The sequence below is a fragment of the Prunus dulcis genome, chromosome 2, assembly GCF_902201215.1.
Source record: "Prunus dulcis chromosome 2, ALMONDv2, whole genome shotgun sequence".
NCBI lineage: Eukaryota > Viridiplantae > Streptophyta > Magnoliopsida > Rosales > Rosaceae > Prunus > Prunus dulcis.
Window position 1 is genome coordinate 6,597,928 of NC_047651.1, and position 60,948 is coordinate 6,658,875.

The window sequence follows — 60,948 nt, forward strand, 5'->3', positions numbered from 1 at the left end:
GTGTGGATAAAAAATGTGCAATTGAAACCAATCATTGAGAAAAAAAAAAAACGTGAAAGAGAAAAATAGTAACTATCTATTTAGATTGTTTTTTTTTTTTTGGAATAAATAAAATAATTTGTTTAATAATATAGCTTATCCATAGTTAGTATAAATTTTGAAATGGCATGGCATGGCCGCATAGGTCCCATCGTTTAGAACAAAAATAATTAATATTAAGCAGAATAATTTCTTTGATTATAACTTATAAGTAATTATGTTGTGTTGTGTTGATTGAATTAATTCTGAAATTGCCTTGGCTGATGGTGTTGGAAACATACAGGTGCAATACCTATGAGTCTGGGGTTTTGACTAGTACACACTGCACTGGATGGGATATTTGGGTTTAGCCAAGGGCCTCTATCTGTTATATCACAGTTGTTATCTCAAGGATTAACTCCCAATGTGCTCTCTCATTGTTTGAAGGGAGATGACAATGGAGGGGGTATACTAGTTCTTGGTGAGATTTTGGAGCCAAGTATTGTTTACATTCCCCTTGTTCCGCCATGGTATGTCTCTTGGAAGCCTTTCTCTTATTTCTTTCTGCTTGTAATCTTTACTATCAAACTGTGAATTTTGGTGGGAAAGGGAATGGGAGAAGGTTCCATGTTCTCTATTAGAGCTTTACGGTGAAGAGAATGTCACAAGAGTTCATATGAATTTTTGTTGTAGTTTTCTAAATTTTAATTTATGTATTGTGAATTTATGAAATGAACAAAGAAAAAAATGAAGACATAAATATATAGATAAATGTAAATAGAGAACTATGAAGGAAAAAAAAAACGAAACATAGAAACACACCAAAACATAGAAAAAAATAAAGAATTGACAACAAAATCAATATTAATAAAATACAAAATAAAGTAGACCCATTTCGGCCCGATTAGCTTTTTCAAGCCTAACTCATGGATCTGGCTTGAACTTTGAATTTTTTTTAATAATCCAGCCCCGCTTGGTCGAAGCCCATTAAATTTAGACCAGGCTGATTGACGAGGCCTAGTTATTTCTAGGGGTGGGCATGGATTGGGTTGGGTCGATTTTGAAAACAATATGGGTTGGGCTAGGGGTTAGGCTAATATTTTAAAAAAAACAAAAAACCGCACCAAAGTTTGAAGGACACAGAAGGGGGGTATGGGCTAATATTTGTTGGGGTAGGAATAGCTCATAAAATTTGCATTTTATGTTGGCTCATTTTCCCAAACATTTTCATGATGAGGGAAAACAAAACCCAAGAGAGAATGAGGGCTTCGCTTTCCCCCTACTTTCTCATGTGTCAAGCAACTCTTTCTCTTGCCTAGACTTACCAAACATGGAAAATCAATTGATTTCTCATCTCCAAGCCTCCTTTCCCATGAACCAAACAGGAAAGGAAATTTTTTGCAGAAATACCACCCCAACTATAAATAGTATATGCAATTACTAGCCAATATTTTTTTTTTCTTCACAGTTTGCCATGTAAACTTTCAAGAGAGGTGTCAAACGGCCCAACGCGGCCTGTTTAGAGTTGGCTCATTTAATAAACAGGTCATGCCAGACTCGTCCATTTATGAAAATCATCAATTCCGGCCCAAGTTCACGACCCTAGCCCATATAGGATCAGGTCGTGTTCGTGTCGGGCCACTAAACGGGCCGATATGGGCCCACGCCAAATTTGACTTATGTATTGCAATTTTATTTGTTTTTTTTTTTTTACAATTATGTACAGTGCTGCTATTTCCACCCACCTGTCTTATTTCTTCACCTACCTTATCTTTCCACCCACCATGTAAATTTCGAAAAACAATTCTCTCTTTTCATCCACCATTAGTCTTAAAATACCCTTTATTAATTCAAGTAAATTCATGAGGCTCTTCTCCAATCTTACGGTGGCTTCTCCCCATAGCCAGCACACCCACCCGCCACCTAACCCCTTCCCTAATCTGAAATCAAATCATTGATGGGCACCTACTTTTGAATTGCACATTCTATCACTACTAAAAAAATAAAAAATTGGGCTAAAAGCACGAATTTCATTCGTGCTCGTTATGTTAAATAACACGGATATTCGTGTTCTATAAAACTGACCACGTTGCAGTTACTTTAAAGTTGTCAATGCACTTTATAGGAGTTTCCATTGATTATAGAGCACAAATTTATTATTTCATGGCAGATATTTAGAGCACAAATGAAGTATTTATGGTTATATAGTAGTTGGGCCCCACCAAAACTCCACCTCTTGACAACGGCTCTTTGAGAATACGAAAATAATATAAATTTTTTTGTTCAATATGGACACAAAATTCTCTAAATGTGGTTAAAATGCAAACTTTTAAAAAAATAAAAATAAATGAAAATAAACTGAGATACCAAAAACAAATAAATTTTGTTACAATAATTCTTTTGTACAACTCTGAGTATCTCCCTATTTTACTAATTTGAATTACAACCCAAATAATTTGCAACAACGTCCCTCCTGACAATAGCATCTTCCAATCTCCAGATATGCTTTCTTCTTCCTATTCCCCACATCTTCTTCATCTTCCCATTTCAGAATTGCATACAATCAGATTCAATGGAAAAAAAAATCGAAGGTGCCCAAAAATTATCAGAAATCAAATAAAAGCAAATGTAATTGATATCGAAATATTGAGCATAACAAAATTCTGAAAGAAATAGCAGAGTGAGGAATTTAACAGTTCTATTTCTTGGCATAATTAGAGATTGGATTGGTCTTTTTTCTTTTTTTGTATTTTATCTGCCGCGAATTCAACTTCATTGGCTAAAAAGACCATTCATTGTTTAAGAACCGAGTACAGTGGTGAAAAAGGCAACATCTAAGATTTATAGACGTTGTGTTCAATGACTACCATACTGGTAGATATGTTTTAGCTAATTAATGTGGGTCACATACATGTTTTATTTTTTGCTCCTTGGCTTTACATTGTAGCTTTTAGGTATGCTAATGGAACTCAAAATTAAAGTAAAGGTAGCCTTCAGAGACTTCACAACATTCACCAAATCCCCTTGAACAAAATTCATATATTCACTACCCATGAACGAGGAAGCTTACCTGCATACCCAACATTCAGATGAGAGGAAGGCAGAGCAAAGAGGCAACCCACATCCAAGAAAACACCAAAATTCAACTTTCTCAAGATATCAAAATAGCTACAAACTGAAATTCAATGTCCTTGCCATAAGAAATACCCAAACCAAATCAACCAAGATCAAATCCAAAAATCCCAAAAAAAATAAAACCATCGGTTGGGCTCATCCCAGATGTAGTGAGATTCGAGAGAGCGAGAGAGGAGGATTTGAATGAAATAGAGAGATTTGAGCCAATAAAATTAAACAATCGGCTGTCCATCTCACTTTATTGGATTCCCTTATCTTTCTCTATCTTTTTCTATCTTCATTCAATATTTTCAAACACATAGGTCATCTCATCCTCATTTCTATTTAAGAAGCATTATTCTACCCAATTGACCACACAATCTCATTCAATCTCCTTCTCTTTCTTACAATGAATTCACGTGGGAAGGCTACACAAAAGTTCTTCAATGATGATTATGATGATGATGAGCTTCATCAATAGAGGGTTGCAATGGCCGTTCAACACCATACGTTTTTGTTGGAGTAATATGCTCAATGACCCAAACATAGTGGTTCTATTGTAAGCCGTGAATACAAGAATCGGAAGAGAGAAAAATATCATAAGAGTCTCACGGAAGACTAGTTCTGTGAAAGACCACTTTATCCCCTAGTGAATTTTCGAAGCCGGTTCCACATGAGAAGAGAGCTTTTCTATCGTATCTTGAATGATGTTGTTGTATATGAACCATACTTTACCTAGAAGATAGACGCTTGTGGACAACAAAGTCTATCCCCTGAGCATAAGCTAGTGGCTGTTTTTTGAATGTAGCATATTGAGGCTCGACAAACTCCACCGATGAGCACTATAGATTGGGTGAATCTACAGCCCTTGAATGTTTGCGAAAGTTTTATTTTGTTAATGAAGTTGTGTATGGCCAGTGGTACCTCCGTTTCCCAAATCCGGCCAACCATAACAGGCTCTTGCCTAAGGCTTGTCGCAGAGGATTCCCAGGCATGTTAGGCAGTCGTAACTGCATGCATTGTGGAATGGAAGAACTATCCCACTGCTTGGGCAGACTAGTTTATCGGCTACAAGCATAAGCCAACTTTTGTTCTAGAGGCAGTGGCCTCGTATGACACTTGAATATGGCATGCCTTTTTTTCGAGTTGCCGGATATAACAACGATATCAACGTCCTAGCTCGTTCCCCATTGTTTAATGATGTAGTCAATAGAGTGTCTCCCCAAATCCAATATATTGTTAATGGATATGAATACAATCTGGGCTATTACTTGGCTGATGGTATCTACTTTCATTGGACCACATTGGTTAAGATGATTTCCCAACCGGATACTCCAAATATATATATATATATATATATTTGCCCAAAAATAAATAGGAAGGATGTCAAAAAAGCCTTCAGAATACTTCAAGCTCAATGGGCAATTGTTAGGGGTCTTGCACGTATGTGGCATAAAGAACAACTTCATTCAATCATGATGACGTGCATAATATTGCACAATATGATTGTTGAGGATGAATATGATGATCCAGATGTAGAATATGATGATGATGATAAATGTCCACGAATATCTAGAAGAGCAAGACTTGCTTATGAGCTTGAGCCAACTATCAAGTATGATATGAACCAAGACAGACCAACTATCTCATACTACATATGGTCCATCATAATAAGATTCATGCTTCGCAAGTGCATCTTAATCTAAAAAATGATTTGATCAACCACATTTGGAGATGCGAATGAGAGGGGCAATGAGCTACGTTGTGTGTTTGAATTATGTTGTGTATTTAAATTATGTAAGCATGTTTAAATTATGTAAGAGTGTTTAAATTATGAAAGTATGTTTAAATTATAAAAGTGGTTGTGTGATTTTAATGAATTATGTGGTTTATCATTGAAATTAAAAAAAGACTAATCACAGAAAAATAAATGACAATTAGAAATAAAGATAAATGATAATTATAAATAAAGATAAACAAAAATTACAAATAAAGATAAAAGAAAATTGTAAATAAAGATAAACAATAATTACAAATAAAGATAATGACAATTATAAATAAAGATAAACAATAATTATAAATAAACATAAATTAATAACCACTATGTGGAGGGCTTGGATAATAGTCTCCAGAGTTGTCTTCTGGATAGTAAGAGGAACTTGTATTCATCTGGACCTCAATAATTTCGTTTTGCTTATTCCCTCAAAACTGGTTCTTAAAAAAATATATACTAAAGGCACGAAAATCAGGAATTTGTACTCTTTACTAAGCACAAATTTGTTTGAAAATGGAAATTATGTACATTTAAGCATTCTATATAGACTATAATATGTGTGCAAAATAAACTGTTTAGGCACGAATGATATAAATGTGGCCTATATATCCAGCTTCCTGGTTAATGCATGAGACATGATGTGACTTTGTAATATCCCAAACCAAAAATTCATAATGAAGGCATATTTTATTTTGCCAAAAGACAATTTTGCCCTCGTAATATTTTATTAAGAAAAAGGTGAATTTTTGATCGAGAAGGAATTTGACAATTCTGCTTACGCTATTGCGTAGAGCACGGATAAACGAGTTCATAGACACGTAGTGGGCCCGAATCGGAGTTGTAACGAAGGAGTTATGGTCAAAAGAGTCTCAGTAGCATAACCGTAAATATCTCGAAGTTGGATCTATAAAACCAGCCAGCCTCTCTCTCTCGCGCAAAAACGGGCCGCCGTCTTCCAGAGCTTGCTAGAGCTGCCTCATGGCATCATCGGCCAAGGGACCGGTGGCGATGGAACCGCCGTCGAGTCCCCTACCTTTCCCGACCGATCTCCCGCCCGCCGACGACCTGTGCTGGCCGGAAACTGCGAAAGAACGACGGGAACTCACCAAAACTTCAAGGCCTCCGATCTCCATCCTCCGGCCACCATTTCCGTCTACCCAGGTATGGATCTTGAACCTCTCGAGCTGTTCTAGCTGCCTGTTTGGTCGGATTAGATCGATTTGTGGTGTAGCCATCGAATTTTTGAACTTGAAGTTTCAGCCGATTTTCGGCCTCTGTTTTCGGCCGCTTCCAGTCACTTTTTGGGGTAGGTCCAAGAACAAAAGTGGCTCCAAATATGGTGTTTTACCTAGGGTAGGAGTTTGGAGCCGTGGTTTGAAGTTTTTCCGGCGAGCCAAAATCTCTTTAGACACTCATCGCTGCCGGCGCGTGCTGGGGCGCGTGGGCGAGGGTGGTGCAGTGGCACTGTGTCTTGTTGCGATACTTATGTTGTCACGAGCGCGTAGGATTTTGCGGATCTCAATTTGGATTCCGTTTGAGCCCCGAACGGATTTTCCATATTGTGCGATTTCCGGGTTCAATATTACCGAACCGTTGGATCGCGCTCAATTTCGGATATATTATTTCAGATAATTTCAGAATCGTGTAGGAGTCGACGGATCGTGAATCGGAGTCCCGGATACTCCGAAATCGCGAACCATGGGAATAGGGTTTGGAAATTTAATGATTTCACGATCGTTGTCAACCCGATCGTCAGTTTCAGACCAAACTTACAAGACATGGTTCCTTAAACGTGAGGAACTTAAAGGAACTCTCGGATTGGTCATTGGAGGTCGTGGATCCCACGGGGTTCCGTCTCGACCAAGGTGGAAGTTTATCGCTTAATAAAGTCTTGGGTCTTTTCGGCCGATTGTAAATATCTGAAATACCTAAGTGGGCAGGAAAATGACTTTAAAGTTAGTGCACGCATTTCTAGAAGTCGGGGGTCAAGGTTTTACTTAAAAAGTTATGCCGAGCAGTTTTATTAATTGAATATTCGGGACCAGACAGGCCCGCAGGAGAGATCGTCAGGAGGTCTAGCGAGCTCGGACCAGGAGTGAGTGGACTTTCTTCCATAAATAATTTTATATAAATAAGTTTATATAAATGATTTTATATTTATTTTATATAAATAAATTTATATGAATGAATTTCATTATTTGAAATTGAATAAGTTTTATAGAATGTTTTCCGAGCATGATTTATGCCGTAAAATACCTTTATTCCTATGCTGCTTAGTTGAGCATGCTAAAGTGTAATAGAAAGCAGAGTTTGAGACTTGTATTAGATAAAATAGCAGCACAGCTTTATAGTTAACAAAACTCAGTTATTTCTCAGGTTTTTCAAAAATATTTTATTTTAAAACCACCATATACCTGTTTTTGGTGATTACCCTCAGATGGACCGATGTCTACGGACATCCAGTCTATTTACAGTTCTGTCAGTGCACTTGACATTGCCTCACGAGTTTCGGGGATGCTCGGACCGTGAGTGCCAGGATTTGCGGCTCGGCAGACTTGGTGTCCCGAGACCTGCCAGGATTTGCGGCTCGGCTGACTTCGTGTCCCCGAGACCTGCCAGGATTGCGGATCAGGCTGACTACGATCCCCTGAATCCAGCCAGAGCGGCTCGAGTCTACTTTGTGTCATCGAGACCTGCCAGCGGATCAGGCTGACTATAGTCCCCTGTATCCTATCAGTTTGCGGCTTGGATAGACTTTGTGTCGCCGAGACCTGCCAGGGGAATTGACGGAATTACAGGGGTACATCCGAGTGGTAGATTTGATTGATTTCAGTGCTTTGATTCAAGTTTTGAGTACATTGCTTTTATGCAGGTTTGGATTTCAATGCTTTCATGCAAGTTTTATTGCTCTTGAAAGCGATAGCATATATTTTTTATAAATATGTAATTGCGTTGATTTTAATATGTTTCAAGCTAGTTTAGATATTCAGTTTTACTCAACTGTATTTGATTTCATTGTTTTTATGCGAGAATTATCGAGTTCGAATATGATTTACATATAATGCCTTGAGTTTAGTATGTTTTAAATGCAGAATACGTATTTAGATTTATTTCACTATTTTTACAATGGGGGTTAGTATATTCTTAGATATTTTATGAACCTTTATTTTTGGTCCACTCATACTTTCAACTGTTTTGCGCCCCCAGGCTATAGCGTGCACAAGACATCCACCACCTGGCCATTGTGACTTCCACGCTTTCTAGTTCAAAAGTGTTGGTACGTAAAACAATTAAGAAATCCGTAAACTATCAAAATTGCTCTGATATATTGCCCTAGAATGTGAGAATGGAACTTTTAGCATGTTTATTGAAGTGCTGGCAGTTGGTTGTGTAGATATTTTGCTCATTTTGACAGGTGAAAATTTTGGGATTGAGCAAATTACAGGGGAGACTCTGCCGAAATTTCGATAGAAGTCAAGGTCAAAATTTTAAGAAAAAGGGCAAATAGGTCATTTGTGCCCGACATTTGCCAAGTGTCGGACACGCACAGGGTTCGACTCGAATTCCAAAGCGGAATTTGATTCGGGTCCTGTCAGACTTAAAGAGACAATTTTTCGTATTTGTGATCTATAGGCAACCTAAAGAGACACAATTGCAGTATTTGTGCTCTATAGACACAATACTTTGGAGTTTGTGCAATACAAAGGCACAAAAATTTAGTATCCGTGCTTTATATAAGTCATGAGACTTTAAAAAAAATAAAAGTATATATATATATATATATATATATATAACCATTAGGCACAAAAGTTGTCTATTTGTGCTCTCTATAAGCCATGAAAGTTGTGCCTAAATTAATTAAGCGCAATAAATTCTTTCGTCTATTCAAGTTGGGTACGAAACTATTATGTTTTCTCTACATATGACACAAATACAACATATCTGTGTTAAATGTGATTCAAAATGACATGACCCTCTTTTTTGTGACCTTTAGGTCATGATTTCCCCAATTTTTTTTTAATAGTGTATGCAACTGGCCGACACTTGTGTTCCACTTTGTGTAATTGCATTCTTATTTAAGGTGTAGATGCATTTCTTTTAGACCCTTTTTTTTTTTTTTTTTTTTGGACCTCTTCATTTTTTTTCTTTCTTGAATTATTTCCCTTTCATACTGTATGTGATGAAGTTGGGAACTTTATGATTCATGAGGGGGTAGGGGGACCACAATATTTTCTACAATTTGTCTTCTTGGAACAACTTGAGTTGGACTAACAAGTTTAGCCTTACAAGAACGAAGCCTACAAGGATTTTAAAAACTACCTTGTAAAGCCATAAAGACAAACTGATAGGCCTGAGTAGAGCCATAAAGATAGGTTTTTCTACTTTGGGGACCATAACAATCAAAGTATCATTCACTAATCAGGTAAAGAAGCAGTAACAAAGCCATCCAATCTCGATTGTTGGATTGCATGTATATTGCATGCACCAACACATTTAATGAAAGGTTGAGAATATGAAATTATAAACTCCACCAATGAGAGTAAAGACTGGTACTCGTTTCCACTTTTGTTACTCTCTCCTTGCTAACTCTAGCCGCACTCTGATCCCCTTTCTCCTTGCTAACAACCAACCGTGAGGAAGCTAAAAAGAGGGGGGGGGGAGGTGGCCACTGCCCTGCCTTCCCTTATCCCATCTTCCCCTTCCTCTCCTCATCTCCCTTTCTTTTTCACCCATATTTTCTTTTACTCTTATCCCCTTTTCTCCTCCTCTTCCCATCTCCAGATAGTCTAGATCTGTTTGGATCTAGGTCTGTTTGTCTGTTTGTTTTGTTTGGTTGTTTTTGCAGTGTTCCAGGTGACTGAAGTTGTCTTTGTCTTGGCAGCGGCGACAGTAGTGAAGCTAAATTGTGTCTCTTCTTGGAGTTGTGATACCTGGTGGCTGATGTTTTGTCTCTATTTTAATAGCAGCAGCAACAGCGACGCTGGTGGTAGTTGTTAGGATGTGGTGCTCTTCTTTACTCTGTACCGACCGAAGAACTATGCTTCGTCATATGAGGTTTTCTTTGTCAGGTTTTGAGTTGAAGTAGAGTACTTCTCATGGGTCTTTTTACTGTTGTTTTTGTGTTTGTCCTCTGTATTCTCTCCTGGTGTCTACTATGGTATGACTTACAGTTTGTATGGGTGTCAAACGACTATGATTTTGCTCATAGAAGGCTTCTTTTGACAATTGGGATGTTCTGCGATCCTCTCCTGTGGCTTTACTATTTGGGGTTTCTGCGGTCCTCTCATGTGGGTCTACTGTGTTGGTCTCTAGTTGCGGTTCTCGTCGGAGGTCTTTGTGTTAGGTTTTGTTTTTGAGTTGTTCTTTTATTGTAATAGTCCAAAGTGACCCGAATTGTATTCTCATGTTAGTCCATGACGTGTTGGTACTCTTTCCTCCCCTGGGATTTGTCCTAGGAAGGTTTTAACGAGACTACTGTATCATGTCGCTCTTTGTACGTCTGTGGTTTTATGAATGAATTCTCCTTCTAAAAAAAAAAAAAAAAAAAAACTCCACCAAGGAGAAAAATTTGAGCTGCTAGAAGGATTGTTCCACTTCACCAACGTCACCATTCAAATTTCAATGTCTTGATCTTTCCACATAATAAACCCCAAATTTTCCAAGTGCTACTTGAGAATTATTTATACTACCACTCTATGAGGTTTTTTTATAAATATTTTCACAAAATCCCCTCAACTTTCAAAAATTACACGAATACCTAGTGAGGTTTCAGTTTGTTTTCACAAAATCCTTTCTCATTAATTGTTCATCCAAAAATTGATGATTTCATTGTTGAAATTTTTTTTTAATGCAAATAACAAGAACATCAATGATATACAATTCCAATCTCTTGGACTACATGAGTCTAAGAGATTGTGGTCACCCACCATTGGATATTAATCTAATGGTTTAAAAAAGTTTTTTAAAAGGAGTGCAAGAGTGAGTGAACCGTTGAATTTATATCCAACGGTGAGTGACCACAAATCTCTTGGACCATTATAGTTCAAGAGATCAGGACTGCAATAATATATATACAATCTAGTCTTAAAGGCTAACTTTGTCATTTGGAGAATATATATATATATATATAGAAAATTATTAATTTTTGGACTAAAAGTCAATAAAAAACGATTTTGTGAAAACAATTTTAAACTTGAGGAGGTGTTCATGTAATTTCTGAAACCTTGGAGAATTTTATAAAAACTCCGAAAACTTCAGGCTGTTAGTGTAAATAACTCTCTACTTGGATCATATGAAACTGTGCTCCCTCCGTCGTCATTCCTTTTCAGTTCAATTATTTCTCTTCCATGGCTGCTGCTGCTGCTTGTGTCGTTCCATTGGTGCCACCACACATCTCGTTCCCCTTTGACCTCTCATCTCCCGAAAATCCTAATAAGCTCACCCTTTTCTTCCCTCGCCTCCATCGCTCAACCAAATCCCAACCAACTCTCCGCTGTCATAGGCCTCTCTCTTTCTCTTGTGGCCTCAGCCTCACTCCACATTCTCCGGCCCCGGAGCAGCCCACCTCTGCCGTGCCTCAGACCTTGCTTCGGCTTGCTGCCTCTGCCGCCCTCTTCTTTGGGCTTGGGCTTTGCTGTTGGGCCGCTTCGGCCCAATGTCCGCCTCTTCCTCTCGGCGACCCTGGGGCGGTCCTGGAGGAGGAGCACACAGCTCAAGGTAATTTCCCAAAGCAGCCGACTTAGTTTTTATTTTTATTTTTATCAATAACAGTAAGGGCGGGCTGTTTAGTGTAAGTGTGATTGTTGTGATTGTGGTGATTGTACATTTGATGAGCACAGCCAGAGATGATGGTGATGAGGGTAAATCTGGCAATTTGGAAAGGTCAGAAGATAGCAAGTTGGAAGCAGCCTTTGGAGCCTGGAAGTCTAAGACATATGCTTTGACTGTACCTTTGAGAATTGCTGCTCTGCGTGGCTCTGTTCCACCTTCATGGGTTAAGGTCTGTGGCGCATTTCTTTCTCTGTATTTTGTCATATGACATGGACTTTAGTATTTGGTTTGATGGGTAGCTGGTTTTGTGCGAGTTTAGGCAACATGCGTGGTTCATAACTTAATTTGCTTTCTGACCTGTAGGATTTCATGCAATCTCAAGGAAAAAGATCAAAGGTTCACTTGAAGTCCCATGCAAGTCTTGAGGGCATCTTTTCTGATCTGTTAATGGCCTTTAGCAAAGGCAAAGTTGGACCTTCATCTATTGTAGCAGCTGACCTCGTTAGTGTTGGGGATTCTTGGCTCAGTTATGCCATTAACAAGGCTTTAATTGAACCCATTCAAGGGGTAGAAGACCAGGACTGGTTTAAAGGATTGAGTGACAGATGGAAAGTAAGAATACAACTGCTCTTTCGTGTCCTCTTGTTTCCTGATTCCTGAATAGTGTGTTCTAGTGGATCCCCCGTTTACACATTAAGTGATGCTATCTATGCCCAGCTATGCCATTTTATGTTGATGTCTGTCCTGTCCAAATTATTGAAGGTCACAGGTCATGTTGAACTGCAACACTTGTTTTCTTGACCAGAAATCAGAGGAATAGATAAATTTATTATAGTTTTAGTAGCATCCATGTGATGGATTATATCAGTAGCTTTATTATAAATCTTAAATGAGCTACGAAGAGGGGCAAGCCCTGATTTCTAAGATCTATGTTGTGTAACTGGAAACTCCGGAATCACACATATTCTGAAGGGTACTATATACATGTAGATGATATGTAGATTGAAAACCTGCTTAAATGTTTCAACTGGCATGCCAGACCTCAGAATCAATATATGTTAGCTGGTGTTGTTGTTTTCCTCCCGTCAACAGTGTGTTATATACCCATTCTTAGTCAATATCAGTTAATTCTATGAACTTCTTGAGTTTTATTGTGCATGTTTCCTTAAGTTGTTTAACCATTTGCTTTTGCTTGGTGTACTGTTTCGAATTGGCAATGCCGTTTTGTTCCATAAAGAATCGCTTTATGGTGTTTTACTTTTGCTAAAAAGGTATCAGGTATATCTCCGCAGGAACTCTGAGGGGAGAATTGATCCTGATGGTAAAGTATGGGCTGCTCCATATCGCTGGGGCTGCATGGTGATAGCATACAAAAAAACTAAATTCCGAAAGCATAAGTTGGCTCCTGTAGAGGTAACATGTCTCTGAAGTTATTTTGTTATGCTATACTTCTTTCTCCTTAAAGAGAGTTTTAACAATTTCATTGATACACATGATATGCCATGGAGAAGGGGAAAATATTAAAAAAGAAGTTGGGAAACTGATTCAAGGGCTATAGTGGTTTGGCAAGGTTACCTGCTGGAACTTGCTTAAAGAAAGCTGAGAGTTACATTAAATTCTGAATAACTGGTTTTGTTTGTATTCGGCATGTTTTGGTTTTTACTAAATGTTGTCTTAAATACAAACATTCTAAGAGTTGGCATTGCAGGACTGGGCAGATTTATGGCGACCTGAACTTGCAGGAAAGATTTCAATGGTTGATTCTCCTAGAGAGGTTATTGGTGCAGTTTTGAAGTACATGGGAGCATCATACAACACAAAAGACATCCATTTGCAAGTTGATGGTGGGAAAGATGCTGTCAGGCAAAATCTTGCTTTACTTGTAAAACAGGTATTGAGAGAAACTATCTAAGTTAGAGGCACTTGATAAACTACTGAAAAAGTAGATTACTGCCAAATCTGGAGCTAAATTTGGGTAATGGGAGTCAGTTTTAGAGCTATGGCTCAAAATTATTCTACTTTAGGTAGGGGTATTTCTAGTGGTGGCTGAAACATTTATGATAATTCATGTGGTGAACATGTCTCAGAATTGTTAGGAAAATGAAAAAAAGTCTGTCAGAATGATGCAGAAGGTTACTTGCTCTGTTCTAATTTGTATCATGATGTGCTCATTGGCCTTATGTAGGTCCGACTATTTGACAGTGTGCACTATTTAAAAGCATTTGGGGTTGGAGATGTGTGGATGGCTGTTGGGTGGAGCAGTGATGTTCTTCCTGTTGCCAAACGCATGTCTAATGTTGCAGTAATTGTTCCGAAATCAGGAGCTAGTATATGGGCTGATCTATGGGTACACCCTGCTTCATATTGTCGTAGAAATTTAAGTTGTCCTTTATATGATATCTTCTCCTAGATGTCAAGTTTATATATATTTTTTCTTTTTCTAGGCAATTCCTGCTGTCTCTCAACTTGAAACAAATCGAATTGGGGGGAGAGTTAGAGGGCCATCTCCGCTCATCCATCAATGGATAGAGTTCTGCTTGCAAACTGCTCGAGCACTCCCTTTTAAGCAGGAGGTAGTCCCCGGAGCATCCCCATCTGCTCTTGATAGTGCTCCGCCTGAAGTTTTGAATGAGCTCATCAAGGGAAAGCCAAGACTGGACACAAACCTCGTTGCAGGAGTACCTCCACCTCAGATTTTGGCAAGGTGTGAATTTTTGGAGCCGTTATCTGATTCTACTCTGTCGGACTACCAATGGTTGATTGCTAGTATGCAGAAAAATAGGGATGGTTTAATCGCTAGTATGCATTCTTACATGTCATCATTGATTCAAATTTTTTGGCTGAAGTTGAATTCAAAGCCAGCATAATCATGAACTTTTAACAGAGGCCTAGAGTAAGTTCAGAAGTGTTCTATGATGAGAATTAATTCATTTGTTTATATCCAATCTGGTACTTATAACTCAAGTCATAACATCATGGAACAGATGTTTATGCATATTTGGAAAATTTGCATGTATAATTAGATAGGTTGTACTTGAGATTCTTAACCAAAGTATGAGCATGATTGCAGAGCATATGTTAACTACTTTGTTACAAATTCAAAGTATTTATTTATCTTCTAATCGTTAGATCAAACTATTTGTTCACTGTTAAGACTAAGCAGAATTTTGTATACGGCAGCCTCCTCTAATAAGCATCTCATTGAGTTTTTTCAGTGATCGGTGCCTTAAGCTAGCCCACTACCCCAAATCAACCAACTTCATGTAGAATAGGGTTGTTTTTCGTGAAGATTTTGTCTTTTAAATTGTGGTTAGGCCTTCAAAGTTGCCGTTAAGCTGGTCTTCATGAAGCTATGTTCTCTCGTTGAATATGTAATTTCCAAGTTTCAATGTCTGGCATGCAAATAACTTACGAAAAATTCTAGGGAGACCACGTCCCTGATAGGGGTAGGACCTGCCTAGCATTACTCTTTAACTTGATTGATTAATGAAGTGTTTTTTTAATTAAAGGATACAACTTTTAAGTTATTGAACGAGGCATAATCTGCCCATCCCAAACAGGTATCAAAATTTTCTTTGCACTCCACTTCCTCGATTGGCTAGCTTTCATTTGGAGCTCGAGAGAGAGCATATATATTTGAGAATTTATTGGCCATTTGTTGGAAGGTATAGGAATATGGATTTATTTTTCTGCCAGTTCCATTAGACTACAGAGGGAAAGAGTAAATTGATAGGAAAGTGTTTCACCAATCCCATTCTTTCGGCCCCTCAAAGGTCGAATCATTCCATTGGTTCCATCAGCATCAAGATCTGCCTAGAACAAAAAGATGTGTCCTACAAACCCCCCAAGGGCAATATCATGGATTAGCCAGACAACTCCTTTCAATCAGATTATGATTGTCAATATTTTCTCTACTTTTGGTATCCAAATCAAAAGACTTTTGAAGATCCAATAACATCTTACATGAAATCTCCTCGACTCCCAAAACTTGAAACCTCCTTGAAAGGAAAGACCTGCGAAATCCAAGCAATAATTATTGGCCACTGGCCAGCAACAAGCAGATTTGTTCAAATATCATACAAATATCATACACTTTGCACCACTCAAGTATGTCCTATATTTTCACATTGCAACTTGAACTACAAAATCCTGCAATATCAAACCTAACATAAAATGCCCTCAGATGTGTAGACATGGGTCCATGAGTTGATACATCGCAAAAGAATTGAGACCCACCCAAGCTACGGAGGAAATACCGAGAAGAATTAACAGCCGAAATGACAGAAGGGCCGCATTGAAATGATTTGTAAACGTTAGGTTTGATATTGCAAGATTTTGTAGTTGAGGGTGACGTGAAATTTGGGTCGTATTTACTAGTCAATCAATGTCTTCACCACCAACCAAGTGTGGCACTCTATTTCTTAAATTAATCGAACAATACAGTAAATGATTATCAGATTGCTGAATAGTTGGAACAAAACTAACTACATGCTTAAGTAGATGACCTTGTACAACAACTTAAAGAGGGACTTCAAAAAGCAGAACAACTCATCCAAGAAAAAGAAAGTATCCATACATGAGGTGATGTAATGAAAGAACCCCACATATTTTTTCTTTCCATGTTGTTTGATAAGAGAAGAAGCCAGAAGAGTAGAAAGAATTGCAAGCAATAGAGCAACAAGTTCAAGAGTAAAATCTTATGGCAAACTTGGAGGACCAAATAGGACGATTTTTTTATGAAAATCAAGGAAGCATTTTATATCCAAACGCACAGGAATCTCCAAAATGATTTGATAAATACAAAATTCAATAAATGGGTGAAGGGAAACTAGAAGGAAAAACAATTACCTGTCATGAATGGAGAAGTAGGCCAGCTGCTCATCGTTGATTTGTTGTTCAGGTCGAAACCAACTGCATAAAAACATACGGATTTAAAAAGAACTCCTTCACATCTGGCAAAAAAAAATAAAAAAAATAGAAACTCCTTCACATATGTAGGCATAATGATTTCAATTTTCTTTCATAGACATGCCGCAGATAAAATTTAAAAAGAAAAGATATTCAGAAATGTTTGCAAAAGTGAGAAGGATGATAAAGATAGTAAGAAAACCTTTATTATTATTTTTTGATAAGTTAAAAGGAACCAAATATAAAAAGTCTGCCATATAAAGAATTCCTATTTGCAGGATTTCCCCATTTGTTCTTATATCAGAAAAGGCATCACATTGGAGGCGTAGTCATAGTGATTACACAGGTAGCATGGAACTGAAAATGGAGGCCCCAAAAAAATTAAATACACAAAAACCTTCAAACAAATACAGTGACCATCATGTTCTTTTGACACAACAAATACAGTGGGAACTGAGAAGCAATTGGTCCATGAAAAACCTTCAAACTCCTTGATGACCAATCTCAGGACCACACCAGCCATCCAACCTACTACCCTAAAAGGAGGAAAGAATGTTAGGGGAAACTTAGTAATAAGGCAATAATGTAGCTATATACAGAAGAAATGATCCACATTATTTTAATAGGAACAGAAAAATTGAACAAGAATGAAAGGGGGAAGTACAATATAAGTGAACAAGCTGTCCATTAAAAAACAACCATCAAACTACAAAAGTCCACAAAAAACAACATAACAGCAGAACAGCCAGGCTGAAAACAGACCCAAACCATAAGAACTAGCTGCTTCCCAATCCAAAGACAGAGGGAAGAAAGGGAAGCCTGGGAACTCAGAAGAAGCCTGGAGCGAGGCCCAGAATCTGGCTTTGTCCCATAAGAAAAGCATCACTCGTTCTTCTACCATCACATTTAGTCACAAACCCAATTTCTCATTACATGTTCCTTCCTGATTTCCATCTACATATTAAAAATACTGTTAAAGAATAGATCATTTATCCCCCACACCCCACTAAAAAAGGGAAAAGCAAAAGTAAGGAAATGACTTTGGAACCAATGAGATCTCCCAGTTTCTACCATAATAAGTGCAAGAACCATTAGGCATTTCCAAAAGAACCGAAAATCAGCTCACTCACCACTGATAAGTTGCCAGGCCTAGTAGCTTCATGTCATCTCATCCTCAATTTCAATCCATCATCCAATAAATCATATCTAAAAGTGCTAGTAGTTCTCATGCCTTTTCCTCAATATACACTCTAGAAAAATAGACACACATGCGCATTGTCAAGTTTCAGGTTATTTACAGCATTCCTGGTACAGAAATAATACTCTGCCAACAATAGAAGATTCTTATTATCAGCAGCGGTCTATTTGCATGGCCAAGCAAATCAAGACTTCGAACAGTAACATGGACAAACACATAGGCAGACCGCCTACCAACTCCCCTAGCAAAAAACATATTAACAGCAAATGGTAGTCTTCCCTTTTATCAGATAAATACATGGTTCCGTTCCAAGGACATGCTTTTTCTTTTTTACACCATGACATATTTCAAAAGAGAAATGCATAGTAAATGGAAAAACACTTCAAAAATTCTTTCATTAGGTTTTTGTCTGTCTGCAAACTGGTTCACTAATCAGGTTTCAGCTTTTTTTTATAAAAAAATATTGCCTTATTACTAAGTCAGAAAATTATACTATGAAAGCACAAGATATATTGAATTAAAACAATTGCCAATATAGATAAAAGCAAATGAAACCATAATCCCGTCAAGGTTCTTCAATAACCAAATCATGAACCAATAACAATAAATAAAAAACCTAATTATTGCACAGAAAAATAAAAGCCCCCACCTCATTGCAAGGAAACAGAGTCACATATCATAAACCTTGGAGCTTTTTTTGGTAAATCTCCAAAAGTTCAGGGGCATGCTCTTCATATCCCTTCACAAACTCGCTCACAAACTTGTCCTCAGTTTGCATAAATGCCTTCGCAGTAGTCTTCTTGCTCTTGGTTATAACACCTTTGGCAATCAAAACTTGAAGTATCGACCACCTCGGCAACACCCTCTTTTCAAAGCTCAAGCAAAGCAAAACTGGGTACTTGAGAATGTCCGAAGTGCCCCACCCCATCTTGTTCATGAAAAAGTCCAATGCCCTCTTTAATCGCTCCGACGACGACCTCATTACCGGGGGTTGCTTCAAGAACAAAGCCTGAAACTCCTCCTCCGACCACCCAAAACTCTTCAACACCTCAAATTTTGAAACCCACTTGTCCTTCCTCATCGAAAAAAGCGTACACACGCCATGGATGAACATCATGCTCAACGGATTGAAACCCAGTTCCTCAACTTCCCTCACAATCTTACTGAAAACCTCAACATCCCTTGAAAATATCCGTGGCTGGCACGCGATCATCTTCAGAATGTTACTGTGAGGCACACCGTGTTGTCTTAGAGTCTCAGCGTTCGCGCCCATAGAGTCAGAAAATCTGAGCACAACCGCAGTACCACGCTTGACCGAAAAGTGCGACAACAAAGCCGAGGCAGACCCAAGAAAGCTCTTAAGGAACCCAATACAGGGCGCAATCTGTTTGTTCAAACTCCGCTCTAGAATTCTGGGGTTGTTGGTGATTGTGATTACAAGGTTTTGACCAGAAATGCCATTTTGGGCAAGAAAGTCTAGCTTGGGCTTGAGGGTTTTTTCTGGGTTTGCCCAAAGGAAGGTTGGGCATATGGTGATGATTTTGGCTATGTGGGTAGGGGTAAAACCGTAATGTTCGAAGAGGGAGTGGACTGGGTAGGGATTGTTGGGGGGTCTACCATGGATTTTCTTGGACACTTGAAGAGCTGACTCTGGGGTGAAAGCCAAAGTGTTTGTGAGATAGTCAGTGAGTGCTGGGTAGTCACAAATGCTGAGAGTGGTGAGGGATCTGATATTGGCATTCCGGGTTCTGGTTTGTTGAAGATGGAGAGAGGTTTTGAAGATAAAATGAAACATTTTAAGGTCAGGTGTGTATTTTGTGCCGGCGGTTCTTCACGTTTCCAGAATTCAGAGAGGCGCCTGCTTTCATTTCATCGAGCGTAGCTCTGTTTGGGTGGGCGGAACGGTGATTTCAATTTAATATTAGTACTTTACTAGTAAAGAAGCCTGTGCGATGCTGCGGGTTTTAAAATTGTGTGAAATGTATACAACGTCATTCAAATATGTAGGGAAAATGGTACTATTTATATAGACATAGAGATCTAAATAGTTGCATCATGCTTTGTTTAGCAAGTTTAAGTTATAAAAATACACTAATAACCGTATTATATGTTGCTTGTCATGTTAAAATATTGACCATATTTTAATAAATCAAGTAGCGCTAAAATATTGACCATATTTTAATAAACCAAGCAGCACTCAAAACACCAAAATATCAACAGTTTTGAGATGCTCATTGTTCAAAAGAGTTTGGACAAGTATTTTTACACATGCTATTGGGTGGTGGAAGGGGTTTTTTATGCTTTCATGTCTGCTGGAAGGGGATCCATATTTTGCTTTGCTGGGAGGTGGCTTATGTTCTTTCTTGTTCTCTGCAGGGGGATTTCAACTTTGTTGGTACAAATTTAGAAAATAACAGGCATTAGAGTAGATAAATGGGAAAATTTGAGTGAAGGCAATAATTATTATCACAGAATTAAGTTTAAAAAAATCCAACAGGACGAACAATTGTTTAAATACATCAAGCATTCTATTAATCTGATGGACAAAAGTATAACCTCATTCTATTTTATCAATTGGTAACAAACTTTGAACAATTATGGCAATTTATTAAATAGGTATAAGAAAATTAAGCAAAAACACCTGAGCTTTAATAGAATCAAATCAAGGGGCTTTGATTTTGTTGCTACAAATTTGGAAAATGGTAGGTGTTAGTGTAGACAAATGGGAAAATTTGAGCGAAGACAATGGCTAGTATTACAGAATTATGGCCACAAAATCAATTGCACAAACCACAATTTAAATACACCAAGTATTCTCCAAATCTAGTGAACAAAGTATAATCTCAGTCATTTCCACAAATTATTAAATGCCCGTAACATAATGAAACCAAAAGACCCAAAGTGTAATAGAATCAAACCAAAAACTCATAAGAGAATCAAAGTATAAGCAAGTTTGTTGTATAGAAGCAAAGATAATCTATAGACACCTATGGTCAAATATGATACATGTATTGCCATTTATTGGCTAATTTAATCAAGGAACCTCCTCATTTGATACACTTTGGCCTATATGTGTGACAAATTTTAATGACCTTTATCCACTTTTTGTGGCAATGAGGATGATCTTTCACTTCGGTGACCACATGAACCTAGTCAAGTGTATTTGATTCCTTGCTTGGCCGATCAATCAGTTGGTTAGAAGTCAGAAGCATGAACACAAAAATCCAACCTTTTTCATTCAAGCCAGTCAAGTGTATTTGATTAAATTACAAAATGGCCTAGGTTCTTTCACTACCTCAGAGTCGAGGATGGTTAGGTTTCGTATAGGTATTTTAGTATTTTTGAGATTTTTAATGATAATGATGCAAATTAAATTAAAATATGCGATTAAATTTAAAGACGAGAATTGATGACAGGACCTGAACCAAATTCCGCTTTGGAATTCGAATGAAGTCCTGTGCGTGTCCGACACCTGGCGAATGTTGGCCACAAATGACCTTTTTACCCTTCTCGTTTCAAAGTCTTTTTTTAAAAAAAAAAAAAATTTCCCTTAGACTTCTGCCGAAAATTCGGCAGAGTCTCCCCTGTATTTTGACCAAACCCAAAGTCTTCCACCTGTTAAACAATCAAATAAAATCCACACCAACCGCCAGAATGATTCACATAAACACTATCCAACTTGGTTTCTCAGTTTCAACAAGATATCAGAGCACTTCCTACAAATTTACAGAACTCTAAGAAATTTACAATGAGGTCCTACACTTTGATGGTGGGGCGGAAGTTGGGAGGATGACCCGAGTGGTTTCCTTCGTATGTCTACGGCCTGGGGGCGAAAAACAGGTTAAAGTTGTGAGTGGACAAAAAAAATGTTCTTAAAAGCAATTTAGAACCTAATAACCCCCGTTTTGAAATAAATAGGGATAGAAAATCTATGGTTCGATTATAATTCAACTCGAGATATTCAAATAAACATAGATAAATATATTTATGTCAATACTCGTATAACTGAACAAAGATATATGGATATAACACATGCATGAGTATCGAAGAAACTGATATAAAATGAGTGAAAACAAGGACTCCATAAAAGTGCTTAAATCCTTTTAAAAACTACCACCTACTTGTACCCCTATAAAATCCGTCAAATCCCCTGGCAAGTCTCAGCGACACGAAGTCTAACCGAGCTGCAAACTGGCAGATTCAGGGGACTATGGTCAGCCTGATCCACCGGCAGGTCTCGATGACACCAAGTAGACTCGAGCCGCTCTGGCAAGATGCAGGGGACCGCAGTCAGCCTGATCCGCAATCCTGGCAGGTCTCGGGGACACAGAGTCAGCCGAGCCGCAAATCCTGACAGGTCTTGGGACACCAAGTCTGCCGAGCCGCAAATCCTAGCACTCACGGTCCGAGCGTCCCCGAAACTTGTGAGGCAAAGTCAAGTGCACTGACGTAACTGAAATCAGACCGGATGTCCATAGACATCGGTCCAACTGTGGGTAATCACCAAAAATAAATGGGTACATGGTGGTTTTAGAATAACTATCTTTGATAAAATCTGATAATCTTTTGTATTCTGGTAAATATGAGCTAAGTTACTATTTCTGTATCAAAAATCTCAAATCTGTTGCTCGGCTAAGTTTTATAAAAATAAAAATATTTCATAATATACTTCATGCTGTAACACTTATTCAAAATCAAATATAAAATATAATTATAAAATCTTTTAGGAAAGAAAAGTCCACTTACTGCTGGTCCGAGCTAGCTGGACCCTTCGAAGGTCCCTCCTGTGGTTCAACCCGACCTTTGGTGCTTGATTAACCATGAATAATAAATTAATAAACTGCTGAATGAAAGAATTTAAATTAAATACCCTACCCCCGGTTCCTAGAAATACGTGCACTCAATTTTAAGTCACTCCTATGCCCACTTTAGCTTTTCAGACAGTTAAAACGGTCGTGGAAGACCCGAAGCTTTACTAAGCGGTAAACCACCAGACCGGCCGATCAGGGACCCGTGGGGTCCACGATCTCCGATGACCAATCTGGGCTTCTCTGAAGGTTTGTCATAGAGAAGGAACCATGTTCCGCGAGTTTGGTCTGAAACGGACGGTCGGATTGGCCAAAATCGCGTTATCGTTTAAAATCCAAACCCCAGCCCTAGGGTTCGCGATTTCGGAGTATCCGATTCGTAATCCGTCGAATCCTACACGATCCTGGAATCATATAGTATGACATATCCAAAATTGAGTGCGATCCAACGATTTGACGACACTGCACCCAAGGATCGCGCGATATGGAAAATCCGTTTAGGGCTCAAACGGACTCCGAATCGAGATCCGCGAAATCTTACGCGCTCGTGAAGACACGAGGATCGCAAAACTACATAGAGTCAGTTCACCACCCTTGCCCACGCGCCGCCACACGTGCGGGCAGATTGGGTGTCCAAAGCGATTATGGGTTGCCGGAAAAACTCGGAACCAAGACTCCAAACTCCTATCCTAGGTAAAACACCCCATTTGAAGTCACTTTTGTTTTTGGACATACCCCAAAAAGTGGCCGAAAATGGCCGATCACGGAGGCCGAAGTTTCGGCCAATTTTCAAGTTGAAAATCGAACGTTCTAGAGCCAAAATCGATCGAAACCCATACATCCATCAGTTAGAACACGAAAAATAGCTGAGAAACCATACCTTACTCGATCGATTTGGTGGAGAATTGAAGGAGAACGAAGAGCTGGAAGTTCGAACAGGAAAACGGCGGAAAATGGCGAATTCCGGCGAACTCCGGCCACGGCAAGGGCGGCGACGGGTCGGGGAAGGACGGCGGGTGAGTGGTGGTTAGTTTGGTACCAACAGCGGAGATCGGTTCGACCTGTGGCGGCAGGGGCGACGTCGAGAATGCTCGGAGGTCTCTGGCGGTGCAAATCGGGAGGAGAGAGAGAGAGAGGAGAGAGAAATGAGGAGAGAGAAGGGAGAAAGGGATAAAATCTGACTTTTTGTCCAAATTACCATTTTACCCTTCGCGGTATTTTGATCGTATTTTCTTCGTTACAACTTCGATTCAGGTCTACTCCGTGTCTACGGACTCGTTTCACCGTGCTTTACGAAGCGCAATCGGAATTGCCAAATTCTTTCTCGATCAAAAAATCAACTTTTTCTCTATTAAAATATGTGAGGGCAAAATCGTCTTTTGGGTAGAATAAAGAAATCCTAATTTTTAGATATTTTGGTTTGGGTTATTACAATTGAAGTGTGATAAAGTAAATCAAAGTGATAGATAAACTTAAATTAAACGAAGAATGAAATAAGAACGATATAAATGATAAAAGCAATAAAATAAAGCAATTTGAAATTAAATTAGGCTTAAAGCAAATTCGATAACAATTAACAATAAAACGATAAAATTGAATCTTAAGACAACGTAATGAAAAAATACAAGAAATTAAACTTACACTAATGAAAGTGAAGAACTTATCTAGTCTACTTGCTTGGAAAATAAAAACCTAGTCTATGGATAGAAAATTGAAAGACAAAAAGTAAGTTTTTGTGTATGATGTCAGGGTCTTTCTGCTCTTTGTCTGATGTAGTTTATATAGGGGCATTTGTCAGCCCATGGGTTGGCCATTAAATGACTGAAGGTCAACTTCGTCCAAAATCTTTCCTTATATGGTTTCCCAAATTCACGGAATTGATTCGAATGAGACCATCATATTACAAATCTAATCACTTGATTCTCTCCTCCTTAGGAATGTTCCAAATTGACATTACTCTCTTTTGATTGCTTTCCTTGGATGGATCTCGTCATGTGCATGAAAACATCCGGAGGTTTTTGGCCTACTTTCGAGGGTATAGCTTGGGCCTCCAAGGACTTAGGCCTAACATCTGGTCAGACGATGTGGCTTCCAGAGTCTCTAATTTTGATTGAACATAATCCATCGATGTTGGGTGACTTGGAATTTCAATGAGCCCATCTACACCATATATATATATCCATATATTATTATATAGATGGTATAAGGCCATTAAATGGCCATCCAACTTTCATCAGACCTTCTGGATAAAGGTCTCTAGGCCATTTGGCCTTTTGAAGAAGCCCAGCAAAGGTGACGTGACTTCTTGTCCCTCTATATCAAAATATATGTTTTATATATATACCAATTACATGTTAAGTTGCAAATAACTATATATATAACTATATATATATTATATAGAGGGAATCTGTAAGCCACTAGTTGGTCTTTAATTCTTTTCCCAATCTACCAGACTGTTAAGGCCTCCACAACGTATTTGCATGGATCAATAAGCTTTTTTGGCCTAGACTATGGGCAATCAAGTCTGGTTGGCCAATTAATATTTTAATATCACAAACTCTTTATGTCAGAATGCTATTAAACATGCCTTATCTCAGGTCAGGAATCCAGAACAACATTATGACCAATCCAACTTACTTTAGCTTGTCAAACACGCGCCCCTCCAGCTGTTATCTTCTCAGCCGTGCTTCTCTAGCCAACTTTTTGGCCATCTTCACAGTCATCATTAAAACAAAACCAATCCTTCAACTAGGTTCAAAACCTCCTTTTTGGTTTATACCAATATAATATATATGAATTGTACAAAAGCTACAAACCAACACTAATATGCATAAAGTTGGCCTTTAGTTTTCCACTTTTCAACCAAGGGACACGGGCCAACCTTGACCTTGCATTTGAACAAAGATCTTTATGGTTTGTTCTTACGCCCACAATTCCAAAATTTCAGCCAACTATTCATTTCAACAACCATCCAGCTAACTGTTCATTTCTGGAAACTCAGCAACCATCTTACTAAAAGCTCAACTCAGGTAAGCAATTTCTCTTTCACCATTCTAGCTGCCATTGTAGATCTTGCCATTCAATTGATTCATTATTTGACTATTGCTATTATAAATAACAATATCTTTGTTTTGGCTAGGCCTTTGGGTTTCCACTTGACTTGGTTTGAATTTGGTGACTACATCCAAACATTGCCCCCTTGATTCCTTGGCCTTCAATTGGTGAAAGGGTAAGTGAATCAAAATTCTCACGACTTTTAGTTTTCTCCGAATGTTTCAACTTCATGCTTTACTGTAGCAATTTATGGTGTTTGAGTAAAATTGATGTTTAAGGGGATACCCTAATCAATTCTTGAGAGACCTTTGAACTTCATAACCTTAGAAAACCTAGGCACTATAAATACCAATTTGGCTCCAAACATTTCTCCATACTCAAAACTCCATTGCCATTGCTCTTAGGAAAATCTCTCCTACCAAACCTAAACTTTGCTTCCTAGATTCACCATTTGATAGGCAAAAAACCATTCAAATAATCACCAAAACCGTAATTTGGTGAGTTTTCAAGTACGTTGAACTGTTTTCCAATTGATATTGTTGTGATTTCGATGAATGGTGGCCATTGGAAGCTCATTTTTTAAACTTTTGAAAGTTTGAATGTTCTTCATCTTCTTGGCAAATTTTTCCATGGCTTGGTTGTACTCATCCTTACTCCACTCGTTGTGACGGGCCACCCTCAATGATCTCACGGATATCTCGAGGGGAAGAACGGCATCATGGCCATATGTGAGTGCGAATGGTGTTGTTCCGGTACCGGACCTTCTTGAGGTCCTATATGCCCATAGAGTATTAGAAAGGAGGGAATGTCATTCTTTGGGATTATTCTCAATCATTTTTCCCAAAATTCCCTTTATAACTTTATTGTTGGCCTCAGCTTGGCCATTTGATTGAGGATTGTATGGAGTGGATTGAACCATTCTAACTTCCCAGTTTCTTGCGGCTGCTTGGACAGCCTCCCCTATAAAAGCTATTCCTCAATCAGTCATGATGGATTCGGGTAGACCAAATCGGTGGACGATAGTCTTCTCAATGAATTCTAACACCTCGGCTTGAGTTACTTTCTTTAGCGGGACGGCCTCAACCCATTTCGTGAAGAAGTCGGTGGCCACCAAGATGTACTTGTGGCCTTTGGACGACTCCGGGTAAATTTGACTTGTCACATCCATTGCCCAACCTTTGAAAGGCCACGCCTTTACAATGGGATTCATAGGTTCGGCCGGAACATATTGAACCGAACCAGGCCTTTGACAATCTTGGCACCCCTTGGCACCTCTTGGCATATTCGATACAATCTTTGAGAATAGTTGGCCAATAATAGCCATGTCTCCTTAAAAGCCATCTCATCTTGATTCTGGCTTGATGAGCTCCGCATATGCCTTCATGGACTTCAGTCATGGCAATAAGTTGTTCTTTCTTGCCCAAACACTTCATGAGCAAGTCATAAGAGCCTATGCGGAAGAGTATCTCATCCCTTATCACGTAATATCGAGCCCTCTGCCGAACTTGTTGGCTACATGGCCCATTTGGGGCTTTCAGATATGATACGATTTCATGCCTTCAACCATCCAGCGTTACAGTTAGCACCATGACTTCTAGTGAAATCTATCTTTCAAAAACGGAAGAAAGATATCGTTTCTCTACCTTGAAAAGTTCTTCAAATAGCCCTTTGGAGATTTGAACTCCTGAGGCTAATTGTGTCATGGCGTTGGCCTGAGAATTATGTTCCCTCGGTAGGTGAGTAAGTATCACTTCATCCAAATCCTCGATCATTTGGCTGGCCAAAGCATGATAGCCGAGCAAGGCTTGGTTGGTCATCTTGTAATCACCAGATAGTTGTTTCAGAACCAACATTGAATCCCCAGGAATCACGACATTGTTTATTCCGAGTTCTCTCATGATCTCCAACCCGATGACTAAAGCCTCATGCTCGCCCTGATTGTTGGAACAATTAAAGTCCAACTGGAATGAATAGCGAGTTCGGAAACCTTGGGGTGATTCTATGATGATGCCTACTCCACCCATGTTTGAAGTTCGAGATCCGTCGAAATAGAGACACCGCGAAATAGACTCAACGTGTTGACTGGAAAATAGTCCATGTCTTCTATTTCAACGCAAGGGTGAGCGACCAAGAAATAAGCCAAAGCTTGCCCCTTGACGGCCAATTGCTGCATGTAACGAAAGGTAAACTCAACCAAGGCCATTGTCCATTTTCCTATTCGACATCTAATAATTTGCCGAGTAAGCATGTATTTTATTAGATTGTTCTTGGCAATTATATGAACTGTGGAAGGCAACATGTAGTGCCTTAATTTGGTCGCGGTGAAATATAAAGCTAAGCAAAGTTTTTCAATCCGTGAATATTTCCTTTAGATGGCCATTAGAATTCGGCTAAGGTAATACACTGCTTGCTCCTTCTTATCATCGTTGTCTTGAGCCAAACGGCTTCCGATGGAATTTTTTAACGCTGAGATATAAAGCTTCAAAGGTCGTCCTCGTTTCGGTGGGATGAGCACTGGTGGTTTTGTGAGATATTCCCTAATAGAATTGAAAGCCTTTTGGTGGACTTCATCCCATCTAAATTTCTCTTCATCTTTGAGTTTTAGCAAAGATGAGAAAGGTTTGACCTTCCCGACTGAATTGGCTACAAACCTCCTAAGGAAATTTATTTGGCCTAGTAAGCTTTGCAACCCTTTCTTATTTTTTGGGGGTGGCCCATCATTGATGGCCTTAGCTTTGTTCTTGTCTATCTCGATCCTCCTTTGGTGCACCAAGAATCCTAGGAAGTTTCCAGCTGAAACCCCGAAGGCACACTTCTTTGGATTCAGCTTCAATTGATGTTTTCACATTCTCTCGAAAGCCGACCGAAGATCAATCAAGTGACCAAGCCTTGACTCCGACTTCACAACTACATCGTCGATGTAAACTTCCAAGTTTCGACCGATCATGTCGTGGAAAATGGCATTAATCGCTCGTTGATATGTGGCCCCGGCATTCTTGAGGCTGAATGGCATCACCACATACTCAAAGGTTCCAATAGAACCGGGACATCTGAAGCTTGTCTTGTGGACATCTTCATCGGCTATGAAAATTTGATTATAGCCTAAGTGCCCATCCATAAAGGACAAGATCTTATGCTTGGCTACCCCATCAACTAAGAGGTCAGCCATAGGCATGGGGTATTCATCTTTAGGAGTTGCAAGATCGAGATTACGAAAATCAACATAAATTCTTATTGCTCCCTTCTTTTTCTTTATAGGTACAATATTTGAAAGCCATTCTACATACCTAGTTGGCCTAATAAATTTGTCTTTAACAAGCCTTACAATTTCTTCCTTAACCTGTAATTCTACTTCAGTCGACATTCGGCGAGGTGGCTGCTTGAAGGGCTTGAAATCCTCCGTTGTTGGTAAGCAATGCTCGACCAAGTCACAACTCAATCCAAGCATCTCGGTGTAATCCCAAGCAAAGCAATCCTTGAACTCTCTCAAAAGCTTTTCCATCTTGGTCCGAAGCTCTGGCTCTATTAGGCCACTAATGTAGATTGGCTGATGGTTGTCTTTCGTTCCTAGGTTGATTTTCAATAGCGGATCTTGGATGGGACACACATACTTCCGTGGATCCAATCTCGGCCCAACAACGCACTAAAATAAGCTGTTGTTTCTTCCACAAAGAAGGCTGACCCTGACCATTCCTCCTACTCTGGCTTGGAGTGGGATGATCCCTTTTGATCTTGTGGTATCTCCCACAAAGCCACTAATCGTTGTCTCGGTGGGGATTAGTTCATCTGAACTCTTCTTCAATTTCTTCATCACTGAGGCTAGGAAGATGTTCACAGTGGCCCCTGTGTCGACTAGAACTTTGCAATCGGAATCCCATCAAAATGAGCACTCACGTATAGAGGTTTAAGATGGGATGCCATCTTCTTGATGGGCATTTCGTAGCACACCTTCATCGGCATTTCCTTCTCTAAACTTGGCACCACGATTTGAAGCTGAGCTACCTCTGCCTTCAGGATTTCTCGAATCACTTCAATTTCCTTTAGTTCTCCCATCTGAAACATGGATTCGATTTCATCAAACACATCCCCATCCATGGAATTTGGTTGACCTGGCTTAGCTTCGAAAAATAACGGAAGTGTGACGACCATGGCCTCAACTTCATCGAAGTCCCCAAACTTCACCTTGGCCTTGCCCACTTTTAGTTCATTTTCAAACTTGGTCATCTCTTCTGTGCATTCTTTAGCTAGTTGCTCCAGAACTTCTTCTGTAAGTTCTTCGAAATACTCATCATTACCATACTCTTCACTTTCCCTATAAAGTTCTTCATCGTCAGCCAAAGTGGCTTCTGGATTTTCTGAAGCTTCTGTGGCCTCAACATTGGTCGTAGCCTCAGCCTTTTCCTCCGCCTCGGGCTTTTGAACATCGATCAAAGCTTGGTCTTCTTCTGCCTTTGGCTTGTCTTTTCTCGCTTGGGTTTTACCCCTAACATTCCTGACCGTTTCATGGTCATTCTCTTTTTTCTCATCGACCTCAGATGCTGATACCACTTTAGTCGCTACTTGATTCTTGAGGGCTAGAGGCTTGGCCTTCAACTGAACCTTCCTAGGTTTCTCTACCTTTGATGGTCCATCATCCAACCTCTTCATTGGCTCACTAGATTTGGCCTTGGAATTGTTCGCCTCAAACGCTCCACTCAAATGAGCCTCCAGCTCCAAGATCGGGTCATCTAAAGTTGTCACCACAACTTGGCCATTTGCCCATTGCCGGCGAATTTTCCTTTCTTCTGCCACTGCTGCCTCTAGCGAAGCCACAACATTGGCTTTGGCCAACTCCAATTCTTCTAGTCGAAGCTTTTCTCGAAGCTCGACTAATAGGTTAAGTTGGGCTTGTGTCTCGTCCGCCCATTCAAACTCTGCATTACACAAGGCAGCCTATTGCCTCTGAGCCCTTCTTGTTTGAGTTTTGCTGAAAGGTATCAGGGGAAGCTTTGAACCTCTACTCCTATACCACTAACCTGCCTTGATGTTTGGCATCTTGAACGTTGGAACACCCCTGCCATCTACTAGGCGAGGTCTTGATACATAAGCCACCTCTTGATTCTTTCCTTCTCCCACCAAAACCCACATTCTTCTATTTTGGTTTCGGCTTGGGTTCAACGAATAAACATCCTCATACCTTAGTGGCATATGCTGATTTCTTCTCTTAGGCTGATATCGTGGCTTCTCGTACCTATCTTGACACTCATGTAACGGTCATTTGTTCGGCATTATATCCATCATGTCCCTTGGGCTATATGGGCTGTAATTCTCAGCCGGACTTTTCATCATGTTCTTCCTAGCACTTTTGGGCCTAATTGTCTAGGCTTACTCCTTGGCCAGCTCCCTAGTTAGTTCTCTGGGTGGCTCATTGGCCTTTGGTGGAACTACCTCTAATGAGACCTTACATTAGCATTGACTGCATAACATAATGGCCTTGGCAGGTTCTTCATCTGGGGCCTTGGTCATTTTCGGATACATCTTGGCCTTACCCTTCGCCTTAGGATCAGCCTGGGTCTCCCTTGCTCTTCTCTCAGCCACTGCTTTTCCGGAGCCACCCAAGTCTAACCTTGGTCGAGGCTGATTTGGCCTTGGGAAGTTGATATTCACCATGTTGGCCTGAGCATTAGGAAACGAATTCTGATCGACGCCCATTACAACTTTCTCCGAAAATATCAAGACTTTTCGATCAATGAGGTCCTGCGCAACATTTCAGAAAACAAGGCAATTATTAGTCGCGTGAGACCATACATTATGCCATTTGCAAAAAGTCTTATTTCTAAGTTCATTAGCCACAGAATATCGTGACCATTAGGCAATTTTATCATCTTGTCTTTTAAAAGTTGGTCAAAGATTAGTTCGGCGTTCGAAATGTCAATGGTATAGGACTTGGTTCCGACTCCCTTTTGTGAGGTTTCGCTAAACTTAGAAATCTAGACCATCGTCGGCCTCTAATCCTTGGAGACTTTGGACAAAGCCTTACATACGTGTGGTCCGCTGCCCACGATTTCGGCCAAGTTTATTCCAGCCGATTCTTCTTCTTCCTCTTTGAAGACCTCCTCATTTCTTTTCTCTGAGTCCATATCTTCAATATCCACTGCAAGGACAACTGTGGTTCTAGATGTAGAAGGTTTTGGTGGATCTCTATAAAAGGTCGGCTAAGATGTTGGTTGGTTCTTTTGTTGTTCCTCCTTTAGAAGAGCTTCATATCGATCCACTTGTAGTAGGAGGTCGTAGATATCGCAGAACTCAATACCCTCAAACTTTTTTCGGAGATCGAGTAATAATCCTCCTTGGGCCAACTTCACGAACTCATGTTCATGCATGTTGACCGTACATCTGGCCCTTGCTTCTCTGAACTTCCCCAAGTATTCTTGGACTAACTCATTTGATCCTTGATGCATCTTGGCTAAGTCGACCATCGAAACCTCTGGCTCTAGCCGATAAAATTGTTCATGGAAGATTTGCTCCATGGTCTGCCAATTTGGAATAGAGTTATGAGGAAGTTTGGCATACCATGAAAAAGCAGCCCCCGTGAGGGTACTTGGGAATAACCTTAATTTCAAGGCCTCACGATGTCTGATTTCAGTACATTGTGCTGTGAATCAGCCAATATGCTCCACAGTCGACTAAAATCCGTCTCTTGAAAACAATGCAAAGTCTGGAACTTTGAATCCTCGTGGAAACTCCTCTTGATCAAAATGCTCCGGATAAGGCCTCTGATAAACTAGTCTACCAATCCTCCTAGCATGAGGCACCATATCCTGGATCATCTGTTCGATCACCCCTCGGTCGATCGCTTGGTTTCCTAGTAGTGGATTATTCAAGTTCACGTTCCTACCAACATTATTCCACCCACCAATTCCGGCGAATTAGTTAATATGAGGACCAGCGAAGTTGACTCCTGCCCCCTGTTGGACTTGTGGACGGAATTGGTTCTATGGCTAGAATCCTTGGAATTTGTTGGCCGCCGCATATGGGTTATTACCTATCAGCTGAACATTGATCGCTGGAGCTGGATTACCCCCAACTGGTGGATTCTGTTGAGGCGGGTTTGCACCTGACGTTTAGTTGAACCTCTACTTGAGGCCCCGCAGCTGGCACTCAATTTGGAGCCACCTGATTCCCATTTTGGCCATTTTGGTGGCCTAGCAATCGATCAAACCTCTCACTTATCTGAGCATTTTGGGTTGCTATGGTTTGAGCCATATCTAGCAACCATTGATGGTTGAGTTGATTTAATGTCTCCATTGCTCGAATAAGCTGTTGGATCTCCAATGACGTGGCCAGATTCGGCCTCAAGACTGGTCCTCCATCGGCTTCCATAAAGTCTTCGACCACCATATGGTTAGGGTCGATGGTCGTAGCTCGGCCGATGCCATTTTGGCTTTGTTCTCCGTTCATAACATGTTGTGGCTGAGTGTTCATGGGAAGTGAACCAACCATGCTTGTCTCTGATTCTGAACGAAGTCTAGACTCTTCAAACTCTCGATCTCTTCTAGGATTCCCCTTAGTGTTTACGACCATACAAACCTAGTGGTCCCATTGGGCGTGCCAAATTATGTTTCCTTCTTTTCGGCCAGGTTGGCCGATTGAAGGAGTTTTTGGTCATTCTTGTTCTAGATTACGTAGGCGTGCCACCACCAAGCCACTGACTGGCTTAAATGGAAAAGGTTGGATTGTTATGTTCGCACTTCTGACTTCTAACCAGCCGATTGATCAGCCAAGCAAGGAACCTCCTCTTGACCTAGGTTCTTTCACTTCCTCACAGTCGAGGATGGTTAGGTTTCGTATAGGTATTTTAGTATTTTTGAGATTTTTAATGATAATGATGCAAATTAAATTAAAATATGTGATTAAACTTAAAGACGAGAATTGAAATGCGATAAAGTAAATCAAAGCAATAGATAAACTTAAACTAAATGAAGAACGATATAAATGATAAAAGCAATAAAATAAAGCAATTTGAAATTAAATTAAGCTTAAAGCAAATTCGATAACAATTAACAATAAAGCGATAAAATTGAATTTTAAGACAACATAATGAAAAAATACAAGAAATTAAACTTACATTAACGAAAGTGAAGAACTTATCTAGTCTACTTGCTTGGAAAATAAAAACCTAGTCTAGGGATAGAAAATTGAAAGACAAAAAGTAGGTTTTTGTGTCTGATGTCGAGGTCCTTCTGGTGTTTGTCTGATTTAGTTTATATAGGGGCATTCGTCAGCCCATGGGCTGGCCAATAAATGGCCGAAGGTCAACTTCATCCAAAATCTTTCCTTGTGTGGTTTCCCAAATTCATAGAATTGATTCGAATGAGATCATCGGATTACAAATCTAATCACTTGATTCTCTCTCCTTAGGAATGTTCCAGATTGACATCACTCTCTTTTGATTACTTTCCTTGGATGGATCTCGTCACGTGCATGAAAACATCCGGAGGTTTTTGGGCCTACTTTCGAGGGTAGAGCTTGGGCCTCCAAGGACTTAGGCCTAACATCTGGTCAGACGATGTGGCTCCCAGAGTCTCTAATTTTGATATATATATATATAAATAAATATATGTATTATATCCGTATATTATTATGTAGATGTTATAAGGCCATTAAATAGCCATCCAACTTTCATAAGATCTTCTGGATAAAGGTCCCTTCCTTGCTACCTGTGACACACACATTAGTTGTAGAAGTGGGGTAATGAAACTCAGTTTTGGTAACATGACATTGGAAATTAACATTTTTAATGTTTTTAGGCGACCTTATGAAGATGATGAATGTGTAGTGGTGAACTTGATTGAAGCTCTTGTGCAGGATCAAATTGAGAAGACTAGTATTTCTGAACCTTTAGAGTCTCTTTTATTGAATTCTAAAGAATCTGAACTACTTGAGGATCCAGAAATTGCTGATCATAATTCGTTGTTAAATTCCTTGCAGGTTGATAAATGGAGGCCAAGGTTTGAGAAACTTCCACCTTGGAAGGAAAAGACATTGCCATCAAATGTGGAAGTTCCTAAGCTAGAATTGAAGCCGTACCTACGGGACTTAAACATGCATTCTTGGGGTCCAACAACACTTTTCTACTGGTAATATCTTCTGAACTTGACTCTTTGCAAGAAGGTAAGTTACTTAATGTGTTGAATTCTCATAGATCTGCCATTGATTGGACTCTTGCTAACATTAAGGGAATGACATGAGAAATAGTTTTAATGTTTTAAATAAACAATCATTAATTTTATTTTCTCTCTCATAAAAATAAAATAAAATTATTTTCTCTCTCCTCCCTTTTTTCTTGCAAACATAATATCTCTTCTTGGTAATCTAATCTCTCTCTCTCTCGCTCTCTCCCCCTCCCTCCCTCCCTCCCTCCCTCCCTCGCCCTATATAGGTACAATTCATCTAGCATATTAGTTCCTAAAGAGTTTTGAGAACATGATAATTAAGCATCCACTCGCCTAATCAATCCTGGACAATGGGAGGTTGTGCTTGGTAGACAGTTGCTTAAGAGATTTTAGTACAAGTATTTATGCATCGACTGTTGGAGGTTTTCAATTATATGTTGTAGTCGTGCTGATATTACCATGCATGCAAACTATCCCTCCTAATATTATAAAATCCATGCATAATTATTTTAAGGGACAACATTTGAAAGAATTAAAAAGTAAAAGTAAAAGTAAAAGTAAAAGTAAAATTTACAGTGCAATGGGCAACCTAGTCTGACATGAAGCCAAACTGAGTCATAAAGGAATTGAGAAAACCAGATCGTTTTGCACTTTTTTATTCATAATATTTGTTTTATTAGGCTACAAAGTTCATAACGGAATCGAGAAAGACAAAGTTAGCTAAACCAATCTCGTGCATGTAACTCTTGAGAGGTATAGTGAAGGTGCGGCTGAGTCCAAGATCGGCAATCTTCAAAATCCCTCTTTCCTTGTTCAGAAGTGATGACGTTACCAGACAAGAAAGGGGGGAGAGAGAGAGAATCCTTGTGATTTGTGGTTTAGGTAGGATAGGGGTTGGAGTGGTGGTGGTGAGGGTGGCTTTGGGGATTAGAATGGGATGATAGAGAGAGAGAGAGAGAGAGAGAGAGAGAGAGAGAGAGAGAGAGAGAGAGAAGAAGCAGAGGCAAAGGAGAACGTCAATTCTCTTTAGAAGAGAGAGAATGAATGAATTAAAGATAATTAATGAGATGAGAGAGAATGAATTCTTAATTTATATGGTATCAGAATTTTAATCCCAATGTATAAATATTAATTAAAGAACAAAAATATTGTTTTGCTATGTCAGGTTTAATCTCAACCATTAAAAGTGGAGTAATCTAATGGTCCAAAAATTGTGTCAAAAATATGGTGCCATGGTGACCACTACCAAGTTTGTACTGGGGAAACAATCCAACCGGGGGATTGTTTGATAAGTCCACATGGAAGAATCCTCAATTGACTATGTGGCTAGGGAACGAGTTGTCCAACTAGGACTAAGCTCAACAGCATGTACAGTAGAATCCTCAATACTCGTACGTTTGTGACAAGTCCTACGAGTGCAGACTAACCCCGCTATGGGTCTACGAAATACCCCATCAAGGGTGTCCGGGTTCCAACATATCCAAGTATCCCATAGTTCCAACATTTCCAAACCAAGTATTCCAAATCCGGGGAGGTACATAGGGTAGTGCTAATAGCACTCAAACTAACTTAAACCACAGCCCAATCCACATTTCATAACTCTTCCCAAGAACCCCATGTACTCAACACATATACACGTATAAATAGTCATTCTAAAAAATAATACATATCCATTCAAAATATTCACAATTAGCAATTATTCGAATATAATTCCAATACTTTCATAATGATATTATATTCATCATTTAAATAAATAATAACTCAATAATCAAGAAACCATTAAGCATATTTTTTCCATTCTTGAAAATAATGATTATAGTTTAAAAACAAAGTCCACTCACAAGTAGTCCCACGCTGCTTGACCCTGAGAGGGCCTCGCCTGCTGAGTATGAGTTGTCGGAGTACCTATTTAAGAACGCTAGGACGATATTAAAATAAGGCACTTCGAACGAGGACTTTAAAACAAATTCCTAATTTTCAGGGATTAAAGTGTGTGTACGTCAAATGAGAAGTTCCTAAGGTCCAACTATGTGTCCTGGATGATGAATTAGTTTTGGAAGATGCTTGGTCAACTGAGTGCTCAAACTTTTTGAAGTTGGTCAACTGGCCCCGCGGGGCCCACGACCTAAATTTCCATTCGAAAGTTTCGATGAGTTCAACAAGGTTTATAACGCATGTCCTGCAAGTTTGGTCCAAATTGAACAATCGGATCGCTCAAGATCGTACGATTGGACGATTATCGTTTAACCTAATCAATGAATCAAAGCATCTAGGTTCCGATTCACGATTTGCAAATTCCTACATGATCCTAGAGATGCCTAGATCAACATATATGAAATTGGGGTTAATCTAATGGTCTGAACATATCGAACCCGGATAACGCCTAATATGCGTAATCCGATTGACAATCAAATGATAACCAAATTCAAATATGAGCATATCGTCTTGCTCGGGATGGCATGTGGAGCTTTTTAGGACCAAAAGGGTCACCCAAACAATGCCCATGAGCTGCCACACGCGCCGGCAACGTGTGGGTGTCCAGAAAAATTCCGGTGATAGGAAAATTCCAAATCATTGATCAAGACCTATATTGCATGATTAGGACAATGAGTGGAGCAACCTTTGTTCTTGTTCCATGGCCAAAAAGTGACCGAAACTTACCAGAAACACTAGCCAAAAACTGGCCAAACTTTAAGCGATAATTTGAGTTCCAAATCACAGAAATTGATAATCAACCCAACCATCAGCTAGAACACAATGAGAGGATGAAAAAGCATACTTAGATCGAAGAAATTGGTGGCCAAAATCGCTAGAACGAGCGGTGGAAGTTTTGGGTAAAAATCGGCCGGTTTTCTTTGTATTTCAGTGACGGCGACGGCAGTTGGGGGCTGGGGCGGCGGAGGGTGAGATGCAAAGAGGGAGCGGAGCAGGTCACCCATTGATCGGGGTGGCCGAAGGTGGCGGCGGTGAAGCAAAAACTGATCGGCCATTTCAAAGGGGGATTGTCGCTCGCAGAAGGATTGTGAGAGAGAGAGAGAGAGAGAGAGAGAGAGAGGGATTCATGTTTTAAAAAAAACAACTTTGAAATATTTACGATTGTGCCATTATGCTTATGTTGATCGTAACTTCATTGTTTCAACTCCGATTTAAGCACACTACGTGTATACGAACTCGTCTCAACACAATCTATGTCATGGTCCCATTCGTTTCCCCAAAACATTCCAGATTAAAAAGTGACCAAAATAACCCTATTTTGAAGAGCAAAATTGTAATTTCATAATTTATTTATTTAATTAAATTAAACAAATACTTAAATTTGGGTTGGGATGTTACACATTGCAATTTGGCTACCTAGAAAAATGTTGGTCCTTTCAATAGAAGGAGGAGTGGGGAAACCAAGTTGGAAGCTCACCAAAAACTTGACTAATCCAACTAGGGAAATGCTAATAACCTTCTCTCTAACCTTCAATAAGGGTAAATTTGGAAAGTTGAAGGAAATATAAAAGCTAATACATTCAATAAAGGTAAATTTGGAAAACAAAAACTAATTTGTGTGATATATTAATGACATTGTTTTAAGTGTAAGGAAAGTAACATTTATCATGACAAGAAAAGAGAATGTCCAAAAAAAAAAAAAAAATTAGAGAAAAAGTTACTAGCATTTCCTATCCAACTAACACTTTACATAATCCTTTGAAATGCTTTTGTGCGTAATCCTTTAAACTGCTCTTAGAAAGTCACGTGCCGTGCTTCCAATCCAAAAACCCACATACATCTTGGCGCGCAAGAGGCCTCGAAATTCCAAAAGCAATCGCAAGCCAGGGTTTTAGATTGTAGCTGAAACCCCAAAATCCCCAAATGGCGCCTTCAGCCCTATCTCTATGAAACCCTCAGTTTCTCCCCAAACCCCTACCATGGCCTTAGCTTCCAGTCTTCGCCTTTCTTCCTCCATCCTCCGCTACCGCCTCGCTGCCCCGCTCTACCCTACCCGATTTTCCAGTCTTCGTCACAACCTGTCGGAGCTCCGCTTCCTGTCCGCATCGTCCTCCCGTCCCGGGACCCACGTCCGCCCAATCAAAGCGAGGCTCCAGGACGACCCGCAAAAGGAGGACCCAGGCGAGGGGCAGAATGGGAATGGAAGTGTGCTGGTCAAGGACACAAGTGAGAACAGCGAAGAAAGAATCGTTCGTGTTGAGCTCCACAAGGAGGCCACTGAAGCCTACATGGCCTACGCTATGTCTGTCCTGCTCGGCCGCGCCCTGCCGGATGTTCGCGATGGTTTGAAGCCTGTGCACCGTCGTATTTTGTGAGTGATGTTTGCTTAGTAGATTGTATGGTTCCTGAGAAAATTTTCTGGGAAGAAAAGGATTTCTGTGAGCGATGTTTAATTTGTTCTGTATTGTTCTCAAACTACAGGTATGCAATGCATGAATTGGGGCTTGCGTCACGAAAACCATTCAAGAAATGTGCTAGAGTTGTTGGAGAGGTTAGTAATCAGAGGCTTTCTGTGTCATTTTTATGAATTCCCAATATTTATATTTACGATTGATAGAAAATGCTTGGATGCAGGTTCTAGGAAAGTTTCATCCCCATGGTGACACTGCTGTCTATGATTCCTTGGTGCGAATGGCTCAGGTAACAATAACTTTTTCTATTAACCAATACATGAATTCATTACAGAAGTAAAAACGGATAAGCTAGTAGTCAATACAAAAAATACTTCAACATCTGCGATCTCTTTTCTTTTTCTTTTTCTGGATGGCCTTCTTGTAGTGTTCCATTATTCTCATTTGTTACATTTTTTTTAGTTTTCTCAGCTGTAGGAGTTAGTTTCTTTAGAATAATTCTGAAACAGGGCGATGTATTCTTTCTTTGTATGCGGATATTTGAGTGCTATCATCTTGTGTTGACCATGTCTTCTCTGGATGACATGGTAGGTTTTTTGAAAAGTGTAATTATAATGGTTATAGATAAATACTCTCTGCAACTTTTTTGTAATTTGGCTGGCGAGGTGTAATAAGATTTTTGTGAATTATAGTGGTGTGGGGATGGAGGTGTTATGGGGTAAAGTCAGATTTTGGTCTCAACTCTAGGCTTCTGTGTCTTCGAGTTTTGGAAAGCACCTGTACAGTCTAATCTGTTTTTGGGGTTCCAATTGTGAGAGAAATAGTACTATTTTCAGTCTAATCTTGTTTTTCTGTTCCTGTTATGTTGATGTATTGTTTTGGTGGGCAATCTATCCAGTGGATATACTTTATTTTATTTTTCAATAGATTTTTTCTTACCATAAAAAAAAAAAATTGCACATCTTTAGGCATCCATGGTTGGAAATTAAGTACCAAAGAGCTTTTGAGGGATGGAACAGTCAATTTGGAGAATGGAAGCTCAACATCATTGATAATTCTTTGGATGGACAAGCAACATCGGTTGCTGCCTCCTATGATTTTCTATTTCTATGTTTATTTGCTGTATATACTAGGTGATGCCCCTTAATGTCTTTACAATAAAATTTCATTACTTATTTTTTGGAAATTTTTTTTTTCCTCGTATAAAAAAATTCCAGCTTTCTGGATTCTACTCCATTTGTTTTTGAACTTTTTCTCTTTGTAAATATTGATTTAGATCACATTATAAATAGTTATTTAGTTCATGTGTTCTCCTGATTGCTTTGAATCTTAATTTTCCAGGATTTCTCCCTACGATTCCCATTAATCCAAGGGCATGGGAATTTTGGGTCGATTGATGCTGATCCTGCAGCTGCCATGCGTTACACAGAGTGCAGATTGGAAGTATGTTCAGATATTTTAGTTACTTTGAACACTGTATGGATTCTTAATAATCATGATATCAAGATGAATATTAAGATCTTTAGGTTATATTCTATTCAAGAAATGGGGCAACCTCTCTCTCTCTCTCTCCCCCCTCTCTCATCCCCCTTCCTTCTCTCAGTATGTATGTCATTATAGTGATGTTGTGAGTAATTTTTTAGTGCTCTAAAAGTTAAAAGATCTTGTTCCAGAGTGTTTACTTAATGCCTATTGCACATTGGCAGAGTGCGAAAATGCTGCATTTACACAAATTGAGGGAGTGTAGGGGGAACCATTGTTCAAAGCCAATTTTTATATTTTTAATATTTATAATTTTGCCTTGGGCAGCTCTTTTACAAGTCCCTGTGCCACATAGCTGGTTGTTCAAGTAAATGTGTCATCATGAATAGTTTCCCCCATCATCGATAGGTTATAAAAATAAACATTATTATTTAAATTTAATTCGGGTCCCAAAAAATCTCTTATTGCTAACTTTTACAGTGAACTTTATGCCATGATGTACTAGACATGCAGATATATATGGTGCATTAATTCCCCTTTTTGCTACATGCTTTTTGTTTATAAGAAATATTTTTATCTTTAGTAATAACCATATCGACGCTTTATTTTTGCAGCCACTGACAGAAGCAATGTTATTGGCAGATTTAGATCAAGATACGGTCAGAGCTGTTCCATACATTATCTAGTCATAAAATATTATTCTTCATTAATTTGTTTTTGCATGATGTGGTTCATTTGGTGCAGGTTGATTTTACTCCGAATTTTGATAATTCACAAAAGGAGCCATCAGTTTTACCTGCTCGACTTCCAACTTTATTACTGAATGGTGCTTCTGGGATTGCGGTATTTTTCTTTTTTGTTCTTGTTCTTCCTCAGTAATTGTATATCTTCAATTCACATATTGTTAAATTAATTTTCAGGTTGGCATGGCAACCAACATTCCTCCGCATAATCTTGGAGAGTTGGTAGATGTTCTTAGTGTGTTAATTCACAATCCAGAAGCTACGGTAAGTGGCGAGACCTTTTATTTATTTTATATTAATTAGGTATGTTTAAATTAGTTTTCTTTTTTTAAAAATGAAGTTCTGCTGTATCCTTCAAAGGACTGCCCCCCCCTTTTTTTTTTGGGGTTGAAAAGAAACAAATTTTATTTAAAGATAATCTAAGATAGACAAGAGATAGTGAACAAGGAGTCCACCAAAAACAAACTACAAATGATTACAAATAAAAAACAACGAAACCTACAAAAACACATTACCCTATAAATGACTCCCAATTTAGCAAAATAAAAAGGAAAAGATCCCTGAAATCTGATGTAACCGAAGCCCAAAGGGACGACAAAAACCTCACCCTCTCCCACAGCTCTTCTACCCCCATCCCCTCATTCCTCTTCATCCAGATCACCCATAGGACAGCCATTTGGCAACAACCCCGTAAGACCCGAGCCTTATTTCCTCTACCAAAAGCAGCAAGACTTTCACTAACCAATGAAGGGCACCCTTGTGGAATTACCCAAATGACTCCAACCTCCTTGAATAGTAAACACCACAAGTTTAAAGGTACCCGACAATGGACAAACAATGATCTGCATTCTCTTCTAACATTTTACACATTATGTACCAACTTGGAGTCAGTTGGGGAAGAGTCTTTGACATAAACTTGAGTCTTTGTCTACATGGAAAAATTGCTTCTTTTCTATCAACTTATAAGATAGTTGAAATGAATCTATTATTTCCCTTTGTTACATCCAAGGATGAAAATCTTGATGTCACTGAAAATATTGCTGGAAATATTGAAATGAATGAAAATGATAAATTTTTCTTATAAAGTATGGAATTTTTGAATGAAACTTCAGGAAATACAAAACTAATCAACTGGGCATCAATTTTACGTATAAACTGTATCCATGATTAGTATATAACAATTTGGGTTTAATGGCAAACAAATATGTTTAGGCAAGAGTTACAAGTCTTTAATGTAGCATCATATACACTTATCTTCTGTCAATTCCTTTAAAACCAATCAGAGAATTCCTTTTTGCATGTGGCGCTGCTCAATAACTTTTGGAAGTAGTCTTTGAGAAATTTCGTGTTGCACCTGTAGTTTTGTTGTCCATTAAGATGATTTGAAACTTTGATATAAAAGAATCTCAATGATTGGCTATACAGTAATGTTAAAGTATGACTTTATCATTGCCATCACTGTTCTCCATAGAAGTTAGAGCTATTGGGCATAATTCGTACCCTCATGTTAACTAAAAAGAACTTTGCTTTCTATCGACCCATTTTTGTTTTTGTGTTCACTTTATTTTCCGTTTCATTTTTCCTTTCGAGTATTTGACATTTGGTTTTCCCTGTGACAGTTGCAAGAATTACTGGAATACATGCCAGGGCCTGATTTTCCAACTGGAGGACTGATTATGGGAAACCTTGGGTAAGTTGGAACCATTCCTTTGCTATGTAAAGCATGGTTCATTCTAGTAAGCTTGGACGAAGAAGTGATAGCCTCCTCCTTGTAGTAAAGCATGGTTCATTCCTTTACCAGTTTTTGTATAACGTTTGAATAGGTTGTATTAAAGGGATGCTTTCAAATTGACTGTGATGATGGGAAGTGGTGATACGTCTTATGTTGCATACTTGCTGCTAAATTCATGGGTGCTACTCTATTCGCACAAACAGTTTTGTTTCATTTTCTGAATAAGTAAAATTGCCAAGAAACTTGAGCTAAAGGTGAAGATAGATTAAAATAGTATATACTAGTGTAATTGAAGATGTAATATAATACAAATGCTGAGAGTAATAAAGGATTGCCATGGTGGCAGAATTATCCCTTTTGCTTATGCTGGCTGCATCTTCCTTATATATGTGTGTTTGTTCTTGTGCATGTGGGTAAGAACATTCATGGACATTTATGTTTGCGCAATCATAATGTTTGGATAAATGTTCATTTTGTGAAGCATTTTGGAGGCATATCGAACTGGGAAAGGACGCATTGTGGTCAGAGGGAAAACTGATGTTGAATTGCTTGATTCTAGAACAAAGAGAAGTGCAATTATCATAAAGGAGGTTTGCCTTTGTCTTCTTGTCTGGTTTGCATTAAATATGCATGTAGGCTTAGATTATCATTAAAGAGTTTATTTTTTATAGTGATTTTATACTTTGTGAATGAGTCAGATCCCTTACCAAACCAACAAATCAGCCCTCGTGGAGAAGATAGCCGAACTTGTGGAAAATAAGGTGACATTCTTGCAAGTAGCAAATGATCCTTTAAAAACTGCTGGATTGTAATTTTTCATTAAAAAGGTAGTTTTGTGATTGGTTTTTATATATGTTATTTGATTCTAATCTGAAAGATTCCAGTGTTTAGGGTCCAAATGCATTTGTTAGTATTGTAATTCTTATTTGATATGTGGCTATATTAAATCCAATAAGTACCAATATATTCATCTAAGTTATGTGCTGTATCACTCACATGAAATTTATTAAAGTAATAAGGTCATACATTGTTCTTAATTCTTATCTCGTTTTAGTATTTATTCTTAGATGTTGATGTCTTGTTGACCTTATATTAGGGATGCAGCTTTTTCATTGAAGATATGTTACCTAATATGTTCTTGTTTTAGTATTTATTTATACTTTTGTCCTTTTTTTCTACAGAGTTTAGAAGGCATAAGCGATATTAGGGATGAAAGTGATCGCTCTGGAATGCGTGTTGTCATTGAGGTATGCAATTTATTTATTTATTTTTAATTCTGTTCTGCTATGACTACTTTGTAGCTTTTAAATACTAACATTCTGAAGAATTCACAATACTATGGGAGATTTAATTAGTAAAACGGTTTTGCTATTCTTCTAAAAATAAAAAAGGGGTTCTGCAATTGGATTATGATCTATTTTCGTCCTCTTTTCAGCTCAAGCGAGGATCTGACCCATCAATTGTTCTGAATAATCTTTATCGCCTCACATCTCTTCAATGCAGCTTTAGTTGTAACATGGTTGGGTGAGTGATATCTTTATCATCATTCAAGAACATTCGTAGAGATTTAAGATTCTGGCTTTTGGTTCTCCACTGGTGTGTGCAATTTCTCTCCCTATACTTCTCTAGTTGATTTTTAGGGCTAAAAATTGAAACTTGCATTTTGGCCTTGAAAGTTATGACTTTGATTGAATATTATAACTTCAAGGTACCAAAATATTTAGATTTGGAAACTAATTTTATAAAGAAAATTAAATTAGTCTATTGTCGTTGAATTAAATAATTTTAGTCAAAAGCTGAGCTGTAATAAGAATATCCCAAATACAAGGATTGTGTGATAAAACTAAACACAAAGTTCTGATTTTGAAGGCTCCGGGCCTGTTGGTTTTTCATTTCATTTGTTTCAACATTGTTGGGAATTGGGATATTTTGGAGGCAAATTTGATGAAAGCCTTTGAAAAGTTCCAAAAGGATGGATGATAAATGCAATAACCTATTAGACATACATATGCCTTATTGCGAAGGCAAAAGGTTCAATGGGAAAGGATAAATCTACGCCACTGAGTTTGGTTTCCAGCTTGTATGAAGTACTTTATAAGCTGCTGTTTTTGAGATTGGAGTAGGTTTTGGGAGATACAATTGGACAAACACAAGGTAATTTTGTGAAGGTGTGGAATACTTGTCCACCATGCTTGCATGGCAGAAGCTGCCTTTTTTTTCATTTAAGAAAACAGAAATGTCAGTGAAATATTGTCAATATCACTAGAATGTAGCCTTAGAAATTTGTTTAGATATGATCCACATAGTGGTGCAACCAAGAAGCATGTGTACATTGTAGCCTTCATTGAAATGCCACACATAATGATATTAATTAACGATCCGATTGGATGAATTTCTTCTTTCAAAATGATTCTGGTGTTACTAAATTATGGCTTTCCATTGTTCTAGAAGTACACTATATTTTCTTGATTGAACTTTCTTGCTCAAATGATTCATCACAATGCTTGGGTTTTCATTTGGTAATTTGTCTATTCACAGTATTCATAATGGGCAACCTAAGCAGATGGGTCTAAAGCAGTTGCTGCAGGTGACTACCTAAGTTTAATCTCTCCAGTATAAATGCCCACCCACTGACCCACTTGCTCACTCATGCATATATGCTATTTTAATATATTTGTATATTGTAGGTAAGCTATTTCAAGAAAATGTTTTTTCTTGCTTGAATTTGTTTTCCCTTAAGAATCATTTTGTAATTCACGCTACTTGGGCTGCTGTTTTCATGAGTTCTACTGGACTTTATATGGTTTTTTATGTGTTTTCGTTTTTACTGCACCGCTATGTCTCCTTTAATGTAAGTATTATTTGTAGAGGAAACACGTGAGGCACTAAGGTAGCTAAAGTTGTAATAAATCTTGTCAGTAAAGTAGTGAAAAAGAATTAAGGAAATGCTTGTGCTTTAGAGAAGTTCTCTAAACGGGAAATCCTTTTTTTTTTTTTTTTTTTTGGTTGGGTTCAAACAAACATCAAGGAATTGCAACCTAGGTAATTGTTATAATTTTCTGTCAAAACAAACTGACCTAGGAGTCTTAGGATTTACATTTTCTGCTGAAGTAGTAAAGTTCAGAGATAGAATTAAAACAATAGAAACACTACACTTTCTTATATGTCGATGCAGCAAAAATGGTCAAACTGTCAGGGATTTGTGGCAAGGTGGAATTTTTATTGTTGATCAGTTTTAGCCGTTCATCTATTTCTGTTGATACTGTCTTGAAAGGGGCAGTACTTCTGTACTTCCAAGTCTTTCAGGAATGCTTAGCCATCAATCTGAAAGAATTCCCAGCATTGTTGTCACTCCCATGAGAATTGTATTCTGTGAAATGTATGATTCCTAGTTAACTAAACTAAATATATAATAAATAAATAAAATTAACTTATGGCTATGGAAATAGTTGCAGCACATGGACATGTTAGTGTACTGTTCATGTAGAAGCTGCAAAAAGAAAACTTATTCAATAAGCATATAATAATTTGGTCAGCTACTGATATGGAAAATCAAATAAATCTTGTTGGATTATAGTGTTCTAGTTTCTGATATCTAGTTTGATTTGTGCAAGTACGAATTATTTTAACATTGCTAGCACTTTTAGGTACTGACAGTTTGACTAGTATCGTAGTCGTCTTTGAAAAAATTGACAAGAGCTGATGCATTGAAATCAACTACAATTTGGAAAGAGTTCTTGGATAGTGAAATTCTTCTGATTTCTTTGAATGCATTCAAAACTTAAAAGCAGAAAGGTATTGTCCAAACTTTCAAGAGACCTCAATGTCGAAAGAAAAAGAGAAACTGTCAAGAGGCCATCATCTGAAGATATATGCCTTATTAAATTGCCATATGAAAATATGTTACTCTAGTATGGCAAACTTTTTTGGTAATTCAAAAATATTTCACTTCAATGGGTTGGTTAGTTCAAATTCTTGAGCCCCCTGGCTTATATTTTATTGGCTTTTGAGTTCCCCTGCTCCTATTAACTATGTAAGTGATGCAGGACACGTAGGACCTAAATTTATTAGTTTCCTAATGTATTTGTTTCATAGATTCACTAATTTTCCAAATTCTAGTAGGATTTCTACTTTTCCAGATTTCCAGGTTTCTAGTTTTAAGTTTCCTATTTTATTTGGGTTAGGATTTCTGTTTAAGCAAGGGATTTTTATCCTATTATGTCTAGGTTTTAGTTTGCTATAAATACCCCCATTTAGTTCTGAATGTTGAGTAAACCTTTTATAGAACTCTATGATTTCTGCCCCTTTCTTTCGCCCCTTTGATCTATATTTTCTTCTCCTCGATCTCTGATATTCTTCTTTGTTCTACTGTTTCTGCCCTTTCTTTCATCTCTTCGATCTATATTTTCTTCTCCTTGATCTCTTATATTCTCTCTGTTGTATTGTTTAAGTGATTAATCTAATACCTACAGGCTGTACTACATCAGTAAGTCTATTCAGGAAAACATTTATTGGAAAATTTAGATTCTGATTTCATGGATAATGTTTTTGCTCAGCTTTTGTATTACTCTGTTGGGACATTTAATGGCTTCAAATCTTGGATAGTTTGTCTTATCTCAACCTACCTGGTTACTGATTTTTTATTTAATTTTGCTCCTTTGGTTTTAAAGCATGTAGTGAATGGTTAATATTTGGTTCATCACTCCTAAGTATTGATGCTTAACTCATTCATTGTTGTACTTTTGTATTGATAATCAAGAGGAGAAATTATCCTCGATCATACAACAAAAGGAAAACGTACTCATTCATTGTTGTATTGAGATTATGATATTCTTGCATTAAGATATTGGTATTTGTTTTGGTACAAGGTTCTCAATGTACCAAATGGTGGGGCTGTACTAAATATTACCTTTGTTAATGAATATTCACAGGCATTCTTAGACTTCAGATGTTCTGTTATTGAGAGACGTGCCAAGTTCAAACTCTCACAAGCACAGGAAAGAAGACATATTGTTGCGGTATGCTACCTTTTTTTATTAATTTTATTTTCCTTCTAATTCTAGATAGGTTTATTCATAAGTCGTCTCAAAGTGATTATTTTGATGTTTTTGGACATCCATACATGTCCTTGGATGTGTGCTCTAAACCACAGGTGTAAACTTGAGAAGATTTCATTCTTTTTCCCATTGCATTTCACATTATTCTAGCTTGTCTTTATGTACTGCTGTGTTATTGTGACTCTATTTTACTGGATTCATATTTATTTCACCATACTACAGACTCATAGTCCTTATGTATTTTCTTGTTGAAATAGGGCATTGTTGTGGGCCTGGATAATTTGGATGCAGTAATTCGTATACTAAGAGAATCTTCTAGCAATGCAATTGCATCATCTGGTCTAAGGAGCGGTAAGCTCCCCTATGTTTTTGAGCTTTTCATTTTCTTCAACTTAAAGTAGAAGTTGTGGTTCAAAAGCACTTGGCTGTGTCATTAAACTTCTGTTGTTCTGCATGTATTGTTTTTCTGTTTTTTCGCTTTCTAGCTTCTGCTGCGATGAACATTTTTTGGTGCAGTAGATTTTTTGTCATGTGCTTTGTGTTTGCTTCTTTTGATCAATGAAATTTCTTGCCTAAAACGTGTGAAATTATTTTTTTTGGCACCTGGGGTCTAGTGCAACACAAGTTTAACAAGTTTAAGGATGCTTATGGTTTTACTAATTAGAATCTTCCAATAATCTATTATTTTTTTTCGAACTTAGTTCTTAGGGGTAGGGTTTATTTAATGCCTGACTTAGCAAGGTTTTTTTGGGAGTAGATGAGAGTTCCAGTTCAGTAACAGAATGTAATCATGTTTTGCAATTTTGTTATTCAAATTTCCTTGATGTCTAGGGTTTGGTTTTCTTTGAAATCAGCTCTGGAATGCAGGCTTTTTTATCTGTATTCTATCCATACCCTGGTGTTTTGATTTCCTTTTTCTTAAATGTATTCCTTAGCGAATCAACTGTGTTCAAAGATCTACTTCCCAAGCTGAAGCCATGAAATATGGGCCTCTTATTTCCAATTTATTTTGGGTTGAATGCTCTAATTTGAAAACTTAATAATTCGTGAAGCCATATATAACTCTAGTTGCAAGATTCCCCAGCTTACACCTTAGCCAGTTTCGTGTCTTTATACCCAATGGTGAATATTATTTTCAGGTTGTTTTCATATTTTCTACTTAATTGTGGCGGCTGTTTTTAAGCAGTAGGCGTGGTTAAAGGTACTGATATTATCTCTTATTCTTTTATGCAGAGTTCAATCTTTCTGAGAAACAAGCTGAAGCAATATTAGACATTAGCCTGAGAAGAATTACCATGCTTGAGGTGCATTCAAATGTAATTTCTGATTGCTTGATGAGAGACCTTGGGTGATAACTTCGTATCCTTTTCTCCTTATTGTGCAGAGGAAAAAGTTTATTAACGAAAGTGAATCATTAAAAGAGCAAATTTCAAAACTAGAAGAACTCTTGTCAAGCAAGAAATACATATTACAGGTATAGTTCTAATACCAATTGGTTGCATGTATTGTGAAGGTGTATATGCATGCCACTTTAGAGGTCATTTATAATTCTTTTTAAAGATCAGGACATATTTTCAGACTTGCATTTTTCGTCACACATTATGTTTAGACATACGTGTCGATTCCTGTATTTCTATATATCTGTCTGAAATTTTTCCCCATGTTTTGAAATAAACCTACTGAGTTATACACTTTTGTATTATATATTTCTTCTGATTATTGTACATAGTTTTAGGACTCTGTTTTGTAATCCTTCAGATAGTTTTTTTCAATGTGCTTCTTTGTATTATATTATTTTAAAAAATGCACATTTGATTAGGTCGAACCTCTTGCGCCACGCTCCTGTTGAGGCAGTGTAGAATGCATTTAATTAGGTTGGAAGTGGGATCTTGATCGTTATGTTGATTTAACCTGTTATGGAAAAAAATGGTGCATAGGCTGTCTTTGTATCATCATTTTCACTTCATCGACCCATTTTGGAAGTGATGTTAAATGTTCTTAAGATGACTGTCATACTGTTTATAGGGAAGATACTTTAATTGCCTCCATTTGGTTCAAATTGAATTACAATTCTGTTTTTTTTATTTTTTATTTTTTATTTCAATCAGTTGATTGAACAAGAAGCAAATGAGTTAAAAAGCAAGTTTTCCAGTCCAAGGCGTTCAATGCTGGAGGACAGTGATAGTGGCCACCTTGATGACATAGATGTTATTCCAAATGAAGAAATGCTTTTGGTATATGCTAATAAACCTTCTTTATCATGAAGTTATATTTTCCTCCTTTATTTCCGAAGAAGGAAAATTTAAAAGAAAAGAACCCATTAGTATTTCAATTTTTTTTTCTTAAAGTTTTCTTTGCATATAATTGTCAGGCATTCAGTGAAAAGGGGTATGTTAAGCGGATGAAACCTAACACTTTCAATCTACAAAATCGAGGAACCATTGGCAAATCTGTTGGGAAATTGAGGGTAAATGATGCAATGTCAGACTTTATTGTTTGTCGCGCACATGATCATGTTCTGTACTTCAGGTACTTTATCTCTTGGCTTTCTTATGCGAGGGTTTCTTTTATCTAGTAATTAGAAGGATTAAAACGTTTGGAACTCTCAGTATGTATTGGAGGGCTCATAATCTGGTGGTCTAGTGTTTTTCATGTTGACGGCAAAGGTTTATGCTTGGCTGTGCCAAATGGGGATTTGGCGAAGTATAACTAGATCCAATGCTTCTGTCCTTATCACTACCAAGGTTTTATGTAATATTGTTAGCTTGAAGAGACAATGGGACAAGGATTGTGGCGGCATAGTAGATTATAAACAAGATGAAGGTTTAAAAAGCGTTTCTCAGGTGGGCGTTGGGAAGAGGTGTCGGCAAACTGCCTCAGGTGTACAGTTGCTAGCATATTGCATAAAGGCGTACGCGTTGGGTGCGGGGCAGTGCAAGGCAGTTGGAGGCATACACGCTGCAGCTAAAAGTGGCAACAATGGCAGCTGCACCTTGCAAAGAAGACGACTCCTGCCCTGCGCGCCTAACTTTTCTGGAATTTTTTAAAAGTGAAATGCAGTCGTTTTGCCTAGTAGGCTGGTTCCTTTAACTAAAACTCCATGTTTCATGGAAGGCTAATATCAAAACATCATCATTTGTGAAGGATGTTTAAAAAGTGAACACATCCTTTTTTGTTTAAGCCTTACAACACCACCAGGTTCTTCATCCCCTACCACTGATACAATCCAATCCCAAATCAGACCATGTATAATTCAACTAACTCTCCCAAAACTGCGAACCTAAGCTCTCAATTCATATTATTCTAATTCTCACGCCAATTGTGTCAACTGCTATCTCCCTTCTCTCATTGACTCTTCTTCTAAGATTTCTTTTTAATAAATTTTAGCACATATTTTTAATATTTTAATTACTTTTATATTATTTTATTGAAATAATTTACGCCTCAATTGTACGCCTTGCCTTTTAAAACTTCAAGATACTTACTGAGACATTAATGTTATGGTTCAAAGATTCATCCTCCCCATAGTCCCTGTTGCGCCAAGTGAAATTTTCTTCACCAACACCACATAGGAACTCAGGAATCATGCACAGTAATATATTGTGCCTCTTTACTGCTTTGGCAAAATGAAAACAAAAGGCTTGCCTTATCAAATTGCCACTTCTCTATGCTCTAGGTTTTACATGAAGAAGATTTGGCTCAGCATGTTCTATTCTATACGGGTAGGAGAAGAGCCCGACTCGGTATTCTTAAAAAAAAAAAAAAAAAAAAAACTTAAATTACAAACTGTTCTCGTCCCATGGGTTATTCACCAATTTATGGTATGAAATATTAATTACTCACAGCCCACACAAGATGTTGCTTTTACTAGGCTAAAATCTTGTCTTGATAGATAGTTTCATTTGATTCCGGGTTTCCTAAAAGATGGTGTAAACCTAGTTCCCAGAGTCCTACCTATGGCTTGCCTATGACTTGAATGTTAAGGAGGAGTTTGCTTTTGTACTTTTGTGATGAAAGGACTTTTGCATCTGGTGTCCGTCTTAAGATTGTCAATTTTTCCAAATTTATTTGTTTGATGTTTGTCGATTGATGACTTACAAATGTTATGTTTGCAGTGATAAAGGAACAGTGTACTCTGCTCGTGCGTATAAAATTCCTGAATGCACTCGGACAGCTGCTGGTACACCACTGGTTCAGGTAATTTATTTACTAATCAGTCTCTTTTTCAGGCGTTCTTTTTTAAATTGCTGAAGGTTAATAATTGTTTTTACACTGGAGCAAGATCTTATCGTTGTCAGATGGAGAGAGAATTACATCTGTTATTCCTGTGAGTGAGTTTGCTGCGGATCAGTTTTTGCTTATGCTTACTGTCAATGGCTACATTAAGAAGGTCTCTTTGAGTTATTTTTCGTCAATCAGGTCAACAGGAATCATAGCAATTCAACTGGTTCGTTCTCCTTCTGTGCAAGTCTTGTATTTCCAGCCGTGCATAAATTTTCTTTTGGTTCACAAATCATCATTCATGTGATAGGTTCCTGGTGATGAGCTAAAATGGGTCCGTTGTTGCACAAATGATGACCTTGTAGCGATGGCATCACAGAATGGAATGGTCATCTTAAGTTCCTCTGATATTGTAAGTATACATCACTTTCCTTCTCATTGATATACACATTGGTATGCAGTTAAAACCTGTTTACATTTAATAAAATATTTTATTTAAATAAACAAATACTAAAACGGGACCAGGTTACTATTATTTGTTTTTCTGCTTTTGTGTTAAGTGTATTTGTTTTTTTCTTCTTACTAAATGATTCGCTACAAAATGATTTTTTTCTTTTAGTGAACGCGTCACAATTAATTACTCCTATTTTTTATTTTTGTAAAGACGAAGAAACAAATTCTATTTTCTCGCCTATTTACTAAGGCGACGAAGAGTCAAATTATCACTAAATTTATTCCTTTTTCTACTTCTTCCAAGAACAGGATAACCCGAAGGGGCTGGTTTTTTTTTTCTATTTATTTTTTTAACCAATTGGGGCCCTCCCTTCACCAACTCCATTATTATTATTATTATCATCATTGTTATTCTTATTCTTATTGTTAGTACTACCAATTATTTGTTATTGTTATTGCTATTGTTGTTGTTATTACTAGTATTGTTATTGTCATTACTACTACTGTTATTTTTCCTAGTATTATTACTGTTTTGTAGGCTTGTAGCTCACCAGCCTCGTTTGAATCTTTTGCTATTATTTGGATTTTGTATATCATTAAACTGCGGTGTTAGGGCAATTGCAAGGCACAATGTTTTGTATATCATTTTTTCCTACCTACTAAGCACAATTTTTTCATCCTTAAGAAGTTTGTTAACCTCTGGACTTCAGGTGTCCCCATGTTCCAGATGTAGAGCCCCTTGAAATGAAGAACAATAATAATTTTATAATTCAAGTTCTTGTGTCTTGAGATTGCTATTCTTGTGGGCTACCCATGTTCTCCCATTTTATTTACTTGTTTGTCTCTTTATTTCTCTCTTTGCTGGGATCATCTTGTATCTCCCGTACACTTTGGCACCCGTTTATGCGCAAATGTCTAAAACTTGCAAGTCCTAAATCTCTGGAATTGAGTTTCTGTAGTTGTTTCACTATGTTCATGTAGAAATCTCATTATTGTAGAGAACTAGTACTACCTGTGGTCCTATATCCTTGGTCATTTTACAAAAAAAATAATAATAATAAAAAGAAAAAAAGTTTTAGAAATTCTTGGTGCTATATTACCATCTGGAGGCTACATTTCATCAAGGAGTTTTGTACTTACTAATTTGCATCTTATCACGTTCATCTCTGTTATGTACCAGATTCGTGCACTAGGGAGAAACACTAGGGGGGCAGTGGCCATGAGACTTAAAGAAGGGGATAAGATGGCAAGTGTGGACATTATACCAGCAGCTATGAGAAAAGACTTGGAGAGGGTGTTGGAAGCTCCCCATATTGCGTAATTTCTATAACATATTGTTTTTTTTTCTAGCTTCTTATTATTACCTAATCATTGATTAGCACCATACTGGACTTCAGGTTTGCTGCTATATAAGCATGAATTACCAAAACCTAGTAATATAAGTGCTTTTGGTTGGATGTTTGGTTATTTGGCCAATCTGAATGGCATCTCATTTATTAATACAAGAGAAATAATGTTGATAGAATGTTGGCAATCTGTAGCTAGAAAGTGGATGTGCTGGATGAGTGGAAATGGAGGCAAGACTGAATAAGAAATAAAACAAATTTATGATAGGGGTTGAATGGCAGAAAATCTGAGGGATAGTCACTACTAGTTGACCTACTAGTTAACTAGTTACAGCTAACAAAAAAAAGCAAAGGGAGGTTGAAAATGGAAGGGGTTAATGTTGCAACGACCTAAAGAAAATTGGCCTTACATAGTTGAACCTAGTTGCTTGGGATTAAGATGGTTTAAAGCTGAATTTATTTTCCAGATGCAATGTAACCCGAATAACCGGATATGCTAATCTAATATTTTGTGTTGATTTTTCCACAGCGCTAGAAGTGTGAAGGGGCCATGGTTGTTATTTGTGTCTGAGAGCGGATATGGAAAGCGTGTTCCCTTGAGCAGATTTCACTCCTCCAAATTGAATAGGGTTGGCCTGATAGGATATAAGGTATGCTTATGAAGTTCCTTGTTCAAAGCCTTATGAAGTTACTTATTCAAGACTGAATAAGAAATAAACCTATTTTTCACTGCTCTTTTTCAGTTTGCCTTGGAGGATCGCTTGGCAGCAGTTTTTGTGGTGGGCTTCTCTTTGGCAGGTGATGTTTGGAAACTATATTTGAGGCTTTTTTCCGGTATCTATGAGCGATCTCTTGAATTTTGTTCAACTTAATGTAACTTCACAGAAGATGGAGAAAGTGATGAACAAGTGGTTCTTGTAAGCCAAAGTGGTACAGTCAATAGAATTAAGGTGCGGGATATTTCTATACAGTCTCGCTATGCAAGGTAAACTTCAACTTTGGTATTTCCTTTCCTTCTATTCTGAAATATATTGGCTTAATATGCTTCAACTACCCACTATGATGGAACGATATGATTTGCATGTATTATAGACAAATCCTTTTCATCTCTTATTGTGGTTGGCAGATGTCGTGATCATACATTTTACTCACTATACATTTTTTTCAGGGGAGTCATTTTGATGCGGCTTGATCATGCTGGAAAGATTCAATCTGCTTCATTAATCTCAGCAACAGACGAGGATCCGGAGGTAGAAGTTGAAGCTGCCGCACTTGGCTAACCGCTCGTCAAAAGAAGTGAATAGCTCTCAGCAATAGGATCAATTAGTAGAGCTAATATTTTGTCTTGGCCGGTGTATTGGTGCTAATATGTAAAGGTAAATTAGGCCACAAATTTGGTGACCATTCCCAGTGAGAATGGTGACCATTCCCAGTGAGAATGGTGACCAATTAGTAACTCGAACCCTGAACAAGTTTTTCCATATTATAATGTCCCTCCTTGAGAATAGTCACATTTAATGGATATCAATCATTTTGGTAAGTCTGCCTCCATTTAAACGCAACTATTTTCCTTTCCTAGGTATACACCTAACCTTTTAACGATTTTTAGATTTCAAATTTTACCCCGATTGTTAAAGGACAACATTACCCTAATGTCAAATGGTACATCATATTAAGAATAGGGAAACCACTTTGAGAAATAGGGTTTATTCTCTTCCTCACACTCTTGTACCTACAAAATCAACACTCATTGCTCATTTCCTCGCTGAAAACTCTACACGCAATTAATGTTTGCTTGCGTTCCATCATATATCGGTAAAGTTAAATGAGTCGATTGACGAATTAAAACTCCATCGTATGCAAGGTTTTCGACATTTCTAGTCTTTAATTTTTTGGGTGTTTTTAGATAAGGGTATTTTTTTTAATCACAAATGGTCTCTGAGATTTGAGAAATTATCGTCTTTGGTCCCTTATGTTTTTTGGTTGTTAACATTATTGGTCGTTTATGTTATACCTCCCACGTTAATTTGGTCATACTATTGGGTTATGATGAAATTTCTGTAAAGTTGATGATGTGATATGTATATGGAACTCACATGTCCAATAATAATATAACAAGTAAATTTGAATAAAAAAACAATTTATGTTCTGAAAATGTTTAAGAAATTAAAATTTTTTTAAAAAAAACAGAACACTAAATTCTCCAACTTCCCCTCCCCCTGCCACGAGTCTAAATTCCCTGTGCCCCTTTTCCTCCTGAGTTTTGTGACATGTGGCAAACAACTTAACACTAGTTTAATTCTGTTAACTCTCTTCAGTCCTTTTTTCAATTAAAATACATGTTTGCCATTTGCACGCCTCTTCATCTTCACCCCCTGTATCCTCTCCGCCCTGCAAAACTCAGCCGCTGTATCTTCTCCGCTCGGCTTTTCCCAGCGATTTAAGAACGAAGAGATTTAAAACCAAAACAATTAAGATGCAGAGCAGATTTGCGTTTTCTAGGGTTTTTTTTATTTGCGTGTGATTGATGGTTTTTTGCAGGAATATTTGGGTCATTGGCGGCGTTGATGTTCAATTGTGTTAAAAAGGAAGACATTGATTACTTTCCATACGAAGAGGGCACGTGGAGGTGAGCAATTGCAGTAGTGCTCTTTGTGCCCGGCTAAAGATAATGGCCAAAATTAACATGGGTCTCTGAGAAGATGAAGAGGCGTGCAAACTATTTTCGTCAAATATGTATTTTAATATATTTTAATTTAAAAATTATTGAAGAAAATTAACAGAATTAAATTAATTTTAAGTTGTTTGCCACATGTCATAAAATTGAGGAAACAGAAGAGCACAGGAGATATGATGACAGGAAAATTGGACTCCCTGCCACCCCCTCTGTTCTCATTGTTCAGTCCATTGTTTCATGTAACGTAGTCAAAGGCGCCTATTATGAAACCCCAATGGCGAGCCGTCAACTTTTCCATTGCAGTGCAAAACTTGCTGCTCCGGCAGTGGTTTCAAGTTCCCATGATCACACTGCTGAGACTTCCATTTCTACCGCAGCAACAAAAGCCCAATAAAAACCAACATATATATTAGAGAAATTTATAATAAAACTCATTTCTTGCAATAATCTTATAAATAAACACTAAAAGCTATAAATTGAAGGAAAAATCCCCAAAAAGGACCATTTGTGAAATACTTATTATAAAATTAAAGAGATTGTAGAGAGAATTGAGATAGAAAAAGCATAGAAGTCTGATGTTTTTATTGAGTCATTTTCTATTCTATCATTTACAATGAGGAAGATGCCTTATTTTATAGGCAAATATTATTGCCTCCTGTGGATGTGTAGTTTGCTCTCAAGGAATGATGGCAGACAAGCTTCATCATGATGTTCTTCTTTATTTCCAAATGTGTGGGCTCTACTCAAGACTTTACAACGCTGTAAGTTTCCAATGAAAGAATTCTGGGAGACCATGAGAGGCTTATGTCTAAGCTTTAGAGGCACTGTCATCTTCCTTCAGAGGCCTCCAGAACATAATGTAATTTTATAAATTTTATAGAGCCTGCTTTTCCTTGCAAGTGGAAAAATCTATCTGTTGTATGCCTTCTTTCCTGTTTATAATAATTACGCAAATTTTTAAACTTGCACCTGTGGTTTTTACGTCTTTTCAAAATGACGGTTTGGAACCTTGTGCTTTATAGGTTCAAATAACCACATCAAATCTCTCAAATTACATATTTCAATGCATGTGAGTCCGGAACTTCTGCCCTGGGCTAAACATGACCTCAGAATTCATTTGCCTTTTTCAAATGGGCATGAAATATAAATTGAGTAAAAATCAGGATAATATCGTAATATAGTAGTGAAGAGCATTAGCTACTATATACCCAAAACTTCAGGTTCGGTCTCTCTCATATATTTGGATCCATGGGCTTCTGGCTCAGATCATATACTATAACAAAATATGTGGGGAGCCTCAATTCATCTTTTGAGTTTTATCCTGATATTATCCATTTCACAATGTATTCTTAACCGGAATTCACAAAATATATTTCTTCCTTGAGGTGTCGATTATAACATAATCGAACTTTATTAAACTCATCATCTTCTTATGCCAAAAAAATATGTGGCGTACCACAATTTGTAATAATACCTCAAGGGTTGTCCATTTAATTGTTGGAACTTCAGGTTCTCAACATTGTTGGATTTTGAACTCCAGGCCAAAATCACATATTCTCATGGTATGAGCATTCAATACTCTTAGATTTTGAACTTTGGGCCAAAATCACATTCTCATGGTATGGACATTTTTACAATTTTCTGTACATATTTCCGGACTTCAAACCCTTACATAATTGTCCATATTTTGAGGAACTTCTGGCATCTCATTTAATTGCTCATCCATGAGTTTAAGGAACTGTAGGTTCCTTTTTGTACATAGTAATGGTTTACCCAAAATGGTTAATATTTATGTATACGTCACTATTCATGTATACAATACTATTCATTAGGTCATGAATACGTATCTATTCATGTGTACAGTACATTTGCCAGTACATTTATTATTCATGTGTACGGCATATTAACCAATACAGTACTGTTACATTATCAAGGAACTCCAGGTCCTTATTTACATGTCAAGGATCAAGGGTCTTCAAGTCCGATCTCTTGTTTACAAATATAGTACTGGAGAGACTGTCAGCTCTCATATCATTATCATCATCAAGGATCTTCAAGTCCTGATATAGTTGTATGATGAGGATCAAGGAACTTCTGGTCATGATCTGTATATTGTAAAAACTCATTATAGCACACAATTAAAATAAATTGCTTGTAAATAAATTTCTGGTAAATAAATTGCTGGTATGGACGATAAATCCGCACCATACTTTAAATAAATGTAAATGTGCAGTAAAATAAATACATAAATTAAATTTCTTGTAAATAAATTGCTGGTATGGAAGATAATCCTCCACCATACTTTAAATAAATACTGTTGTATGGGTAATAAAACTACACCATACAGTAAATAAATTGTATGGGTAATGAACCTACACCATACAGTAAATAAATTGTGTCGTATAGGTAATAAACCTACACCATGTAGTAAATAAAATAAATGTGAGGATAAAACCACCACTAAAAATATAGGAAGTGAAACTGTCCATCGAATTACTATATATGTGGATAAAGTAAAGGTAATTATTGGTGGGTTCTTATCAACACCACGATCAAATAATAGGAGGTGAAACCATCCATAATATTATATAGTATACATATTATATAATAGTATATTGCCATAACCCATTAAAGTTTACGTAGGTCTTATGTAAAATAATATGTATGCATCATGCTATAATAATATTATATAATAATATATGTAATCAGACAAGTAAAAGAACTAGTGCATGATGAATATCATGCTTGCCATTTCCATCTCTCACCAGCACACACCTGCACTAATATTGATATTAAATAGTATAGAATAATAATAAAATAATTGAAAAGAGACTCCGGCTAGAGGTCAAGAAGATATAGGCATCGTCCACTGAGTCTCGCTCTGGGGATCTGGCAGGCTCTAGCAGTGGCTATGTAGAGGTCGGATGTGATGGTGACGGCAGTCGACGTCGACGATGATTTTGGTACGAAGGAAGAATGCGGCAGCGTGTAGGAAGGCGTTTGTTAAAATTTACACGCCATGAGCTCGAAGAAGTTGCTGATCATGGAAGAGCGACCAAGGCTGCCTCGAAGCCAACTAAGCAGTGGTGTTCGAGAGAGATCGGGTGAGATTGTGAGGTTTTGAGCTTCATGGAAAGTGTAGAAAATTGTAGAGCCTGTGGTGGGATTGACTTGTTTTGTTGGGTTTGTGTTTTGAAGCTATGGAGAGTGACACAGAAGCTATATTGATACACAGAAAAGCATGAGCAACTCAATCAAACCCAAGAAAGAAAAACAATGAAGTAGAGTGTTTTTATCGAATATCCCAGCTGGTATTTTAGAGATATCCGTGCTGATAACATATTATAAAACTAAAGAGATTGTAGATAGAATTGAGATAGAGAAAGCATAGAAGTCTGATGTTTTCATTGAGTCATTTTCTATTCTATATTTTACAATGAGGAGGATGCCTTATTTTATAGGCAAAGATTATTGCCTCCCCTGGATGTATAGTTTGCTCTCAAGGAATGATGGCAGACAAACTTCATCATGATGTTCTTCATGATTTCCAAATGTGTGGGCTCCGCTCAAGACTTTACAACAATACCAATATTATTCTTGCATTATGATTTTTAGAAAGAAAATAAAAACTCTGATTGTGGCATGGAGTAGAATTAGTGCCCATACTCGCACACTTTATTGCACATTTAATTTATTATTTAAAGTATAGTGCGGGATTAACGTCCATACATGAAGCAATTTAATTTATGAATTTATTTTTACCACACATTTACATTTTTTTAAAGTATGATGCAAGTTTATCATCCATACCAGCAATTTATTTACCAGTAATTTATTTTATGGATTAATTGTGCGATATGATGAGTTTTTACAGTATACAGATCAGAACCGGAAGTTCCTTGATCCTCATCATACAATGACATCAGGACTTGATGATGATAATGATATGAGAGCTGGTAGTCTCTCCAGTACTATATTTGTAAACAAGTGATCGGACCTGAAGATCCTTGATGATGATAATGATATGAGAGCTGGTAGTCTCTCCGGTACTACATTTGTAAACAAGTGATCGGACCTGAAGATCCTTGATC

At 37.9% G+C, this 60,948-nt stretch overlaps 3 protein-coding genes across 17 annotated transcripts; 2 read left to right on the plus strand and 1 right to left on the minus strand.

Moving 5' to 3' along the window:
• The first annotated feature begins 11,136 nt into the window (after nucleotides 1-11,136).
• LOC117617053 lies at nucleotides 11,137-14,791 on the plus strand. 2 transcript variants are annotated; one of them, XM_034346296.1, is made up of 7 exons: nucleotides 11,137-11,623; nucleotides 11,746-11,906; nucleotides 12,041-12,289; nucleotides 12,956-13,090; nucleotides 13,386-13,568; nucleotides 13,863-14,024; nucleotides 14,122-14,791. In XM_034346296.1, the coding sequence occupies exons 1-7, from the start codon at nucleotides 11,254-11,256 to the stop codon at nucleotides 14,542-14,544; spliced, it is 1,683 nt and encodes a 560-aa protein (XP_034202187.1). In that variant the 5' UTR covers nucleotides 11,137-11,253; the 3' UTR covers nucleotides 14,545-14,791. The 2 variants fall into 2 exon arrangements, with proteins under 2 accessions (XP_034202187.1, XP_034202188.1); XM_034346297.1 differs by lacking the exon at nucleotides 13,863-14,024.
• Nucleotides 14,792-15,331: 540 nt separating this feature from the next.
• LOC117620126 lies at nucleotides 15,332-19,709 on the minus strand. 14 transcript variants are annotated; one of them, XR_004584672.1, is made up of 5 exons: nucleotides 18,433-19,709; nucleotides 17,716-17,909; nucleotides 17,066-17,121; nucleotides 16,526-16,588; nucleotides 15,332-15,690 (listed from the first exon to the last, which is right to left on the minus strand). XR_004584672.1 is itself a non-coding variant. In XM_034350244.1 (4 exons), the coding sequence occupies exons 1-4, from the start codon at nucleotides 18,435-18,437 to the stop codon at nucleotides 15,563-15,565; spliced, it is 252 nt and encodes an 83-aa protein (XP_034206135.1). In that variant the 5' UTR covers nucleotides 18,438-18,452; the 3' UTR covers nucleotides 15,332-15,562. The 14 variants fall into 14 exon arrangements, 3 of the variants coding, with proteins under 3 accessions (XP_034206135.1, XP_034206133.1, XP_034206134.1); XR_004584669.1 differs by lacking the exon at nucleotides 17,066-17,121 and adding an exon at nucleotides 17,348-17,539; XR_004584674.1 differs by lacking the exon at nucleotides 17,716-17,909.
• Nucleotides 19,710-38,571: 18,862 nt separating this feature from the next.
• Nucleotides 38,572-55,720, plus strand: LOC117619295 (DNA gyrase subunit A, chloroplastic/mitochondrial). The gene is made up of 27 exons (XM_034349214.1): nucleotides 38,572-39,106; nucleotides 39,217-39,286; nucleotides 39,370-39,435; nucleotides 40,488-40,589; nucleotides 41,243-41,287; nucleotides 41,373-41,471; nucleotides 41,549-41,635; nucleotides 42,991-43,061; nucleotides 43,585-43,693; nucleotides 43,802-43,864; nucleotides 44,285-44,350; nucleotides 44,539-44,627; nucleotides 45,642-45,690; nucleotides 48,035-48,121; nucleotides 48,418-48,511; nucleotides 49,394-49,464; nucleotides 49,545-49,634; nucleotides 50,269-50,394; nucleotides 50,532-50,689; nucleotides 52,276-52,357; nucleotides 52,443-52,607; nucleotides 52,692-52,793; nucleotides 54,015-54,151; nucleotides 54,710-54,830; nucleotides 54,924-54,978; nucleotides 55,066-55,165; nucleotides 55,349-55,720. The coding sequence occupies exons 1-27, from the start codon at nucleotides 38,682-38,684 to the stop codon at nucleotides 55,458-55,460; spliced, it is 2,841 nt and encodes a 946-aa protein (XP_034205105.1). The 5' UTR covers nucleotides 38,572-38,681; the 3' UTR covers nucleotides 55,461-55,720.
• The last annotated feature ends 5,228 nt before the right edge of the window (nucleotides 55,721-60,948 follow it).

Bases quoted from the DNA above. Each gene is read 5' to 3' on its own strand.
- LOC117619295 (XM_034349214.1), top strand. From the start codon at position 38,682: ATGAAACCCTCAGTTTCTCCCCAAACCCCTACCATGGCCTTAGCTTCC. The intron at 48,122-48,417 runs GTATGCTACCTT...TTGTTGAAATAG, and splicing joins AAAGAAGACATATTGTTGCG to GGCATTGTTGTGGGCCTGGA. The intron at 52,794-54,014 runs GTAAGTATACAT...GTTATGTACCAG, and splicing joins TCTTAAGTTCCTCTGATATT to ATTCGTGCACTAGGGAGAAA.
- LOC117620126 (XM_034350242.1), bottom strand. From the start codon at position 17,747: ATGAAGCTACTAGGCCTGGCAACTTATCAGTG. The intron at 17,122-17,715 runs GTGAGTGAGCTG...TCCTCCTTTTAG, and splicing joins GGCCTGGCAACTTATCAGTG to GGTAGTAGGTTGGATGGCTG. The intron at 15,691-16,525 runs GTAATTGTTTTT...TGGATTTCGCAG, and splicing joins TACTTCTCCATTCATGACAG to GTCTTTCCTTTCAAGGAGGT.
- LOC117617053 (XM_034346296.1), top strand. From the start codon at position 11,254: ATGGCTGCTGCTGCTGCTTGTGTCGTTCCATTGGTGCCACCACACATC. The intron at 12,290-12,955 runs GTAAGAATACAA...AAAAGGTATCAG, and splicing joins GATTGAGTGACAGATGGAAA to GTATATCTCCGCAGGAACTC. The intron at 13,569-13,862 runs GTATTGAGAGAA...GGCCTTATGTAG, and splicing joins TTGCTTTACTTGTAAAACAG to GTCCGACTATTTGACAGTGT.